Consider the following 72,089-nt stretch of genomic DNA (forward strand, 5'->3'; position numbering starts at 1 on the left):
TGGATAAGGAGGCATGGCATACATATGGTGAGCTACAACAATGGTTAAAGATCCTAACATAGCTCAATTTAGAGATAATTGAGCATGCCATGACGTTGTTAGGATTTCATAGAGCCCTTTATGGCCCTGGCCTGTAAATGGACCTTTATGAGCCTCTAAAATATCTTTCAGGCCATGAACAATCCCCCAGTTAGTCCTATACATGTGACCGGCTATCAGGAAAAGAATTGCAATAGCTAAATGATGTTGTGCAATATAGGTCAGCCATAGACCTCATGTTACTGGATCTAATCCTCCACGAAAAGTAAGAAATTCGGCATATTTTGACCAATTCAAGATGAAAACGGGGTTGTTCCCTCGGCAAAACTTGGATAAAGTTGAGCCAAAATATCCCGGTTCAAGATAAATTCATGGGGAAGTAGGATCTACTCCAGCGTCTAGAAATTGGTTAATTGGTAAAGAGACATGTATTTGGTGTCCCGCCCAAGAAAGAGATCCAAGTCCTAGTAACCCCGCTAAATGGTGATTCAACATGGATTCTACATCTTGGAACCAAGCCAACTTTGGAGCAGCACTATGATAATGGAACCAACCAGCAAAAAGCATTAACGCCGTAAAGACCAATGCACCAATTGCAGTATAATAGAGTTGTAATTCACTAGTTATTCCAGACGCTCTCCAAATCTGAAAAAACCCAGAGGTTATTTGTATTCCTCGGAAACCACCACCCACATCACCATTCAATATTTCTTGGCCCACGATTGACCAAACCACCTGAGCACTGGGTCTAATGTGAGTAGGATCGCTTAGCCATGCTTCATAATTGGAAAAACGGGCAACGTGGAAATACATGCCACTCAGCCAAAGAAATATGATGGAGAGTTGACCGAAATGGGCACTAAATACTTTTCGGGAGATATCCTCCAAATCACTGGCATGGCTATCGAAATCGTGAGCATCGACATGTAGGTTCCAGATCCAAGTGGTAGTATCAGGGCCTTTAGATATTGTTCTTGAGAAATGACCTGGTCTGGCCCATTCCTAGAAAGAAGTTTTTACGGGATCCCGATCCACCAAAATTTTAACTTCTGGTCCGGCGAACGAATAATGATTGAGTCCTCCTCTTTCCGGACAACACATACAAAGAGACCTGCCAACAGTCAAGTAATTAGTGAACTTCTGAAATCTATTTATAATTAGTTCCTTTCCTTCCTATCTCCCAGCTATTTATTTTGTTTAGTTATTTACTAGAGCAATTATGATCTGGAAGTCGGTCCGGGGCAAGTGTTCGGATCTATTATGACATATCCATGAGGCGCTAAACGGACCTTTATAATATTTGAAAATCCTTTCCCAGCTTCGACTTGACACAAAAACTCTTTTTTTTTGTTTTTTTTTCATATGCAAATTACAGGTGCTTAGATGGAGCTGCTTCGTATCTTACATGGAACTATAACTATTGCTCGATTCCAAATCACTTCATTGGGGCAGTCATGAATAAGACCCCAATATCCACATTCAAAGGCTTTTTTAGTTTGAATAGCAAAAGGGGATGTATGATGTACTGTAGTCGGGTATCGTTTATGCCCACGAGGTACTAGACGAAATAGAACAGAACAATCTTAGAAGGGATACAATGAAATTCCTTGATTAGCTCTTCCCAGAGGAAAGATCTATTTTATTTTACTGACGGATAAAAAGAGTGTTCTTATTCAAACCGCCGCGTGATCTTCAACCAATTATGCGCTTCAATATAATTACCTGGAGTAAGCGCTATAGCTTGTTTCCAATACTTAGCCGCTTGATCGGACCAAGCTTCCGCAATTTCAGAATCTCCCTGCCGAATAGCCTGTTCTCCTTGGTCGGAATAGGTGGGTCGATTCCTTCCCTTAGAACCGTACTTGAGAGTTTCCTACCTCATACGGCTCAGCGATCAATTATTTTGGTGTCCCATCTGAATCGACCCTATCTAACTAAATAATATTTTTCATAAATCTATCCCATTTTTGTTTCTCGGGTTAACCAGAAGGGGTTAATTACATTTACATAAGTTTTAAACTTGCATTTTTATTCAAAATAAATTTTATCTTTTCTCCTACCTTCAGAAAAACGAAACCCACTATCCTATCTTTTTCTGAAAGGTAACTATCTCATTTTCATTTTCATATAGAATCTTTGAAAAAGACTTTCCTCTCTAAGAAAGAAAGGACTTACTATCTTTGGGATCTGATACTACACCGCTGCTCAATACCTTAGTGGATCAACTCTTTTACATAAGTTGATTCCTAACTTATATCTCATATCATGACATAAGTAAGCAGTTTTTTCTTATTGTATCGGCCAAAAATTTCACTAATTGATCTTTACGGCGCTTCCTCTTTCAATTAGATCTTTTATCTATCCATAGAATATAGTATTATAGGCATATAATTTCTTCATTTTTTTGCTTTTATGAAGTCTCTTTTTTTGCTACAGCTAATAAAAATCGTTGCTTTGTATGATACATATGTAGAAAGCCTATCCTCTAGTATTTACTAGCGTATTTTATCTTTCTTTCCCTCTTTTTATAGTGGAGATAGTCACACGTAATGACAGATAAGGCCATATAATTAAAAGCTTCTGGTAAGAATGGATTTCGTTCTAGTGCCCGGAAATAATATTCCTAAGATTTTGTATGTTCTCCGTTACTTGTGTGGATAAGGCCTATGTTATACAGTATATAACTTCGATCATAGGGATCAATTTCTAGTCTCATAGCTTCATAATAATTCTGTAAAGCTTCCGCATAATTTCCTTCGGATTGAGATGACATCCGTTGTGGTCGTTCATTCTATTCAAAGAATCCCCGTTTCAGAACCGTACGTGAGATTTTCATCTCATACGGCTCCTCCCTTCTGTACATAATGAATGATAATAATCCATGGAACCAAAAGAATATCGAAATATTCTCATTATGAAATGGTAGGGACTAGTGTTTTTACAAGAAATATCTAGTCAGCCTTCCTGCAAGAGGTCTTTTCTTAACACTAATCGTGTTGTTGCTAGATAGAAAAGGTTACTCCAATAATTTCTTTGTCCTCAACGCCCCCTATTTCCAGGAATTAGTCACTTCAACAGTCTTTGATGGTTATATAGGTATACAAAGTACAAACAAGATGGATGTTTGTTGTCCCAACCATTCTTGTTAGTTCCGATCCCGATAAGGAAAGGTATAATTTATAACAAAGTTTTTTTGTTGATTCCTAGGTGTAGTGCTTCTTCCCCTATGCCGCCTATTGGTTGGTACTGATGGAGTAGGATTGACCTCTAATACATAAAGAACATATAGGTGTAACCTTTTGTTCAATACTAGATTAGAAAATTGAAGCATCTGAGGCTGCAACAATCGGGGATACAAAATAGAAAGAATTGTTCCATTTCCAAACTTCACCTTCAAGAAGCGTAGATTTTTTTAAGGTTTATTTCAATAAACGCGTTTCGTTTTATACCGAATCCAACCATGCGTGCCTTTACTCGTAAGATAGAGAACACTAAATAGAATCAAATTACACCATCTCTATAATAGGTAAACGCCTCTTTTTCTCCGGAAGTTGTCGGAATTATGCGTAATAAGATATTGGCCACAATTGAAGAGGTCTTATCAATAAAATTTCCATTTATCCATGATCTAGGCATAGTTCGCAATCCATTCTATAATTCTTCTCATTACCTCACATGGGAAAAGAATCCCACAAACAAAGGAATTGTACAGGAAGAAATAACATAAAAAAATACTTGTTCTAAACATGAAATTAATATTTCCTACAGATTATGATAACTCGAGAAGTTTTTTATTGGATTATGATTCAAAGAAGGAAAAAGAATAGAATAATCGTTCTATGATCAAAATACCACCCCATCCGTTTTCATATTTCGAGTTGTTATAATCGGTTGGTCGTACGTATACTGCAAAAATAAATATGAATGGCTCGCTATTCACCCAATTTCTGGGTCATAATCATAAATTTTGTAGGAGAGATGGCCGAGTGGTTGAAGGCGTAACATTGGAACTGCTATGTAGGCTTTGGTTTACCGAAGGTTCGAATCCCTCTCTTTCCTTACCTTTGCCTAATTCAAGAGCGTTATTGACCACAATGGATCAAATAACAAACAAACAAGGAATAGGATTATTCCAAGAGGTAGACATTTCTTTGAAATGAATTCTCTATTCCTAATTGGGGTGGTACGAAAAATATTGATAAAGGCTATCCAAGACATAAAAATATCCCCGCGGATCCATTTATGATACATGAAATGGGAAAAATATCCGGATCACACCCCTTAGCTTCGGTCAATTTACTTCGGCGAAAAGGGGGCAAAAATCTCCGAATCCTTGCCTTGCTATTTGAGTTAGGTTCAAGTCTGACGGGAATAATATTTTACGACCAGCAATTCGTTTATTTTCAAGCCGACCCACTTACTATCTATTATTTGATTGACTAACCCTTTATATTGGGATGAATGAAGAGTCAAATATTTTGGCAATTCTTCATGGGAGGATGAATCAAGATAATTTTGAATCAGAGCTTTGGATTTTTGTTCATCCCTCGTCGTAATAATATCTCGGGTTTGCAGCGATAACTTGGTATATCTACTATATGTCCATTAACTAAAATATGTCTATGGTTAACTAATTGCCGAGATCCAGGAATGGTCGAAGCCATACCCAATCAAAAAAGTATGTTATCCAAACGCATTTCAAGTAATTGTAGTACAACTTGACCAGTTGACCCTTTGGATTTTCCGGCGATACGAACATATTTAAGTAATTATCGCTCTGTCAGACCGTAATGAAACCGCAATTTTTGTTTTTCTTCTAGACGAATACGATATTGAGACTTTTTCCCAGAACGCGATTGATTTCTAATATCATTTCCGGCTTTAGGTCTTTTACTAGTTAGTCCCGGTAAATCCCCCAGACGGCGTATTTTTTTGAAACGAGGCCCTCGGTAACAAGACATAAAAACTCCTTTTTTTATTTACAGAATAAACCTAAATTAAGACTGAACTAAACGATAAACGAAAAAATATACTGAAGTTAAATACTGTACTACAAAGAAAAATGAGATGAATTATATCAATATTCAGACTCTTTTGTATATATAGCAAGGTAAGGAGACTTTGTCTTAATTTGTTCTGTAGAGATCTAACCAACCGCTCGAATCTGTTTTTTATTCATAGTTGGAAGTTCTTACGACATAATAGATCCGCTATTTTTGAGAAAAGGAAAGAAGTCTTTTCAATATTCCTTGAGTTCAAGGAGACATTATTAATCATGTAATAAAGTATAAAATAGAACAAAGAGAGAAAAGCCGGCTATCGGAATCGAACCGATGACCATCGCATTACAAATGCGATGCTTTAACCTCTGAGCTAAGCGGGCTCACATAACAAAAATTGTGTTGTGCATAGGAATTCAGTCAACTACTTAGCTCTTAGCTATTCAAAATAGATAATGAATATGAATAGAGAAAAAATGAATACTGAATAGAATGTTATTCTATAACAATATAATATAACATACGAATTAATATAACGATAAATAGAGTGATATATGATATCAGAATTTTCAATGAGAAGAAATTCTACATTTTTCTTTTCCATGATTCTCTTTTATATTTATAATTTATATGAATATGATTATCAATATCTTTATTCTAAATTATTAGAAATTAAGAAAAAATATGGCATTCTAAAAAAAGAATCGAAAGTTCAAGTATTTAAAATCGGGTAGGAAAAGTGCGAGGAAGAGAGGAATATATATGTGGTATATATCCATCCATATTGAATTGCGGATACATCAATGATAGAATAATTTCTGATTAAACCAAATTAGGTCCTTCAATATATAAAAAGGAGTAAATAAGAAAGAAATAAAAGAAATCAAAGAGGAGTAAAGAGATAAACTTTTTAGATAGATAAGCTGTATCTAATGAATTCAACGGTTAACGGTTCCAGCATAAACGAAAGAAAGAAGGGGATGGCATCCCAGCGAGATCTTCTACTCAAACTAAAAAGGGGATATGGCGAAATCGGTAGACGCTACGGACTTGATTGAATTGAGCCTTGGTATGGAAACCTACTAAGTGATAACTTTCAAATTCAGAGAAACCATGGAATTAAAAATGGGCAATCCTGAGCCAAATCCTGTTTTCAGAAGAAAAAATTAAGGGATTTCTGAAAGCGAGAATAAAGAAAGGATAGGTGCAGAGACTCAATGGAAGCTGTTCTAATGAATGGAGTTGACTGCGTTGGTAAAGGACTCCTTCTATTCAATTTGAATTTAAACTCCATAAAGAATGAGGGATAAACCTACGATACGTACGTATACGTACTGAAATATCAAAGATTCTATTAATGTCGCCCTAAAAAAATTTTTACATAAAAAAAGGAATAATTTTTGTGAATCTATTCCAAGTTGAAGGAAGAATCGAATATTCAGTAATCAAACCATTCACTCCATAGTCTGATATATCTTTTGACAAACTGATTAATCGGACGAGAATAAAGATAGAGTCTCGTTCTACATGTCAATATCAATACAGACAACAATGAAATTTATAGTAAGAATAAAATCCGTCGACTTTATAAATCGTGAGGGTTCAAGTCCCTCTATCCCCACAAAAAGACCCGTTTTACTCCCTAACTGTTTATTTATACTTCTACTCTTTTTTCTTTTCCGCAGCGCCCGAAAATTAGCTATATTTCTCATTCACTATATTATGTCACAAAAGGATCGGAGCATAAAAGCCTCTCTCGTATCACAAGTCTTGTAGTATATATGTACAACGGAAACTCTATGATCAAGGAATCCCTGTTTGAATCATTCACAGTTCACATCATTATATTCAACTCTAAAAGTTTTCTTTTTTGAAGATTCCGGAAATTCCAGGGCATGGGTAAGATTTTGTAATGCTTTTTTATTCTCTTGAATTGACATATACCCAAGTCCTCTAGTAGGATGGGGATGGTGCCTCAAGAAGGGTTGGGATAGCTCAGTTGGTAGAGCAGAGGACTGAAAATCCTCGTGTCACCAATTCAAATCTGGTTCCTGACATTGAGTATCTACTGTTAAGTTCCTGCCATTGAGCATCCATTATTAACCACAGGTTAATAATAGATACTCATACAAATTCGATATGAATCAGCATACATACATGCTTTCTTCTGAATGTCTAGAGAGAGAAAATCCTAGCCTTTTTCTTAAAGTCTATATAAAAAAAGGAAAAGAATAAGGGAAAAGAAAAAATACAGGTTGAGTAAGAAATTAGGCTAAAGATAAGAAGTGGGATTTATTATATGGATCTCGTCGTTCTTTTTTTGATTATATGGCATGGCGGGTTCCTCCTAACATTCTAAATATTAATAGTGAAAAAAGGAATTACAATATGAAGTTAGTTGCTTCTAAAAACCCAAGACTATATATAGTCTCGAGGGGTGTGGAAAGATCCAACTAGACAATGTGAAATTAAGATCCAGTACAAGTGGAATCCTATCCTCTTTTATTTTCTTCGTTTTTTTTTTCATATTCCATTTCGTTATTACCCTTACGTGACTTTCGAGAGCCTATCTAAGTGATGTGCGCGGTACAAAGTTCATGGTACAGAACTCATTTTATTCATCTTATTAGCCCGGCTCGCCCGAAATAAATGGAATATCTTCCAAATTTTGAAATCTCAATGAGGACCCATTTTTTTGCGCATCCATATCCATATATAGGAAAAAGAGTTCGATTACTCTAGAAGAGACTGTAAAAAAATTCCTTGGATATCTCGCGACGTAAAAAGAAAATTAGGTTCTTACCATTCAATGAGCATCTTATATTTCATAGAATTTTGAAGCAATATAATCCTTACGTAAGGGCCATCCTATCCAACTTTCAGGCATCAAAATACGTTTCAGGCGTGGATGATTATCATAAGAGATTCCCAACATATCATAAGATTCCCGTTCTTGGAAATCCGCACTTTTCCAAACCCAAAAAACAGATGGAATTCTGGGATTTATCCTTGGGGCAAATACTTTTATGCATACCTCCTCTAGCTGATCCACACCATACTCTATTCTCGTAAGATGATACACACTAGATAAGAGTCCGCCTGGTGCTACATCATAGGCACACTGAGAGCGTAGATAATTGTAACCATATACATATGAAATGACAGCAATGGAATGCCAATCCTCGGGCTTTATTTGTAAAGTTTCGACTCCTTGGTAATCGAAGCCTAAAGATCTATGAACTAACACATGCTTGACTAGCCAAGCAGACAAACGACCCTGCATTTTTTTAATCTCTCTCGGATTTTCATTTGTATAAGTAGTTTACGTTTACGACGAAGTTTTTGAAAATTGAAGTGAAGGGCATTTGCTAGTCTTCTGCACAAAAGAAAAGCAGTCTCCCTAATTCACTTATTCATGGGAAGATACTGAACTTTGGTATTTTAAAAATGTTTCATAAGGTATCTCTGAAGTAGATCGCGATTGATAGAGTAATCCTTGATCATAATTTCCATTATGCGTGATACGTCCAACATAAAACTTGTGAGTGGTAGTAAAACATCGATTATTATGTTGAGACCCAAATATATCTTCGTAGATTTCTCGAGATACCTTCTTATGAAGTTTTGTTATAGCATCGATAACTGCCTCCGGTTTAGGCGGGCAACCCGGCAAATAAACATCCACAGGAATTAGCTTATCAACTCCTCGAACAGTACTATAAGAATCAGTACTGAACATCCCCCCTGTAATAGTGCAGGCTCCCATAGCACTTACATATTTTGGTTCAGGCATTTGCTCATATAATCTTACTAAAGAGGGAGCCATTTTCATTGTTACTGTGTCGGCTGTTAAAATTAAGTCCGCTTGCCTAGGACTCGATCTTGGTACCAAGCCATAACGATCAAAGTTGAAGCGCGAGCCTATTAATGAAGCAAATTCAATAAAGCAACAACTGGTACCATACAGAAGCGGCCATAAACTGGAGAGTCTTGACCAATTTGAAAGATCATTTGATGTAGTTGAAATAACTGAATTTTGGGTTCTTTGATCAAGTACCGGAAACTCAATGGAATTCATAATTGTCTCAATGTCATTTTTTTCTTGGGCTTTTTACAAAAATAGGCCCGTTTTTTTGGTGCTTTTCATTTCTAGGCCACTTTTTTTATTTATTGCTAGACTAGGCAAGTTTTGACCAAAAGTGATGGATGGAAAGTTAGCTGCAGTTATCTTCCAGCTGTCCATATCTTCTTAGCTAAAAAGACGTTTTAGTCCTTCAAATCTATTGAACATTCAGTGCTTGCTGAACTCATTGAATTGCCTGAGCATGCATCATCAGTAAAGAAGCAACGCTGCACCGGTCGGAATGAATGCAACAGACATTACAGAAAAGTACGAAGAATGGGAATGACATTGAGACTGAAGGCCCTTTTTGCCTTCTGAATAGTGACATAGAATGGGAACATGGCCCTAACCCAGACAATTGCCTAACCTAAAGCTTACAATTTAGTACAGTATTTGCCTTCTGCATAACTATTATGCATAACTGGTTATGCGGTAAAAACAACTATGCATAACTGCGTAACTTATCATGCATAACTTGTTATGCAATAAAATCAAACATGCTGAACTGTGTAGCTTACGATGCATAACTGGTTATGCAGTAAAATCAACTATGCAGAACTGCATAACTTATTATGCATAACTTGTTATACAGTAAAAACAACTATGCATAACTGCGTAACTTATCATGCATAACTTGTTATGCAGTAAAATCAACTATGCATAACTGCGTAGCTTATTATGCATAACTAGTTATGCAGTAAAATCAACTATGCATAACTGCGTATCTTATCATGCATAACTGATTATGCAGTAAAAACAACTATGCCGAACTGCATAACTTATTATGCATAACTGCTTATGCAGTAAAATCAACTATGCATAACTGCGTAGCTTATTATGCATAACTGGTTATGCAGTAAAATCAACTATGCAGAACTGCATAACTTATTATGCATAACTTCTTATGCAGTAAAAACAACTATGCATAACTGCGTAACTTTGACTGCATGACAAGTTATGCATTGTTTAGAGTATCTGCATAACCTGTTATGCATATAAAGTTATGCCTTCCCTGATGAGTGTTATTAAATCATGTTGCAATTCCAGGAGAACTTTAGAGATGAGTACAGTGCAATGGAGTTGGAACTCTGTGAAATCGAAACTAAAAGATTGAGTCGAAAAGATCTACATTGATCGATAACCAAATAGACAAGACAGACATCAACTTGGGAATAATGGTAGTTACATCCATAATATTCAATAACCAAATAGACAAGACAGACTTGTTTTTGCTTCAAAACTCAATATTGCAAACAAAGCACGATGTGCATTTTAAGGCACTTAATCATGCTTCTTAAGGTCATAACCAGGGGTAAACTGGTACACTTAACTTAGCCATAATTTCAGTACATGATATAACTAAAATAGTAAATCCTGATTAGAAGTACTTACAGCATAGAAAACTGCAACTAACTCAGATGGTGTCAATGTCCAGACAGTATTTCCATCGGTGGCAGATATTCCAGCAATACCATAAACATTGCACCAAAAAAGTATGAGTATGCAGTCACAAAAAGACTTGCCGGATACTTCAGTAGCATCGGAGCCTGGAATATGTATGCCATATACAAATCAGTATATACAACTTCAAATACACATCTTGGTTCATTCTCAGTTTCATAACCATTTCAAAATCATCTCACCAAACCCATACTTCCTGCAACATCTCATTCATTCAGGCCATCCCATAACACCTACAGTTTCATCTACACAAACAAAACCACCATTCTCTAGCTATCAACACCACCAATCTACGGTTCATGCATCTCATACAATCCTTTCACTGAGAAGAACAATTACCTCAAGATAAATCCATTCCAGCAAATATAATTCAATTCTTGTTCTTTCTTAACTGGATTCTGCAATTCTTCTCAAGGCTACAACATCCCACCAAATTATTTCATCCAACACCAAAATACTCCCATCATCACCAACAGTTCTCAATCTTCATAACAAATTCTATCGAACCCTTCTCTCGGTTTCCTGACTTCAATCAACTCCAGCACCACCACCAATCTTCTTTAATCTTGAATTACTCTTCATTGTTTCCATCAATTCAGCATCAACAGCTTCTACATACTCTTCTCATATAACTGAAATCACCAGCAAACCCTAATTCTTTGATTCATCTTCAGGACAGCTTCAATCAAACATCAATTAGAACAAACCCATTTTCTAACTTCTTCTTATTCATCCTCAAATTAAACTCTGATTCCATTTCTCAGAAACCGTAACTCAATTCCCAACTATTCTCCCAGAACTGCTTCATATCATCAATTCATCAACAACCCCTCTTTTCCTCATCCATTAAGATCTCAATTCATTTCTCAATTTCATGCCAAACCCTAACTCTGATTTTATCAGATTAATCCCGAAACCGTAAAATCTCTAATTTATTTTCTTCATAAACCTCAACCACACCATCTTCTTCAACAATCATACCACCTCAACATTTGATGTACTTAGATAGACATAACACACGACTCGCAGAGAGTCAGCAGAAAACAAACGGAGGATGATATCAGCAGAATCATTCAAAACCAGCACCAAGAACCCAATTTCAGTTCGAATTCAACCCTAGTCTTAGATTATCGAAACCATCACTGCCAAACACCATCAATACTTTCTTCACAAACTGAACCTTAATCTACTTTGCTTCTCAATTTCTATCAAACCCTTTTTCTTCACTAATGAGCAGAAGAAAGAAAACGGAAGGAGAAGAAAACAAAGAAGAAGAAGATAAGAAGAAGAAGAATGAATGAGATCGAACACGTGACTGACACACACGTGTGAAGGACATTTCAGTAATCTTACCACATGTATCAGATCTCCCTATATGATATTTTGGCGAGATATTGACAAGTCAACGCGATAAATTGACCGAGATGGTTAAAGTTGATGGAATCCGTTTAACTTGCCTAGTTTTGCAAGAAATAAAAAAAAGTGGCCTAGAAATGAAAGTGAGGGTCCAGACGAGGCCTACTTCTGCATATAATCCTTTTTTCTTCTTTTTTCTTTTTATTGTCTGAATATTCAGGAGCTAATACCATTCCAACGCTCCTTTTCGCTATGCATAAACTAAACCAACAATTAGGATAAACACGAAAATTAAAGCTTCTATAAAATTGGATACACCCAATACATCGAAACTCATCGCCCATGGGTAAAGAAAAACCGTTTCAACATCAAAAACAACAAAAGCCAGAGCAAACATATAATAATGCATTCGGAATTGTAACCAAGCGTCGCTCATTGGTTCTATGCCTGATTCATAACTAGAAAGTTTCTCCGGTCCTTCGCGAGTCGGGGCTAAAACCCCGGAAATGAAAAAAGCCAAAATAGGAATAAGACTTGATATTATTAGAAATGCCCAAAAAATGTCATATTCGTAAAGCAGAAACATAGATGCACTCCTATGAATGTGGAAAAAATATATACCGTATTCCTCGATTCGATCTGGAATTTGAATTAAGCTATAACTGTTTAGTCGAAATACCAATGAATTTTGATTGAACTCCCCAGTTCTTTTTGTTGTGGGTCATTCTTGTTTCAAGGTTCATCGAGTGGAGTCCTATTTTCACTTATTTCAATTCCATTTCGATATGCTAGAGACATATTATGCTCTTATTACAAACTTATCGTTTTTATCTTGCATCAGATTTTCTCTAAAAAAAAGAGAAAAAAGAATTACATATTTTTTTAGTTATAATTTATTGAAAATTTTTATTAAGATTAAATTAAGATACTATTAAGAATATTAAGAATTCTATATGGATGTTATATATTTTATGAATATTCATATAATAAAACCGAAGGGTATTGGTTTATTTTTTCCATTAAGATCCAATCCAGTTAGAGGATTGTTGTTTCTATTGATTAGATACGAAAACTGAATGCATCGCCCTATTCTATTTTTTATCCTAGTTCTAGACTTAATGGATTTTATTCAATGCCTTGAATTGAGAGAAACCCTTACATATGACAATCCTAGGGTTTTATCCCCAATTTACCTTTTTTTAGTATGTAATACCTCGACCTGCAACCCGTCTCCCCAAAAAAGAATCGGGTTATGAAATTAAAGCTCGAAGTCTTAAAAGAAGAATCTAGAATATCGGTCTGTAGTACTTGACTTGAAATGGGTCTGAAAAGGCGGGAATACTTATTAATGTAATAAAAATTAGTTTTAAAGTAAGACCAACCACTGGGTTAGCCTTCATGCAAAAAAATATTTATTTTGAACGAACCCTACACAACGAAGTATATCACAACGGGAAAGTAAGCCGAATCCTAAATAATTTACATAATAAACTTCTTCTAATCGAATCGCGCTTTATCAAATCTAATGATTCGACAGACCAAATCCCCCAAACAACTCATGGAAATAGACAGGGATGCAAACACTAATAGAGTTAGGAAACATTCATTATCTCTGAAACAACGAATTGAGTTCTGCTCCCGAAAAAACGATGAGTTGGGGGCTAACTCGTCCAAGTGCAAAAAGGAGACCTCAACCTTCTTGCATAAAGTCAGCATCGGTAGAATTGGAATGGTGAGCAATTGGGTTGGGGTATATTGAGATCTATAAAAAGATATTTTGTACAAAAAGAAAAGGAATATCACAAACCTTTTGATCCTGGATAGGAAAACAGGAAAAATTTGTGTGTAATTCATCCACAAAGAAGAAAGGACGGGTTTTTTTTATCCGAGATCAAAAAAATACTGATTGGGCCCAATGAAATGAATTTTTTTCAATCTTATGTTCATAATAGAAATAACCTGTATCGTAACGGTACTTACATGATTTGATATTAGAATTGTTGATTTTTTTTTTCTTTCCAATCACTCAAATTCATAAAAAATTTAAAAATTCATATCAAGCAAGTATCTTAATACACATAAAATTAACACATACACAACAATAATAAATCAACTGCCAAATTCCTTAGCTAATATGATTCACTTATCATCGCATTCATATGTACACAAATATAACCTATATGCCATTTTTATAATTTGAGTTGTTTTCGTAGATTATGATTTTTATAATTAATAAAACTACAGTGTCGCTACAGATACCACGTATTGAAAATGCAAATGTGTGCACTTCCTCAAAATCGGAGTACACATATTTTATTACCGGGCTGTTGATGGTGGTTTTTAGTTCAGGGTTAAATTTGTAAAATCTTGCATTCAATGTACCGTCACTCTGCAAAGAAACGGAGCCATGTAAAAGTGATGAGTTTCAACCTCTCCACTGACACATTACTGAGCAGTTCGATATATTTACATGAAATTTATCCAAACTGGCGCATGTAGCAACAATCCCAGATACTCTGTAAATTTCAACACCTTGCTTATGTTATTCCCTAATATAAGACCCTCTGGGTACTTTTCCTGTGTTATGTTCCCCGACAGAACCCTTAATATCGGTATGGCATGACGGATTTGTGTTCATTCACAGTAAAGTAGCACGGATTTCCAAGTACCAAAGTTAAGGCCATTGCACAAAACGCTCAGACAGAAAGCACACTGCACTCTTTAAATAAGGAATTTTGTGGCAGCACACAAAATCCAATTAATTTTGTGATAACTCACAAAAAACTCATGAACCTGACTAATTTGCAAAATTAGAGCTTTTTGCGCCCTGCGCAGTATATTAGACCTCGTTGGTCGAAATTACGCTTAAGCAACCAAGCAATTGATCCATCGCGGATTAATAGGTGCAGAGTCCTGCCCAAGATCAGAAAACAAAGAGTAGCGGAGCCGCGGAGAAGGAGCAACAATGAGAGGAAGCGTGGCCACACCACAGGCCAGCCGGTGCCACTTGTCCACGCCCCATGTTACCTAACCGACCCTACTCCTTTGTCGGCCAATCAGGTCGCCTTAAACCTGCCACACTCCCACGAGTTGTGGATTGGCCCATACTTTCCCTCCCCCTTTCCATCGACCAAGCAGGTCGCCTTAAATCCGCCACGGCGCACTGGAAGTGTGGCCACGCCCTTGCTTGTCGGCCCCCCTTTCCATCGACCAATCAGGTCGCTCTAAAAGCGCCACACGCATTTATAATGAGGCCGTCCCCATGTTGCTTGTCGGCCCCCCTTTCCATCGACCAATCAGGTCGCTTTAAACTTGCCACACTTACACCAGAAGTGTGTCCACGCCCGTGTTTTGGTCGGCCCTCTCTTTCGACCGATCAGGTTGCTCAAAACCTGCCACAGTATTAAAAAAGAGATGTAAAAATTGGCTTCCCAAAAGTTGCGCCAATGCGCTAACTAACATGCCAAACGTTCATGCCTAACATGCAAGACGTTCCACTTTGCCATAAAAGCATGCCGAACGTGGCAACATACCATAAATAGTGCACTTACATGCCAACCCATCTTTTGTCTGTGGCCAACGCCATAACAGACTTCAATGTGGTTATCCTAACCAGAAACACGACCCCACATGGTCGAAACCCTAATTTCCATTCGCGGTGCAAATTATGCCACTTCGGGTCCACAACATGCCACGAGTCGTGTGAGACCCATGAAACCCTAAAAAAGACGCCATATCATAACTCGCCTGACGAACTTTTGGAAAGTTTTATGCGACCAGCCAAGACGTGCCTAATAGATTCACATGCTATTTTCTTGCGGCAAGACTCTTGACTTTGACTTGCCGCACGTAGCAACCTGCTACACGTTTTCCACGAAAACACTCGAGACATCAAACATGTCACAAACTGTGGGATACTCATCATGGTATTGGTCTGGCGGTTTACAGCGTGCGGCGTGCAATACGCCTGTTATAAGAAAGTGTCATGAAGCGGGACAATTAGTGGCGGCAAGAAGTAACGGGTGTAAACGGATCCACTTCCTTCATCATGGAAGCATGGGTTTCTAACGGATATACGTTACTCCACTCTTCCGTCACCCAATATTTCTCACTTCCTACGAGACCAGGGTACGTTTTATTACGACTTGTATAAATAAGTTTCACCTATTTCCACCAGACAACAAGTTTTTTGGTTGGCAACAATATAGTATCCAGAAATCACCAAGAACCGATAAGATTTTCACTAGGCAATCCAGTTCCACTTTCTGATACAAGTCATCAAAAAAGCCACATCTTCAGAATTAACCCTTCTGGTCTCAACACTCTCTTCGCTTCCCTCCCTAATACCAACCCTTCTCCTTCACTTTATGACCTAAGAAAGCTTGGAACGACCATTTCTTGGTTTAGGCCAGGATTGTACATATTGATCTCTCGAATCAAAAGTACTCCCGTGCAGTGCATTGTTTAGGGTATAGATTCGTTTCTCATCCACACACCCAAAATTACCAAAATCAGCAGAAACAGTTTTCACCCACAAACAATTGGCGACCATAGTGGGAGATTAATCTCTCGGTTGCAATATCAATTTCCAATTTCCAAATTTCATTTTTCAATCCCGATATCAAGATGGTAGAACTCAAGTCTGGATCAGCAACAAACCCTGAAAACACTAGCGCTAAAATTATCCTCGGTGTTAACGTTCCTTCCAATGGAATTAACACGCCGTCTGTCAACACCAGCGGCGCGGAAAATGTTTATTCAAGTGTGACACCTCCAACCATCACCAGAGCCGCTGCTACTCCACCATCAGGATGAGAGACTGGAGGAGCCAGAGGAAGTCGATCCCATATTACCATTGCTGATTTTACGGAAAGACAGGAAGTTCTTGCTAGAGCTCAGACGGGCATGGCTTCGACTCAGAAGGAGGTGCTTATTTTCCTCAAGACACTAACGGAGCGGCTACCACAATAATCACGGCAACCAAAGCCAATGAGGAACACCTTCAATACTCCTGGCGTCGATGCCTCAGCAAGGCGCACCTTTGTAGATGAAGAGGCTTGTGTTGATCTTGAACGCCCAGTAGAAAAGAATCAGCAATCCAATTTCATCACACGTGAAGATCAGGAATGACTTCTCCAAAATCGAGGCAAAGAAAATCAGCAACCCTCCTGAGTTCACAGAGACCCTCTTCCCGTCAGGAGCTGCTCGATTTCTGGGGACTCCGTCCACAAAATCGTGCAGTCTATGATGAAACATTTATGTGAGATTCTGTATTTCTCCAAGGTGCAGCGTCAAGACACATCTGCAGCCCTCGACCGCACTGTATCAGGAAAGCAGTTGTTTCCATCCAGCCAAGTCGTTTCCAAACCCCAACCTCTCTTGGAAAACACGATTGATAGATGGAACTGGGGACTCCTAACCACTTTTCACTTGAAGTATGTCGAGTTTGATAGCATGCTGATAAACGCGGCCTCCAACTTCAACATTGTAACGATCAAGACTCTAGTTGCAAGGGAAAATCAACACAGAAGAAGCATATTCTTTCCCATGAGGAGAAAAACACGACTTGACGACCAGCACTATTTGTGTGCCGTCTTCCCATATGCCATGTCGTATCAACTCGTTTTTCGAAGTCAAGGGTCAATGGAGCCCTCACTGGAGTTCTCTCCAGGAGCCGCTTCAACGTTCTATCCAGAAGTCGCTCCGCTTCAACGTTTGCTCCAGCAGCCGCTCCGCTCCAGCGTTCTCTCCATAAGCTGCTCCAGGATCCATAGCCGAAGCCTCAACATCATCTCCCAGATCCGAAGCTGAAGCTTCGGCGTTCTGCTCCATAATGAAAGAGGTTACAAACACAATAATTAATAAATTCATAATGAAAGAGGTTACAAACACGGCGATCGTCAGATGTCTATTGCTAGGATGATACTGGGATGGTTAGATCATTTGTTTGTCTCTCAAATGTTATCTAGCCGTCGGTGGATAAAAACCGCTTCTGTTTTATATTATAGACTAGGGTTTAACCGTGTCGTAACGGCACGGGATGCCTTTTCTCTATTTCGACATTGTTTGCGTTCGGCTTATTTTTGGTGGGTTTGTTTGCAGAATTACCGTTTCCAGGAATTTATAATCCTATGGGATTACAAATTCCGTGATTCATGTAAATTCCTTGTGTGTTTGGTAACTCAATTAAAATTCCTAAGATTTATAGAGTTTTCTTGTATTAAAGTCTTTGTACCGTTTGGCATTACCCTCAAATCTTAAAATTGCATATATTTAGAGTTAAAAAAAAAGTGAGTCCATAAATCCCTTGATAAGTTTCCTAGCAAATCTTAGGGGGGAGGGGTCGGACTCCATATGGAGGATTTGCTGAAAAACTGAAACCCATAGGAAACATGATTCCAAGGATTCGGGCGACCAAACATACAAAGGGAAACGTAATTCTACCAAATCCCCTGAACCCAGAAATTCCACCTTAAAAATTCTACATCCAAACCCACCAAAATTTATTTTTTCCATGGAAAATAGTTTTGATATTCAAAAAGGTTTCAGCCAGGAAAGTGATTAGTTACCTTTTTGTTTTTCTTAAGCATGTTATTTCTATTTAGTATTCCGTATGCCTAGCAATGTCGTCCCAACATGAAAATTAAAAATAAAATAAAATAGATATTATCTCGTTTACTATTTCAGCCAACCGTAATTTTAAATTTCAAATAAAATATTTTCTCTAACAATAATTATGCCTAACCTGCCAACTCAATTCCATGACGTTTATGAACTCATGGGTTCCAAAATTACTGATAACTAAGGCTCTACGGCATGAAGCAAAGACCCGTAATATTTTCCCTACTATAGACTATTCTTTTTGTGCAAATGTGAGAGTTTTATAAAATTGGAGAACTCTTGGATATTGGAAGACTGAGATATACATGTGTGAGATGAAAAATAAACTTCTAAAAGTAAATCAGAACATGTGCAAGATCAGTCCTCAATCATATTGATAACATAAAATGATAGCACAAAATGGAACAAATTCATGGATAATTTTTTTCATCAACTATGCTAAGTAGTGCATGAGTGGCCTCTTACATCTACTGTTACTCAAGTAATTTGGAACACTAAAGAACATATATAGTCATATTGATGTCTGTGTCGATATAAGTTCAACTACCTTTTGAATAAATATCATTTGTTTCGGAGAAAAATCCGACACAAACTTCTATCACCTTCAATTTGTAGAAAATACATAAGGTTTAACCAGCCTTGAGATTAAACAAATACCCCAACATTGGTCAAATAATGTCTACAAATCCGGGATCATTATAGAGTTCCAATGGGTAAAAAGGAGAGAATAACACCGGTGTTACATAGAGAATACCTTATATGTATCAAATTATGTTATCTAAACATGTATTCAAATTTAAAAAATCAACAACTTAATACAAAAACATAGAAGAACCCAAGTTGAACCAATACTTGCATAAAACAACACTTATAAGAGAATTTCATAATATGAAAATACCTTCAAAAATCGCCATTAGAGTTTTAATAGCATGCCTTATCAAGAATTACGATAGGACGAAATCACCAAATTAATGTGTGGAAAGTTCATTGGATATGTAGCAGTTTAGAGAAGTTTACAATGGTAGGGATGACGCTCCATCTAACTGTTGTTCGATTGATTATTTTATTTTTTTGAGAAGGTTTCGGTTTTCCTTGGAGAAACCGAGAGGGAGCGTTTCATTGTATTCAAAATCATTCAGAAAACCAAGCGCCAACTTGAGCACTTCTTACGGGATCTCAATACAATCATAGATTTATCTATTGAAAGGAAAAATCTTGATACTAAATATGTAATTTAGAGTAGTTATTATATAACGTGACATCCCAGTGTTTTTTATTCAAATTGTCATGTATTTTAATCGAATTTATTTTAGCATTAAGACAATCAACCGCATCTTATACTTTATAGTGTTACCCGTTTTGTAGCGGCACAAAATTAACATAGTATATTACAACTCACGAATGCCCGTCAGAACCACAAAACCACTGCATCTCTCGAACGATATTGGCGATTAATCGCAAATGTCATGTATAAAGTTGAATAAACTTAGGTATTTAATTAATTTATTCTCTAATGTTTTTTTTGCTATATTCTCTTTTGTATTGCAATTAATTTTATTTTAATACTAAAAACAATGATTCGCATGATCGATTACCAAAGATAGCAGGGGCACCATTTGACCCAATGTTCATAATCATTTTGTTATATATGGTTTGGTATCATTTAGTACCTACCTTTATTAATCGTGTCAAAAACAACCAACTACATCTTTCACAATACAATGTTACCCATCATTTTTTATTTTATTTTTGCTTCAGGGAAAAAAATAAAAATAAACACCCACCACCACTAAAACCATCCACCTCCACAATTTCTTCCACCACCACCATTGTTACCACCTCCACCATTCACCAACACCCGCTATAAATTTCACCACCCATTACTACTACCACCACTATTATATATTGAAATAATTTTTACCAACAAGCAAATGGTCTAGTGGTATGATTCTCGCTTAGGGTGAGAGAGGTTCCGAGTTCAATTCTCGGATTGCCCCATAAGTGTTTGTCTTTGTACAAACCATAAGTTTCTTTGTTTTAGAAATAATTAATACTTTTTACTTTAATTTATTGATGCAAATATGTTATGATAGATTAATTAAGGAAATATTTATGATGAAATGAAAGATTAATAAATTATTCATTATGAGGAATTAATTATAACATTTATAAAGTTTAATTTGAATAAACCATGACCATAGATTTATCTTCTCTCTAGACAAATCTTGGTCACTCTTTATCGTGCCTAACTTGTCCAAACCTTGTTTTGTATTCTAGATAACTATGATTATCGTGAGGATAAGTAACTAATGATAAATATAATTAATATAAAAGGTTGTCGGAATTAGTGTATTCCATGACTCATGGATGACAAGTTTCCTTCTAAAACCGCACCGGTTTGCGGACCCTCTTAGGATTGTCATTCTTCTTATTTAGGGTTACATACTATAGTTTTATTATTCAGTAACTACGATCACCGCTCCTGTAACTAGAGGTATAACAAAAAGGGATGCAGTAGATACCGATTACGATCACTTATACGAAGGAGTCAAATCATCAAGAATCAGAAAGGAAAAATCCTCTACAAAAGAAAAAGGTTTTACCTCAACTTGTCTTTTATCTATATGTTATAAGGATAATGATTTCAGGGATGCCGTAAAGAACTTTGTGTCCAAGAAGAATGATTTGAAATCTCGAATCAATCTCTCCATAGAGAAGATCACTCACTATGAACACATGCTGGCTCAGTCAAAAGCCACCTTATGTGAACTAAGAATGGAACTTAGTGAGTTAACTGACATTTATGAATACTTGGAGGAAATGTATGATCCCATCACCAATGAGTTCTTCAACAATGAGAAGGAATTCTCTGCTCAGGATATTAAAATCCTGATGCATTTATAGGAAACTTCTTGTGATAATTTATTCTTGATTTTGAGAAGGATCACTAGGGTTCGGTATAGAAAAAATTGTGATTACACAAGCTATTTCCAACGATTTTCATCTTACATGTTTTTAGATTTATTTATTTAAATTCTAGAGTTTTTGGAAGATGAACTTGCAGTATGTAATCATTATTGGTTTAATATATTGGAAAGTCTTACGAGATATATGTGTCATTTACTTTTTGTAAATTGAACTAATATCTCATATATGCTCAGAAGTTAAATCTATTATGTTTTTATAAACTAAAAATAGAACAAACTATTTGAGAATTTTCTCGCAGTACCGATCTACTCGTGATCACACATTTGTGTTATTACTGCATTATACACTCCGTAAGATTATCTTATGTTGAGTCATACCGATTAAAATTATATTTGTTCGTAACTGGCGTTGAGATTAATTTAAGTCGATGTTCAGGATACAAATCCATGTGATTTGTTAATGTCCGAAAAAGTTCTTTTTTTTATTAAAGTAAGGTCACTCATGTTGTTCTCTTGGGAATGACATCAAAAGGGGGAGAGTTCTTAAATGAACTTGTGCTTAATTGTTATATCTTTGTGGGGTGGAATTTACAGGGGATGCTCGTATCCTAACTCTCCTAGATGAGGGCTACGTATTTCATACTATGTGATATAATCTAAATAAAGTTGATATAAAGAGTTACATAATAACATAGTTAATATGTATTATCTTCATCTTTCTTAAATCTTGAAGTATCTTTTGGTTGAATTCATTATGACCCCATGATTTCGTACTTTTGCCAATTTTTATTGACAAAAAGGGGAATAATTAATTAGTAGTTTCGCATTACATACATATGGTTTGCGGATCATTATGTAAGGGGGGAGTGAATCAATATCTATAGGTTTCACCTATTATGCAAAAGATGCAAGTATTGATTAAGGGGGGGAAACATATCACCATAGTATTACTTCAAAGTTGTGATGCAATTTAACTTTGGAGAAGATAATAATACTATGTTTCTGTATAACGACGATTGAGAATATTTATTTCATAGTTGTTATTTCTACGGATCTTCAACAACAACGATGCTGAGTTGAACACGTTCAGAATCGTTGCAACTTGAAGTAACGAAGAATTCAAGGAGTTAAAGAAACTAAGGAAATCAAGCATGATGGATTCAAGGAGTTTTTGAAGATTTCTTTTTTATCCATATGTATTGAAAGTTTTATCACTAAAATTGGCAAAGGGGGAGATTGTTAGAGCATTTCTCGGTCGAACTCACAAGTGTTGCTATCTCAAGCTTGTTGTCAAATTTAGTTTTCAAAACTATATCTTGATTTCTAGTCTACAATTAGTTAAGTCCTGGATTAGGATAAAAGTGTAGCTGAGAAACGGACATCACGGCAGTCATCATTGCGTTATACCGTTTGAAGGCGAAGATCAACCGAAGCTTTTGGAGAACTTCTTCAACAAAAGGTAAGTGAAGACTGAACCACCTGTTTCTCAAGTTATATTCATATTTCTATCGATGAGACGTTGTCGCATACTAATTAGACTATCATAAGCATATCAAGAATTTCGAGTCAAGTTTATCTTGGTAATTAGTTCTCAAAATATATATGACTAAGCTTAATGAACATTTATTCATACTTGATGAATTTCGGTTAGGGACAATTTATTATTCGTAATCTAAATTATGATTCAAGATTATCATTCGTAAATATCCTGGAATAGTGATATGTGTCATTGATGTTATTTGGGAATGTTTCGAATTGATCTAGTGAGAAATATAGAACTACTGAAAATCTGGATACAAGACAATATGCATACCAGTTTCACAAACTGGGAAAACTTTCGTAGGTCCGGAGCCGTAGTACATGTATCCAATACACGTACGTGCATAACTATAGTTCGACAGCGACTTAGCGATACGCATACCCGGTATCCATACCACAAAAATTCTGTGAACTCGTGAACCTGGAATAATACGCATACCGAAAAGGAAATTTCGGTTCTGAAATCGGTGTGGTATCCATACTGTCTGTACCATACTAAAACGATATATGGATATTAGCTTATTAATGAAGCCCATTTCGGTTATAATAGAAACACAATTGGCTTGTTTGGGAAGCCCAGTTGGCTTATTATTGAAGCTCATTTCGTTTATTATAGAAACACAACTGGCTTATTTGGGAGGCCCAGTTGGCTTATTATTGAAGCTCATTTTGTTTATTATAGAAACATGACTGGCTTATTTTGGAAGCCCAGTTGGCTTATTATTGAAGCCGATTTTGCTTATTATGGAAACATGACTGGCTTATTTTGGAAGCCCAGTTAGCTTATTATTGAATCTCATTTGGTTTATTATGGAAACCATTTTTGATTATCATGGAAGCCCTAAGAACCATGGGCTAGCTCTTAGAACCCATGGATCGGTCCACCAACCCAAGTTATCCTCTCTCCAGAGAAGGGGTTTAAATTTGGTTAAAGGTCATGAGGACTAGGATATTTATTTTGAATATTAGCTTTGGAATTATCTAAGATAATTATAGTTATATTGAATCCTAACAAAAAGAGGATAAATATTACCATGAGATAATTATCTTGGGTAGTTATAGTTAATATCTAAGATAATTATAGAAACCCTAACAGAAAAAGCTTATTATAGGGGCGGCATGGTTTATTAGAGGGGCAGAATTGTGATAGTAATGTCCCTTTAGTTGGTTAGGGGATGTCCTAAAGGGGATGTAAATTGACTAGATTACCCTTTTCACCTTAAATCAACCAAAATCAAATCAGTTTTTTTTCATCTTCTCTTCTCCTCCATCAAGCGTAACCTCCATTAAAACTGAAAATTTCATCGTCTTCGATTCATCGGCGATTTGAAAAATGTTTAGAAAAACCCAGTTAGAGTTTAGTTTATCGTATTGGATTTAAGTTAATTTTGTATCAAAAATTAGGGTTTTGTATGAAAATTGAAATTGAAATTTCTGGTTGCATGTGAGTTATGGTTGGTAATAACTCAATTACGAACCATAACTGTAGATTGGGTTGATGTTACGGTTGTTTTTAACTCAAATACCAATTGTAAGTTCTTAGCTTTGAGAAATATGTTCAGTTATGGTTTGTATTTGCATAATATTTATCAACCGTAATTGAGTTACGGTTTGTTACTCAAACAACCATACCAACCGTAAATAATCTTGTGTCTTAAGAATTTATCAAAATAATGATTTACGGTTCAAAAGTTAAGTTGACACACCAACCGTAGGGTAGTTACGGTTGGTCTCGATTCATTAGTTACCAACTGTAATTTAGTTACGGTTGTTGTCCAAATTTAATTACCAACCGTAATTGGTTTTACGATTGGATCTTCCCCAAATTTAACCAGTTACGGCTGGTATTCGATAACTTACGAACTGTAACTAAGAGTTCTGGTTGGTCACGAGCAAAATTGCAACCGTAAGTTCTTCTGAAAATTTAAAAGTTTTGATTTTGTTACGTACTTTAGATTATTTTGAGCGAGAAAAAGCTAATGGGAACTAATTTAGAAGTATACCGGGTCACTGGAATCACTCATTTTGGTTGAGTGAATCAAAATCTAGGGTTTCACAAATATCACAAAAGTTTTTCTTTTTCTTCTCCTCTGAACTTTTTTTTTTAACTCTAAAAATCTGATTTTGTTTTGATTTTGAGTTAATATAAGTGAAATTAATCATTAACACTAAACTTGATTATCATCACTAAACTAGGTTATCAATAATGAGGGTTAATTTGTCATTTCCAGTTTTATTTTATTAGGGACGCCTTGAATGATCATGTAATGACCCTTTTTGTCCTATTAGAATGCCGCCCCTCTAATAAACCATGTCGCCCCTATAATAAGCTTGTAACAGAAAGAGGAGAATTATCTTTAGTTTTAATTATTATTTAAGATAATAATTAAGATAAATGCAAAAACCCTAACAGAAAGAGGGAGGAATTAGTTTAGATATTTAAGATAATTATGGTTCCTAAGAAAGAAGATAATTATTATTCAAGATAATAATTAAATAAATCAGAATTATGATAAATAACAAACTTTACTGTGAATCTGGTTGTTTTCTTGGATTTGTACAGGTAACGGAAGTTATTAAGATAACTATGGAAAACTCTAAAGCTAGACCTACTTTCTGCCTATAAATAAAGGCTAAATCCTAACTTAAAAGGGAGAGATTTTCTAATCCTTTTCCACACAATACACCTGTGAAGAAACTCTCTCTGACTTTAGCATCGGAGTGTTTTTTTGCAGGTACCCCCCACCATTCATCAATCATATCAGCAATTTTTTGTGGAGTTGAATCAGTAACTGGAGATCGATCAATCCACATCATTCACGATTTCTTCAGCATCTTTGGTGGAAACAAATCAACGACGAAGATTTAATCCATCTGCACATATCTCGAAGAGTGTTGACGTGAATATTTTTGCACCAACATCTTTTGGCGCCGACTAAGGGGAGACGAGCAAAAAAATCGTGCTCCCCTTGTGATAAAAGTTGCTTTTCCAATCCTTTTGTAAAGGAGAAGTTTCTGCAACAGTTTCCAGAAGCAACAGCCACTCAAGCGTTGCGGATTTCCTCAGAAACAGCAACAGTTTCAAGAAACAGTAACAGATCCAGAAACAACAACAGTTACAACACTTGCTTTCTGTTACAAAATCAGTGTTACGAAAAGCTGCAAATTAACATGGAATGAATGGTAATACGCTTACCTGGAATCGTCCTGAACGATTCGAAGCGTTGTCGTCTAGCCTTACTAGGACGGAATGGAAACATCAGTTTCATCAACAGCATCGGGTGCTCATTTTATGAGGACCTGTCCAAGTTCCATGGAAAACAATGCTTGGGTACGTAGGACACCTCCTCATACCAATAGAGAAAACCTCAATCGTCTGAGAAAAGTTCGAAATCAGTGCCCAAGCACTCAGGGTATTCATCTTGAGACTATTGTTAGTAGAGGCGTGTGTCGTCCCCACCTATTGTACAAGTTAATAATCCACAATGATGCCTATCGATTTGGCGTTACATGAACGTCACCAAGAGTTGGAAAAGGAAAACAAGTAACTCATAATCGCACTCAAACAGTCATACAATCCAGGAATGTGACACCACATGCTAAAGGAATGAAGTTCTTGACGAGCGATTGACCGGTTGAAATGATGGAAGAAGAATCGAAAGTGTCAGAAATGATCGACAACACAGTCGTGATCCTCATAACAATGGTTATTATGATCGTTATATACCTGATGATGATCATTGTTACACAATTGACGAAGAAACGCGATTTGGGTCGAGCCATAGGAGACACGAAAGGCGCAGACATAGGGACAATCACGTCATCAGGGATCGCTCGAAAATATCGTGGCATGAGAAAGACTGTCCAGAGCCACTTAGGAACGAACGCCTGGGGAGGTAAGTTTTCATCTGCTGTTACATTATAAATCAAGGTTATAGTCTCAATTGAGAACGCTTTTGCATGTATTTATTAAAGAAATACTTTTATTGTTTTTCTAATAAAGAGAAAAACAAAAACGAAGTGTTCTGATTAATAAAGAAACAATTGTAATATTTTTCTAATAAAGAGAAAGACAAAAACGACATGTTTTGATTGTTAAGAAAATTGTTGCGATGTTTTTCTAATAAAGAGAAAGGCGAAAAGAAAACGTTTCAATATAAAGGAGCGAAAGTAAAATATTAAAGCATGCATGGGGAGAAAATACTTGCGATGTTTTTTCTAATAAAGAGAAAGATAAAAACGAAGTGTTTTGCTTATCAAGAAAATAGTTGCAATGTTTTTCTAGAAAAGAGAAAAACAAAAAAGAAGTGTTTTGATAGAAGTACTTCAAGAATAAAAGAAGAAATGTTTCAATATAAGATGAAACAAAATGAGAAAACGAAAAGCGTTTGGTAAAGGATATAGAGCGAAAGAAAGGAAATGTATGACAAAAAGCTAGAGGCAGTCTACCTGTGCACCAGAGATTATCGTAATCCGCAGACACAAGAGCATTGAGTCAGCAAATTCTAGGCCAGTACGGAAACATATGGGCAACCAATGTGCCTAGCAAGATACGGGAGCAACCTGCATTCGAGTGAGAGATAAACAAGTTTAGGGCTTTTCTATCAAAGAGAAAAACAAAGGAAACGAATTGCCACGCAAAATCAAATAGTTCTGGCAATATCGTACAAGAAATGCAAGCTAGGAAACGAAATTTCTAACAAAGAGAACATCAACAGAAAACAAAATATATCAATAAAAGTTGGAGCTGAAGGAGCGCAAAAGAATTGTTTCGATTAAAGACAAAAAAAAAATCCAACAAGAGCAGGAGATGAAGAAGGTACTCAAAGAACAAAGGACGAGTACAAAAGGTCAGAAGTAAAAGGTTTGGAGATGCTCCAAGTCGGAAGGAATTTATAGCAACCGTGGTGCTCCCCAACCTCTAATCGAGGAAGAGGGAAGGAGGACTACCAACTATTGAAGAGTTGATAGAGGTATGAATCTGGGATCAGCAAAGGGCATACAATGTTTATTGGTGCAAAATCGCTGTTAGATGAGAAAGAAAGCTTGTTTACTCTTTTGAAAGAAAATAGAGATGTGTTCACTTGGAGTCTCAGAGACATTTCCAAGGAAACATGTAAAAGCAAGTATAAAAGCATTAAAAGTGATATGTAGGAGAGAGTATCCAAGACTCGGTAGATATACTTGAGGAGATAGTAGAACATAGAAAATTTACACTTTCGGATCAGCAAACACGGACGGTACAGGCGTCGGTTGTGTACTAGTTTCCCAGGAGAAAAAGCCGTCCAACTAAGATTTACAGCTTTAAACAATCAATCGGAGTATGAAGCAAGAGTCTCTGGACTAAAGAATGCATTGCACTTGGGGGCATGTACTACTTGCTAGATGCAATTGACTGCATCACCAAATGGCTTCAGGTAGTAGCTTTGGTGAGGATGGAGGCGCTAAACACGTCCACAAATTCATCTGAGAACGAATACTCAGTTAGTCATATAAGCATGCATCGACTGGCAGTATGGGAATATCGATCAGATACGAGCTATAAAAGTCTAAAGTGTGGCCATGATCCAAAGAAAAATCAACACATTTCAAAAAGGTCAGACAACATGGGGCGTCCTTTTAATATCACTACAAGCAATGGGGGCGGCTAGGGTTGAAGTAACGACCAACGCCCGGTGAGAATTGGGAACACTTTTTGCAAGTATTTAATAAGGAAAGACTTGTAATGTTTTTCTAAAAAATAAAGGCAAATTGCAATGGAACCATACCTTCCTTGTGTTACTAGAGAGGAAGGGAAGCAATTCTTCGCTGAGGCACATGAAGGGTGCTGTGAGGATCATTCTGAAGGCAGGAGTCTAGCGCATAGGCTCTCAATACTACTTCTGGCCTTATATGCAGAGTGACACATGGACTATATAAGAAAATGCTTATAAAGAGACCAGCGAATGAGTTGCATCTGGTTGTCAGCCCGTGGATGTTCAACAAGGTGTAGGTTCGTTTTCAGCTGCACTGGGGGCGTCAAGTATTTGTTAGCTGCAACTTACTACTTCACTAAATGGGTAGACGCAGTAGCTTTGGAAAGAATAGGGGCTACAGATATCTGCAAAAACTTGCAGATTCGATGTACCAGTGATGATCATTTCTGACAACAGAAAGGAATGTACCTAGTAAAATACAGGAGAAAGCTGCATTCAAATAAGACCACTCAAATATCCTAGAGGTTAATCAATTAAGAAGTATCTGATCATAGAGGATGCTAACAAGAATCGTTATGCGGTTCTTGTGGTGCATCTCCTGAGGAGTCTAATCCAATTGCATGTTATGGTCAATCATATAAAGTTTCTTTCATGGAAGGTGATGACAAGTTGCTGGACATATTGATGATAATCAAGCATAGTTAAAAGAACAGCAAGTCTCGTACAGTTCAAAGACTACTAGCAATCTTAAAGAAAAGAACTAAGATAGTTGTAGAGACAGTGCTTGAGTTACCTGAGGTGGTAGCAAACTTTTGTTGTGGGCAGTGAAACGAGGTGCGAACACGCTCATTTAGAATGAGATTAACCGCCATAAAAGAAAGGAAATACATATTTGATACGGACTAGGACTTTGAGAGTTTCACAAGTTGTCGAATTTCTAGTGTTGACGGCTATACTTTTCACAAGTTCATATGGACGTGATTGAATGAGAATCGGAGGCTAATGGCCTTTTATAACGTGTGCCACCCATTGGAGATTTCTCAAGTTCGAAAGCAAACAGAATGATCAACCAACCCAATCCCAAGGAAGGACAACTGACATGTACAATTTGGTCGATGTGGTGCTATCGTTCCAGTTCATGTGAAGATGCAAAGCAAGATTAAGCTACCAAGGGCAGATCCTTGCACGAGAAATGAAAGCATAGGATTTATGGTGGATCAAAAATTGTCATCTAGACATACAAATTACATGCAGTTGGGAAGAGTAGCTACACAAATGCAATCAACAACTAAGCCACAGATCCTAAACACTTTCCTGTGGACAAAGGCAACTCAGGCAATAACACGAAGAGTTCATATACTATTGATGCACTACCATTATGGGTTGATTAACAAATTGAAGGTTACGAACATCAGCTGAAGAAACACCGTCTAAGGTACGTGGGATTATAGAAGCTTACCTTTGTTCATCTATAAAGAGGGCTGTTGTTACTGCAAACTCCAAGTATTCACAGCGTCGGACTACAAGGATGCTGCTGCAAGCGAATAACACGCCCGTCAGGAAGGAAGAGACTGGAAAGATGATGCAAGAAACAGAAATGCCCATTCAGATTTTTTATCAAACAGGTCGTGAGCCATACTCTTTTTTGCAATAAGCTTTAAACTTTAATGGCTTTCAATTTCCCAACAAAAAAAAAGGTGCTAAGTCACAGTTTCATACGATGCACTGAAAGAAAGAGGAAAAATAATAAACAAGTTATATGGGAGGTCTACACACTCCACCATAATAAACTGAAGATCAAACCACCTTTGATTATTTTACTTCTAAAGAGAGGGGGCAAGGTCCTACATTCCTACTGAATCTTCCCGGAAGTGGAACATTAAAGTTAAAAGAAATGAAAGGCAACTGTGCCTTACCTTGGCGTTATTGTATAAGAAAGATAGACGGCGGCAACAGCTGTTCACTGTGGAAAGTACGGACGCGTACCAGTGGTGGAGACCCTAGTTAGTAAGTTCGCGAATGATTCGCGAATCATTCGCGAATTTTTCCGTATCACGAATTTTACCGTCTTATTCGCGTACGTTTGCAACTCCGAACCCAAGTCGCGTATTATGTGGCATTCCCGGATTATTCGCGAACCGTTCACGAATTTTACGTATTCCGAATGATACGTCCACTTAATTCGCCATAAATTCTTTAGCTTTTACTTTTCAAAGACTCCATTTTTTGGGCTTTACTGCCTTCCGAGCATACACGACCGAATATTAGACGTGTTATAATTTTTATGAAACAAAAACGACTGAAGAGATTTGAAGGTGAAGGTGAGAGAGATCTCAAACTCACTAACCAAGCATCTAAACCACCATACGATATCCTCTTGGATAACTAATGTTGTATATATTATTAATATCATCATATTAAGTTTATTTTTTCTTTAAATAACTCACACATATGCATAAAAATTGGTCTATGACCTTATAAATACAAATTATTTGTTATATATAGATACCGAATTTTCAGAGCCGAACTCACATTTATAAATCGAATTATACACGTACGTATGCCGTTCCGAATTACTGACGAATCACGTCCCGTTGACCGAATTTTGGACCGAATCTGGATTTTACAAAACCGTATAATACTCGTACGTTTGCCGTTCCGTACGTTTGCCGAATCCCGAATTGCTAACTAGGGTGGAGACCCAAACATATCAAAGATTTGAATGCTCCCCGTATTTTGGGACCGTAGGGTATCTCACAGTACGTGAAATACTTTAACCCGGGGTACCTAAGCGGCTAAGCCTCATCGTGACACGAGTTTTTCTATGTAACTGGTAGAATCAATATTTCAGGTAAGTGCGTCAATATACTATGGTAGTTAATAAGGAATTTAATTTTCCTAATCCTTCGACAAATTGAGAATTAAGAGAGGACCATGTTTGTATCATACTAAAACGGTATATGGATAGTGGCTTATTAATGAAGCTCATTTCGGTTATAATAGAAAACACAATTGGCTTGTTTGGGAAGACCAGTTGGCTTATTGTTGAAGCCCATTTCGTTTATTATAGAAACACAACTGGCTTATTTGGGAGGCCCAGTTGGCTTATTATTGAAGCCCATTTCGTTTATTATGGAAACACGACTGACTTATTTTGGAAGCCTAGTTGGCTTATTATTGAAGCCGATTTTGTTTATTATAGAAACATGACTGACTTATTTTGGAAGCCCAGTTAGCTTATTATTGAAGCTCATTTGGTTTATTATGGAAACCATTTTTGCTTATCATGGAAGCCCAAAGACCCATGGGCTAGCTCTTAGAACCCGTGGATCGGTCCACCAACCCAAGTTATCCTCTCTCCAGAAAAGGGGTTTAAATTTGGATAAAAGTCATGAGGACTAGGATATTTATTTTGGATATTAGCTTTGGAATTATCTAAGATAGTTATGGTTATATTGAACAAAAAGAGGATAAATATTACCATGGGATAATTATCTTGGGTAGTTATAGTTAATATCTAAGATAATTGTAGAAACCCTAACAGAAAAAGCTTATTATAAGGGCGGCATGGTTTATTAGAGGGGCGACATTGTGATAGTAATGTCCCTTTAGTTGGTTAGGTGATGTCCTAAAGGGGATGTAAATTGATTAGATTACCCTTTTCACCTTAAATCAACCAAAATCAAATTACTTTTTTTTAAACCTAATGAATCAGAAAAAATCAAATCAGTTTTTTTTTCATCTTCTCTTCTCCTCCATCAACTGTAACCTCCATTAAAACTGAAAATTTCATCGTCTTCGATTAATCGACGATTTGAAAAATGTTTGGAAAAACCCAGTTAGAGTTTAGTTTATCGTGTTGGATTTAAGTTAATTTTGAATCAAAAACTAGGGTTTTGTATGAAAATTGAAATTGAAATTTCTAGTTGCATGTGAGTTACGGTTGGTAATAACTCAAAAACGAACCGTAACTGTAGATTGGGTTAATGTTACGGTTGGTTTTAACTTAAATACCAACCGAAAGTTCTTAGTTTTGAGAAATACGTTCAGTTACGGTTTGTATTTACATCATATTTATCAACCGTAATTGAGTTACGGTTTGTTACTCAAACAACCATACCAACCGTAAATAATTCCGTGTCTTAAGAATTTATCAAATAATGATTTACGGTTTAAAAGTTAAGTTGACACACCAACCGTAGGGTAGTTACGGTTGGTCTCGATTCATTAGTTACCAACCTAATTTAGTTACGGTTGTTGTCCAAATTTGATTACCAACCGTAACTGGTTTTACGATTGGATCTTCCCCAAATTTAACTAGTTACGGCTGGTATTCGATAACTTATGAACCGTAACTAAGAGTTACGATTGGTCACGAACAAAATTGCAATCGTAAGTTCTTCTGAAAATTTGAAAGTTTTGATTTTGTTACGTACTTTAGATAATTTTGAGCGAGAAAAAGCTAATGGGAACTAATTTAGAAATATATCGGGTCACTGGAATCACTCATTTTGGTTGAGCGAATCAAAATGTAGGGTTTCACAAATATCATAAAAGTTATTCTTTTTCTTCTCCTCTGAATTTTTTTTTAACTCTAAAAATCTGATTTTGTTTTGATTTTGAGTTAATATAAGTGAAATTAATCATTAACACTAAACTTGATTATCATCACTAAACTAGGTTATCAATAATGAGGGTTAATTTGTCATTTCCAGTTTTTTTTATAAGGGACGCCTTGAATGATCATGTAATGACCTTTTTTGTCCTATTAGAATGTCGCCCCTCTAATAAACCATGTCGCCCCTATAATAAGCTTGTAACAGAAAGAGGAGAATTATCTTTAGTTTTAATTATTATTTAAAATAATAATTAAGATAAATGCAAAAACCCTAACAGAAAGAGGGAGGAATTAGTTTAGATATTTAAGATAATTATGGTTCCTAAGAAAGAAGATAATTATTATTCAAGATAATAATTAAGATAAATCAGAATTATGATAAATAACAAACTTTATTGTGAATCTGGTTGTTTTCTTGGATTTGTACAGGTAACGGAAGTTATTAAGATAACTATGGAAAACCTTAAAGCTAGACCTACTTTCTGCCTATAAATAAAGGCTAAATCCTAACTCAAAAGGGAGAGATTTTCTAATTCTTTTCCACACAATACACCTGTGAAGAAACTCTCTCTGACTTAAGCATCAGAGTGTTTTTTGCAGGTATCCCCCACCATTCATCAATCATATCAGCAATCCTTTTTGGAGTTGAATCAGTAACTAGAGATCGATCAATTCACATCAATCACGATTTCTTCACCATCTTTGGTGGAAACAAATCAACGATGAAGATTTAATTCATCTGCACATATCTCGAAGAGTGTTGGGGTGAATATTTTTGCACCAACACATACCCAGTACGAAACCCGAAAAAGTTATTTATGTTCCGGAACTTATATTTGTCTTAAGGGTACACATACCCGGTACATGTACCATGACAAATATAGTCACGAACAAGGTTGAAGTACACATACTTATCCTGTTGAATATTTTCAGATGCACATAAAATTATTCTGTGAGATAATTAGTATTTGAATAAATCTCTAAGAACATTATACAGACATGATTGATCATATTATAACCTATGGTTGTGACTCAAACTTAAAAGTCTTAAGTGCTTATGAAAATGATTAAGCTTATAGTTTAGTCGGCTAGTTTCGGCTAACCATTTATGAACGTTGTCTTTATACACGGTTCTGTTACAGTTCATCCTAACCAGAGTGTATATCTTGATATGTGAATCACATTTTAAAGATTCATCTAACGATGGATATTGTTTGCTTGGTTCCCAAATCTATCTTAGCTTAAACCTAAAGCAACATATGCTTTGAAAGTCTATAAAGGGGGAACCTCAAACAACTGGGATCTTTGAATCCCGACACTACTTTTGTGTGTCCTAGTTGTAAACAAGAGTTGTCATCTTCCTAAAACCCTTATAGGGTTTAACGACTACAAAGACTTCATATGGATTCGTGAAGCCGGGTCCAGCTATCTTTATCTTGATATCTCGAGTATCCTGATCTTGTTTGATTGTTGAGCTTTCTCTATCAATCAAGATATATAAAAATCATCAAAGTTCTATTCGTCTTAGACTTTGTTGATTCCAAAAGTTTTAATACTTGTGAGGTGAAAAAAAATCTAGGCTGCTCTTCGGGAAGCATAAGTTCGGATTTTGAGGTTAGATAGACTTTGTCTGTTGCTATCGATTTCAAGTTTCACATTGATACACGATCAAAAAGGAAACCACACAAGTAGGCTTATCTGTGGGAGGCAGATTGGTTTAAAGTCTTCAATTAAGTTGAAGCAACTTTTAGGTTGTAAAGGACGTCAACAAAGGGATTCAATTGCGCGGAATCCTGCTGGGATTCAAGAGGCGTAAGGAGCACGACTGTAACTGATTTGCTGTGACGGTTTAATTCGGTCTCAACTACATTCTAGTCAGAAGTTAATTGGTAGTAGGCTAGTCTCTGTAACGGCTTAATACAATTTGGTTTTCAATCTAGACTAGGTCCCGGGGTTTTTCTACATTTGCGGTTTCCTCGTTAACAAAATTTCTGGTGTCTGTGTTATTTCTTTTTCCACATTATATTGTTTATCTTTATAATTGAAATATCACAGGTTGTACGTAAATCAATCAAAGAAGATACATCCATCCTTGTTTGTTGGATACGACTTGATTGATTCTTGGATATTGATTTTTGAGATCTTCCAAGAACTCTCACACGTAAATTAGGTTCACGGATTATGTTTTGTTAACTTTCTGATTGTGAGAGAAAGAGATATAACTCTAAATATTATTCCTTGATTGACATTCATTAAGTTGAACTCTCGGAATTGTATTTGAGTTTGTCCATACAGGTTGCCTAAGAAAAAGTTGGTGGTGTATTTTGGTACCCCTATCTTTTTAAGGGCATATCGGAGCAACGATGCTTTTATGGTTTTTGGGTCTCTCTTATTTTATTAGAGAGAAAAGAAATGTTGCGGTCGTTAGGCACTATGATACTTTAGGCTCTCCAAATTTTTCAGGCTAAACATTGAACTTTTTAATGCTGCCCGTAAGAGCATCTCGAATAGGAGGCGAAACTCTTGTCTTTTAATGACATATAGGATTCTAGACCCTTATTTAGCATAAATCTACCTCCAATAGTTAAGTCCTACAAACTAGAAGGGATCGAATACTAAATATGAAGGTGTTAACGAAAGTCTTACTACACCTTTAGATGCACCTCCTCGGCATTAGTTTTATATTTAATATGAGACTATGCTAAAAGAAGATATTTTTATGTTTATCTAAATCTAAAATATAGGGTACAACCTGAGTTTCAAGTCAAAAGGTATCATTTGCAAGGATGCTAATGGGGGTACCATTTTGCTTGGGAGTGTACCAACCCAAAGACAAATACTTTTTTGTCATATATGCATATTGGTACATCCCAAGCAAAACGACACCCCATTAACAGTCTTGATCATTTGGACATGAAAATCTTCGCAAATGGAGGTACATGACTTCCGTATAGGATTTTTGCGACCTACTGTTAGGGAGGCTCTAATACACCCATCGTCTACACTCCCTTCTCTAACTATATTGCGCCATACATACCCTAAAAAACACAGAGCTGGACCACGTGTAGTGTTTACTTTTTTTTTTCTTATAATACTCCGTCCATCCTTATTATAACGACAGAATATTAAATCTTTCTAGTCCCATTGGATATGCGGAATTCTAATTCCGAGATACCTTTTAACATACATTCCCTTATTTATGTTGTATGAAAAAATGTATTGAGGAAAAAAAAAGGGTCAAAACAGGAAAAAAGAACATAAAAATTTATGAAAACCAAACAATTTCTTAATCTAAGAGATTTCACTTCTCCGACTTTATAATAGATAGGGTGGAGGGAATAATACCTATGTCGATAAGTAAATACAAACCGTAACGGGTCTCCTATATTCTATTATGAGATGGTCCATTCCCAATAGTGAAACCTACTACTAGACCCATTTTTCAATTTTTTTCCACTGAGAAACCCATTGTCACAAAAGTACAGGCGCGCACCCATTTTTGGGGGAAAAATTAATCCCAAACCCAAAATTTCTGAAATTGCGCAGCTCCCACTTCCAACTATAACTGCTAACTCCACCCATTATTAATTCTCTTTACTCTCAGTTTTATCCCCAATTTCTCTGTGACTGCTGATGGGATTGTGAAGACGGTAGTGAATTGATGCTGTGTATACTGGTGTTTTTTTTATGGGTTAAACAGAGATCGTGAAGCTGAGCTCAATTTAAAGATCGAAAATTATGGTTTGCAGAGAAGATAATGGACGAGATGGAATTGAAGGGTGATGTTTCTAGGGTTTGATTCGAAATGGGTTTTAGTAATTGTTATTGTGGGAGACTGCCCTTTAAATTCCCCAACAACAAGCCCTCTAGAGAGAAGATCAAAACTCAAAATCAAAATCAAAATCTACCAGAAATTGAATCATAAAGATAATGGCGTCTTCTTCATCTTCTTCAGAGGATCAATTGAAGTTGAAACTACAGGATTTACAGAAACAAATTGGGAAGAAACAATTGTTTGAAGAAGCTGTTTCCAGCATCAAATCTTTGATGATCGAAAATTACCCCTCTGCTTCTCTATCTCTTCGAAAAACGATATGTAAATTGGTGCTTTCTTTTGGTTATTGAACATTTTTTTGGGGCCAATTTGATTTTGGATTTTGATTCTGTGAATAGAAAATTGAAATTAGGGCAAAATTGTGTATGATATTAGGGACAAATTTTATGCAGTTTTATGATTGAGTTGTAGTTTCTTATATTTAGATACAATTTTGTGGAATCTTATGAGAATTTGAGGGATTAGGGATGAAATTTTATAGTTAGGAAATTGGTGGTGGTAAAAGTAGCTAGATTGAGTTTATTCTGTGGTGATGGTGGAAATACAGTTAGATGGGAGATGATATTGCAATGGTGCAAAACATTTATTAGATAGAGGTGATAGCGGTTATGAGAATGGTGGTTACATAGAGGGGCTGAAGTAACAGTGGGGTTAGATATAGGTAGTGGTGGTGGCCGTGGCGGCGGCGGTGGTAGCATACTTGTGAGATTTAATAGTAAGATATTTTTATGAAATTCTATGAGAATTTAATAGTAGTAATGAACCAAGATCATTCACTAGCTACAAATACTCTCCCTAGGCAGTAACACGTTAACAAAGAGATAACAAAATGTGGCTTCCTTATATCCACATGGCATACACCTTAAGCCACTGCAGCATACTTTCTAAAGGAGGCGTATTGCCCCATTTCTTTCAATATAGTTGGAATTTTGATTTGGAAAGTAAATTGATGTCCAATTCCTTGCATTTGCAGATATATACTGTGGTTTGTCGTGTTGCTACACTTTTACAGACTAGATATACAACACCTGGGTTCTGGTTTGCTCGTAAAGAACGTTTTGAGCAAGCCAAGCGTCTTGTTACTGAATCTTCTGAAAGGCAACATTTGAAATCTTGTATTGCAGGAGCTCGTGAACATTTGCAAGAGAAAGAGAATCAGCTGAGTTTGAGGAATTGGTGGTGTTGGTTGGGAATCTACGGATTTATTGGTCATATTGGTGTTGGTGTTTGGTCATAATGGTTGAATAATCTGTTATGCAACTATGAAAACGGTTGCATAACTTGTTACACATTTACAAAATCTGTTGCATAACTTGTTATCCAGTCCCGATAATGGTTGCATAACACGTTATGCATCAACATTTTTGTTAGTATTGAAACCAACAAAAAAAAAGGTTGCATAACTTGTCATGCACCTACAATAATAGCTGCATAACTTGTTATGCAGCCCGGAAAACGGTTGCATAACACGTTATGCAGCTACTTTTTTCTTAGTATTGAAACCAACCAAAAGGCTGCATAACTTGTCATGCACCTACAATAATATATGCATAACATGTTATACAATCGAGAAAATAGATGCATAACCTGTTATGCATCCGAAAATATGACTGCATAATGCATTATGCATCTAAAAATTGTTGCATAATCTTTTATGCATCGAGAAAATAGATGCATAACCTGATATGCATCCGTAAATATGGATGCATACTGCATTATGCATCAATTTTTTTTATGTACGCACTAAAATCAACCAAAACAATGGTTAACATAACTTGTTATAGATGCAAAACTTTGTTATCCAAATGCATAATTTGTTATGAAGTGGAGAAAATGGTTGCATAATTCGTTATGCGTCTGCAAAATGTGTTATGCATCTTTTTTGGTGGATGCATAATGGTTATGTATCAAATTTTCGAAAATTTTGCCTAAAATGATGATCACCTCTGATTTTTTCGTGAAAAACAAAAATTTGATATTCTTGTTTGTACTTGTTGCGTAGCTCTCTTAAAAAGATTTCCAACGATATAAAATTTTTAAAATTCCAAGGCGCGGATTTTTAGATATGTTATATCCAAGTTGCGTTGCCAATTATACCCCTGATGCATAACCCGTCATGTGGATGCATAATCCGTCATGCAGACATTTTTAATAATTTCATATAATTATGGGCGCCACGGAAATAATTATGGGTATCACGGTACCTAAAATTAATTGTGGGCCTGACAATCAGAATATTTTTTTTTTTTGGCCTGCACCTAATTTTCCCTTCCCAATACTCCCAATATTTATATTGATCGATGAATGAAGACAAATGGTATATATCGATCGATGAATGAACTACCAGAATCCACCATAAGCCAGGGCACATCCTGAATAATCTATACTATCGGAAAAACAACTCAAATTCTCCTTCTGGAAACTACAGTTCTCACAATCACACTTCTGATAAATTTGGAATCACTATTAGCCTACACATTGATCCTGCAGATCTTTACCAAGCTACTAGTGATGCCCAATCTTATGCTAACTACTCTATTATTGCCATGTCTTTCACAGGTAAATGTGCGGGCATCAGAAACTTCAAAGACTATTCCAATGGAATCAGCAGAACCGAGCGAGCCAGCAGAGGAGCTCAACTAGCACTGACCTGGGGAAAAACCATGCAGCAAGCCAACATCAACTTTGCTACTGAATCTGAAGTAACAATTCAAGGCATACAAGAGTATTACCAGGAGGAAGTACAACAACGTTTCACAAGAGGAAGTCCAAAACAACAAGACAGTTATCACGACAATCATCAAGTTAATTTTGTGCTCGGGAAGCTATCTAAAGTGACAGTTCAACAGAACAGAGCATCCACTAATCTGGCCAGATTGGCCAGACAGTCCCTCCTCTTCTCTGATTCTACCTGGAGAGGAACAAATTTAATTACTATCTTGCATGCTTTACAGATTCCTACAAACTCCTATGATTTGGATCACTGTAATAATATTAATGTTTTTTTGAGGGATGAACCTGGCGCTCGAGTCAATACAGACATCATCCTAAATGTAAGCGTGAGTGGGCAAACTTTATAGTTGCCTAGACTCTTTTTCTTATAAAAAAAGATCGATGAATGAAGACAAATGGTAACGGGTCTGTATGTATTCCAAAAGATAGTCCAGTCTCTTTTCTTCTTATAATACTATGATAATAGCACTTACGTCGACAAATAAAGACAAACGGTAACGGGTCTCTTATGCTGAGAGATCCATTTCTCTTTGTTTTCTTTTCTCCCAATAATATTTATGTGTATTCATACTTGGAAAAAGAAGAAAAAAATGTCGATAAAAGAAGACAAATGATAACGGGTCTGTATGTATTCCATGCTGGGTTGCACGGACGCTCCATTTCTTAAGCCGTGTCCGCGTCCACCTCGTGTCGGACACAGGTCATGCGTGGGACACTGATACGACGCATGTCCGACGCATCAATTTGCGCGTCCTGCGCGCGTCTGATTTGGACGCACCGATGATTCGTGTCCGACGCATTTTTTTCATTCTCATTTAAACTTCTTACTTTATTTCTACTATTATTAGTCAAATGAAGAAAGACAAACATTTAGATCAATAATTTAGGTCTTTATTAGGGTTTTGTAAATGGAAATGACGTCACATATACCCTTAGTTGGGCATGCATTGTTCTAAAAATGCATTTTAATTGTGCCATGTGTTTAATTGTGACTGATTGTTTGACCTTCGCCGTGTATAAACAAACGATATCTTTTTTTTTTTTGAAATTTATACACATGTAGCATCATTTTTAATTTATAAAATCGAAATAATTGACTTTGTTGTATAAATACATGATTATATATATAAATAAAATATATATATACACGTGTGCGCGTCCTAATTTTTTGAAAATTTTGTAGTGTCCCCGTCGTGTCCGCCTCGGCCGCTGTGCAACCCAGATTCCATGGGATGATCCTTTTCTTCTCTCCCAATATTTAATGTTTCCCACAAGTTCCTATAGCTACGTGTCTGTATCTAGAGAACACCACGTACATTTTTCGCATCCACATTCACACTTCACTTTATCCACTTCAAAAATACTCCTAGAATTAATCAGAAGGAAAACACATCTCAACTCTTCATTCACATCATCAACCAAACCTATGAATTTTGACGGCGACGATGTAAAGTCTACTATATCCACTTTTCTTCCTTTTCTTCTTCCAGACAAAGCAATAAAAAGGTTCACCTTCCTCCTCCTCCTTTACTTTTCTCCTCAACTACTAATCTTCTTCTTCTGTGATTAATTTATCTGATTGTATTGATACGAATAGAATGGCTACTGAAATTCTGAGTAAATCTAATCTGTTTTCTCATACATATTACTGTTCCTCTTCATCTTCTTCACTCAAGAACTCATGTATTACTAACTCTTCTTTAAAAGTCCAACCTATTAAGTCCTTTTTGGATAGTGATTTTCATGGCCGAAGGATTTCTGTTCAACAAAAAATTGAAGGAAAAGAACCCAGAAAAGGAAATCTTCAGGTTTTGCCTATACAGGTCTGTTTCCAGAAAATAAAATGTAAATGACTTTATTTGGTATATCGTTAAATTTGGATTTTGCTTTGAGATTCAACTTAGATCTTTAACGGGTTTGTACTGATTTAATAACTTGATATGCAGATGAGCCTTTTAATTGGAAAAGCCCAGAAATGGTGGCAAAAGGGACTTCAAGAAAACATGAAAGAGATTACATCTGCACAAGATCTGGTCGATTCTTTGTCAAATGCAGGAGATAAATTAGTTATTGTTGATTTCTTTTCTCCTGGATGTGGTGGTTGCAAAGCACTTCATCCAAAGGTATTTACCTTGATCTTGATCTTCATCAAATACATAGAAAGAAAAATATCATTTTTTTTTTGATGATTGGATTTGTATTGCAGATCTGTCAATTTGCAGAGATGAACCCAGATGTTCAGTTCCTTCAGGTGAATTATGAAGAGCATAAATCAATGAGTTATAGCCTCAACGTTCACGTTCTTCCATTCTTTAGATTTTACAGAGGTTCCCATGGTCGTCTCTGTAGCTTCAGCTGCACCAATGCCACCGTAAGTTATTTACCCCTCTAGAGTCTAGAGAAGATTCATTTGGAAAATTTTCCTTATTTTTGGGTGCAATTTGATGAATTCAGGGATGTGTTTTTGTACAGATTACGAAATTCAGGGATGCATTGGCGAAGCACACTACTGATAGATGTAGTATAGGTCCAACAAAAGGGCTAGAAGAAGCAGAACTTATTGCTTTGGCTGCAAACAAGGATCTTTCCTTCAATCATACACCAAAACCAAAACCAACCAAAGAACAAGAACCTATTCCTGCTGAACAACAGAAACCACAACCAATTCCTGCATACTTAAATTATGCACTTCCTTCGAACTCTTCTAAAACCATCAAAGATTCTGATGGAAAAACTTTGATCGCAGCCGGGAGATGAGGATAATCTTGATTCAAGTAATATCAACCCACATTCCGTTTGACTATTACCCTTTTTTTCTCCTTCTTATGTATAGATTATAGGTTCTTGTACTATGTACTCATCATCCACCTTTTAGAGGGAGAGATGGTGATAGAGAGGAACACAGATTACAGTTCTCCTGTGATAGAGAGGAACACAGATTACAGTTCTCATGTGTTCCGATTGTACATATATGTTATGGAGTTGCAGGCTGGTGTGTTTTTTTGACGTAACTTGCCTGCATTTATAGTGATGTCCTTTTTACTTTGTTTGTCAACGCATCTTGGCTTAGTATGGAATCTATGGATGAGCCATTTGTATCAATAATATATTATTATTGATATATAGTTCTATCAATAATAATATTATTCATTTGGGTCTTAGGTTAAACGGGGGTATATTTTACTGTAAATTTTAGATTCGATTGTGTTTGATCCAAATGTAAATTCGTTTATCTGTTCTATTTCTTGCATCAAAAATGATTAACCCACCGTGAAAAAAACTGGTGGAATGCACCGTGTGAGAGGGGTGGGGATCAACTTCAGCCCATCCTATCCCAGTACAGAGAACGCTCAGCCCATCCTATCCCAGTACAGAGAACGCTCAGCTGGAACCGTTCGGTGCATTCCACGATTTTTCCGTTTGGTGTGTAGCAAAGCATTTCTTGTATTCTCACTTTTCTGTTGCAAAAGTACTTATCTCGAGTTGTTTTATTTTTGGTAATTTCATTTGCGTGGCTGTGAAATGAAATGGAGTAGTCTGAACTTGTCTGTGACAGAAATGTAGTAGAAGGATTATGAGTGTTGAATTGACATAGTTTATTGATTGAATGAAAGTGTATGTTGTTTAGGAATGATTTTTAATTGAGATATTGTATTGTTATTGATAATTTTGCATTGATGAATGATTAAAATCAATACGTATGTTGTCTAGGATAGATTGTTGATTGAGAAATTGTATTGGAATGGATAATTTTGGATTGATTGATGATTTTTTTGTAATGTGATAGATAATGTGGCTAAGAATTTTAGTTTAAATACATTGAAACATTGTTTTGTGATGATTTTGTGTATATGCGTTTTTGTTTTGTGATGATTTTGTGTATATGTGTTTTGTAGATGTATTCTGAAAATTTCCAAAATGTTGTGGATGATAGAGTTCCGATTTCTTCAGAAGATAATAGTGAACATACAGTGAAACTCCCAACGACGTTAGAAGAAGAGAGGACTAACCAAGGAAACATCGAAGTAGCGTAAGCAGTCTTTACGAATTGTATACTCAAATCAGCAGATTCCCACGTGCTAGACAAATTGTAGACAATTGTGGGTTTGGTTCCATTTTCAAAATTCATTATCCAAAACTACAAGACAACTGCCTAACTAGTGGTATATTTAAAAGGTGGTGGCATACCACCAATACATTTCACTTCCCTAGTTTTAAAATAGGGTTTACCCCGTTAGACTTCACACAAATTACCAGAATTTCTATTCGCCTAGGAACTCCCATATTATTGTAAAAAATAAGTATTGACCAATTACATCAGATTGCACCCGAAACCATAGATTGCTTGCTCCCATATATAGACGCGACAGCTAGCACAAGAAGAGGGAGAGGATAAAATTTAAGAGAAATAAGAGGAATACAAGAAGTTAGAGAAGAAGACTAGTCGACTTGAGAGAAAATGTTGTGACTAGAAATGAGATCAAGGTTAGTTTGATTTAAATGTTTCTTGACCATAGACTCGGCCAAGCCAACAATGTTATATTTGAGGAACAAATTGCAAGGTGGTTTTTGATGTGATGTTTGGGAAAGTCCTTTTCCCAAACAAGAATGATGTTGTTGAGATTCAATGGCTACATATAACGAGGGATTTGGAACTGCTCAGTTCTTATGATTGGGGTTCGGCGTTGTACGACAGTATGTTATGGGGCTTGAGTACCGGAGTAACGATACCCTCGGCTGAGTTGCGGTTCTTTTAATATCCATTGATGGTAAAAATTCATACCCACTAGTAAATTTACTTTCTTTACTTGTTTATTATTTTTTACCGTCTAATGCAATTAGTCGTTAATAATATGTAACAATGTTGTGGGCATATTTCCGATGTCTATTTCCCTTTTTAAGGCCGGAAAATGAGTTGGTTTAAGATCCGTGGCCGACGGGTAGGTTATATGATGAAGACCAAAGAAACTTGGATAGAGGCGCACAAGTGATACTGGTTTCCATTCATTGGTTGTTGTGCGCAACCAAATAGACAACTTCTCGTTCAATTCTATAGTATGGTCGCCGTGGGAGGACAGACAATGGAAAATAAACCCCGAGGTGGTAGAAGCAAAACGAATCTCTGAAACCGGAGGGTCTTTTACGATCCTTTTGGTCACAACTTCTTGTACCTTGGGGAACGATGTCTCAAGCAAGTTCTTGGAATCACAGTATTACCGTGCAATCCTCCTGATTCAACAGTAGACGCCGACACATCACGTACCTTGCATTATGAGGAAGTACAAGATTATGAGTACAAGTTGTGGTGGAAAAAGATGTCAGTTGGGAAGTACACAAGTACAATTGAACACGAAGGAAACTGAGATGTATATGATACGCAAGATCCCGATGCTTTTGTACGTCGACTACCACCGTCTAGGCAATCCACATACACTCAAGAGTTGGAGCCAGTCGTCCATCATCTCTTCCCTTATCCACCAACAATTCCGAAAGCTCGAATATGCGGCTCGGATCTTCAGGCGGTGGATGTACCTATTGGAAGGGAGTATTTGGATCAGTATCCTAGACCCGATTATAATTGCAATCAGGGTACAACTGTGAGTATCATGTCTTCTAATACTTTTTTAAAAAATTATTTGTGATTTATTTATTTTGGTGTTGTCACAAAAATTTAAGAATTAAACTTATGTTGGTGTTTACAAGATATGTGGTTCGAAGCAAATATGGTCGCGGTTCAACAAAATATGGCTCTACAACATTTCCATTTCGACCCTACAAAGGAACTACAATCCAAAATCCTTTACGGTTCTAATTTCTGGGAGACGTATGTCAGAGACTATGTAGCACCATATACATGTGAGTCATCCACCCCTGGGCAGACTGGTGATTCGAGACCGTCGTCTTCTTCTTTTGTGCCAAACAGTCAAGAAGATGTTGTCTACCATCCTTATAATGCGTCTGAACAAATAAATCAAAGTACAACGACGTTCCAAGATCAGGGTAATGAACAAGATCCATGGTTTCAAATGCCAGAACCGTACATATGAAATATTTGAATGGATAGTTTTTGAATTTCATAACGACTTTTTTTAATCAAAACGACTATTTTTTTTTTGTATATAACAGCTAGTTCTTTTTGTTTTATATGTACTGGTCATTTTGACTGTATAACGACTATTTGTTTTTTAATTATTCTACATGCTCTCATAATTTATCTATATATACCATATCATTCTCCTCCCAATTCAGTTATCCAAACATTATATTCTATTACTTAAAAAAAATGTGATTCAACAAAGAATAAGATGTTGCTTTTGTGCAAGCATGGATTCATGCAAAAACCAATGTTCTTATCATAGTTCAAGCGAGCAGCAACCAATTCTGGAATATTGAATTTGAATGTTTTGAAAACATATCTGGAAATCCAAATGCGAGAAAGAAATCAAGTGTTTAAAACATGTTTAGTGTTATCAACAAGGAGGTTCTCACTTTTGTAACAATTCAGGCTGAAGTTAACATACGCAATCCTGGAATGACATATGAACAAAGGGTAAGAATTTTATAAGATATATCAATTTTATTAAATTTAAACTATTTTAACTCGTGTTCCCGTTTCTTTTTAAAAATTCCAGAAAAGTGCTGCTCGTTTAGACTATCTTAACCAGACAAGCAACAATTTTCCTCATGATGAATGCTATCAGCTCTTGAAAGCAAGCTTTGAGCCCTATAATCCCGATGAAATATAGATATATCATTGGCGTCTTTTATCACCCAGATGTTCCTGCATCAAATGTTAATCAAGTCTTCGGCTCTACAATCCTGAAGAATGATTATATTTGAATATATTATCTTATATTTATGTAATTTTCTATCTTTTTGTGTTCTTGCATCAGATGTTAATCAAGTCTTCGGCTCCACAATCCTGAAGAATGATTATATTTGAATGTATTATCTTATATTTATGTAATCTTCCATCATTTTGTGTTCTTGCAATCTAGATATGATATTTAAATTAGTTTAATTAAAGTTTTGACATAAATAAAACTGAAATTCCAGAAAATAGACAACAAGATTGGAACTATTGAATAAAAATCCAAATCACTTGTCGTAGTAATCACGGTTGCACTTAGCACGTGCAACAAGTCTTTAAACCATTAGGTGACCCTAATGGACGAGTTATATTCTCGTGAGGGTTTTCACGGAGTTTTACCCACAAAATCTACACAATCATTTATTAAACTTTCAATATTCACTGGATGAACCAGCGGAATTGTCCGACGATTGATATCCAGGATTTTGGATACCATGAAATTGTAGCTTTCATCAAATGTGAATGCTTCCCCCTTTTCTTCCAATCAACGCGCTTTAACGACTTCGTGCTACAATAACACAACACAATATACTTATTGCTATAATTCAAAATCAATCAATTTAACTTTATTAGAAAACAACTTTAAAATACTTACAAATTATTGAGGGGAAAGGATAATATGGATGGCGTTGAAGATCTGTTGTTGAAGAGCTATAAAATCGCATACGCCTTTTTGGATAATTTGGTATCTGTCATGAATTTGTTGAAGACTTATTCTCTTTGGATTCCCATAATCTTGTCTATATTGGTTATATATCTTTGCCCAAAAGGTTTCGGTCTCTGCCATTACAGGGGAAAGATCTACAACTCGACTTTCGGTGTACCATACTTTGATGATGGCCAAATCTTCAATTGGATCAAATGATCTCATGCTTGTGTTCGTATGAAGAGGTATGAGAGGTATAGAAAGAGGTGATTAGAAGTCTTGCAAAGTGTATGAAAATAGGTGTTTGTTGTTTGTAGAAAGATAACACAATTTATAATATCCGTCAAAAATAGCCGTTATAAAGTAGTCATTGAGATATAGTCGTTTAAAAGTAATCGTTATAAAGTAGTTGTTGGGATTAAGCCGTTATAAACAACATTACAATTATTGAATAAGAATCCAAATACTTGTCGTAGTAATCACGGTTGCACTTAGCACGTGCAACAAGCCTTTAAACCCCTAGGTGACCCTAGTGGACGAGTTATAGTCTCGTGAGGGTTTACAGAAGAGATTTACCCACAAAATCTTAAACAACACCTGCATTTACTAATCTTCGAGTCCGTCTTCTAGAAGATCACTGGCCGTGATTTCCGGATTTTATTGAGGAATGTTGGCCTTAAAGATTAAGTAGCACTCATAATATGTAAATTCTGTACAGGTATTTAGCCGAAACAAAAATTTGACCATTTTCTCCTACGTAAAACAAACATAAAGCAATTGGTTAGTGTTTATTTGGAAAAAACTTTTCAAATATCATAACTATTTATGATGACTTACCGTAATCGCAATTTTCATGTGTTGTGGAGCTTACCATGAATCCTTCTTTGAATGTCGACGTACTTGCGTGCCGCTATGTCAATTTGAGAAATCCGTTGTTGAACTTGTAGTCTGGTTCGGTTATTAACATTTCCAAACGCTTGTACAAAGCCGTCGAACACCAGCGTCCATTTTTCATTGGCGGAGAGTTCTTGAACATCTTCAATAGGAATAGTAGCAGCATTTACAAATGTTGTGGTGATTGCAACATCTTCTTTTACGGTATGCCTAACCATTACTATGTTATCTTCAGAAACAAAAATTATAGGAGATACAGAGGATACTAAGTTTCATATTTGTGTTGAGGAAGCTTATGACAATTTATAAGGCATTGAAAGTAGCCGCTAGAAATTATCCGTTAAAATTTAGACGTTAAAGTAGTCGTTACAAAGTAGCCGTTGGGAAAAGAAAATAAAATTCAAATTTTCGTAACTAGAAATATATATTACTGATAAAAAGAAAACTACATTACTGAAACTAAAACAAAACGTTACTTAAACAAAAAACAATAAAACTAAGTTATTAAAAATAAAAGTCTAAACTCAAATAACTTAAAACTAAAACAAACTTTTAATTAAAACTGGAACTGATTATGTCCTTGCCTCTCCAATTGCTTAGCCAATATGGCATTCTGTTTTAATTCAAAGTACTTTTTTGCATTTGGACTCAGCAAATCTAGATTCATTTGCATTATTTCCCTTTATTCTCTCTCTCGATTATGTTCAATTTGTTGTTGTGTTGTATCTAGCAACCTTTCCATAATTTGGTTTTGTTGTAGCTGACGAGGTGCGATTGTCATTCGGGATTCTTTTATATAATCAACAAGTTTACTGACCGCGTCGCTCATTTGGGAATCTTGCGATGAGGGTGTAGCGGGTGTGCTTGGTCCAGAGCCCTTTTTGGTAGCTGCGGTTTTCTTCGCAGCTCTTGACTTGCGTTTATGGTTTTGTAATCCACCATACGACGATCCAGGTATTGTAGTTGGGTTCGTACTAGGAGTATATCCTTTTGAAAAAAGGATGCCACAAGGGACATCAAAAGCGTTGGTATTGGGAGTATATCCTTAATTTGCAAATGGGGTTTCGACAAATTGGCTCGAAGATGAATTCTGAGAAGCTGGGGTTTGACCATAAAACATACTTGAGATATTTCCAACATATTGAGATGACAAAGGACAAGATTCCTGATCCATATCTTCTTCTACACCTACTTCTACATTTGGAACATCTTTAAGCATTTCATAATCAGTATCTCGATTAAAGAGTTTTTTGTGCATTTCAGAATAAAGGCTTCTCGCCCTTATCATCTACATCAATGTAATCAAACCATTAATAAGATGTACATAAATTAAATTATTACAAAAAACATACACAATAACTATGATGACATATTTAGATAACATACCCGGTTATTAAGGTCCAAGCACGGATCACTTGCATTGACTCTTTCAACACAATCAGAAAAATTATCCACTTCCGATTTGATTACGCTAAACCTATTACGAACACTTTTTATTATCCACCACAAGCTTCTACAAATTTGTTAAAAAGGGTTTTGTATAACTCGTTCATATCTTTAGAATTACTTCCATCTATAACACAGTAAATAGTAACAATGTGAAAATCTTCCAAAGTACTAACAGGGTGTTAGTCCTCAAGGGAGTTGGGCGAGTTGGGTGTAGTTGTATTTTTTCCCGTTAGTCGTGAGGGAGTTTGAGGGAGTCTCTTAAAATCCCCGTTAGTCGTGGGAGAGTTTAGAAGAGTCTCCCAAACTCCCTAGAAAACCCCGTTAGTTGTGGGGGAGTTTGAAAGAAATTCTTAAACTCCCTGTTAGTGGTAAAAATTAGAATGATAGGGAGTTTTTTTTTTTTTTTTGGGAGTTCTGGGGAGTTCTAGGGAGTTTATAGTGTATTTTTGCCTCACTCCAAATCTCTCAAAAAAGTAGAGATTTTGGGAGAGTTTCTCAAACTCCCTACACTCAACAGACCAAACTCTCTCAAACTCCCAATACTCTCTTACACTCCCTCAAAATCCCCAAGATTCAAAATACATTAAAATCCCTCCAACTCACTCGTGGACTAACCCCCTGTAAATCTTGCTATGTGTTTTCTTTTTTCCTTTTGAGGTTGCGACATTATGATGAGATGAGCAAAGGAAAATTAAAAAAACTCTTAAAGAAGATAATTTGAGAGATTTAAGTGAAAAAAAAACTATTTATAAGAAGAGGAGTTGGAGTGATTTGAATAGAGAGTTAGAGTTGTATTTATAGAGGATTTCTGAGAAGTTTTTGAAAATATGACCGTTTTGATCCGACGGTGGAGAGGATAGAGCCGTTATGGATGATGGATGGTTAGGATGGGGTGTGAGAGAAGTGTAAAGAAAAAAGGTCAAACAAAAAAATTTACGGATACGGAAACTCAGTTACAGTCAAAAATGCTACGGAAACTAAGTATCCGTCTCAACTGCCATATGGATACTCAGTTTCCGTAAAGCAGAAATATTGATGCAAAGTCAATTTCTGTCTCATTTCCTTTCCCTACTACCCGGATCAGATGGATCCACCTAGTAGGGAAACCCAGGGATATCCCTACTTTTGTAGGGATATGAGAGACCATAGTAGTTGCCAATTTTGATTTTTCCCTACAAATGAGGGATAGGGAAGGGAAATGGGGCACCATAGTGCTTGGCCTAAGAATATGTAGAATCTACCACATGTTTTGTGTTAAAAAATATATATATTTCTTGCTTCAAAAAAAAAGAAGATAGATACACAGTTATAATCACCCAGTTTTATCTCTCTCATTTATATAAAAAATCTCCTTATGAAAAAATAAATAAATAAATAAATAAATAATATTTTTTTTTTTTGCTGAGAAACAAACTTTTCATTAACAAAGAAGGAACTTACAAGCATCCACAATCTGTTCATTCCTCACTAGATAGTTCAAAAAAGGAGGAAAGAAATCCCAAGATGCTTTAATACATAACTTCCTACCCTGGCGTGCAAGCCGGTCTGCAAATTTATTCATAGCATGCCTAATATACACAAGTTTAAAAACACTACTACTAGTAAGGAGACTAAGACAATCAACAAGAAGATCGCTACACCTCCATCCGGCCGAGTGACTGACTTCGTTAAAAAAATCTACCACTTGAAGGCAGTCACTAACAAACAGAACTTTGGACAAGTTCAACTCCCTAGCCCAGGAAATAGCCAAAAAAAGAGCCATGGCTTCAGCACAAACTGCATCAAGAGCTAGTCCAAAATCTGCACGAGAAAACTTTATTCCTCCTGCAACATCACATAAGACCATACCAAAACCCATGTTAAAGTTTTTGTAAGAACCATCTAAGAAGAGAATATGACTAACATCTGTAAGAGGAGTTTTAATATCCATTCGAATAACAGGCACATGAGGAGAATGAATGTAGGTATTTATCATTCTTATAATATTGAGAATAACTTTATCCAAATTAATAGTAACTTTCTGAAAGACAATTTCACATCTCAGTTTCTAAATGCACCACATTATAATTGCACCAATGCTAGGCCAGCACACAGGGAAAGGCGACTGCCCTAGACTAACATCAAACTATTGAAGAAAGTAATCATCAAGCCAAGGGAAGTTAAAAGAAATTAAATGTTGCAGAGACAAACCAAACCAAATATGAGAGGCCACAGGACACTGAAAAAAGAGATGAAATACTGATTCTGAATCATTGTTACAAAGAGGACAGGAAGGATAAATAGTGTTGTTATAGACATTCATAGTAGAGTTAACAAACAACATGTGATCAAACACCTTCCACATAAAAAACTTTATCTTAGGAAGACAATGCAAGGACCGAACCTTTTTTCCAAAAAACAGACTCTTCAGCAGAACAATACTCAATAATATAAACTTTATATGTAGACTTAAATAGAAAAATTACCATCCCTAGTATGAGCCCATATGATTTTATCATCACAGAGAGGATTCAGATGAATAGAAAAAATCTTGACCACATCATCATGACATAATAGAGTATTCAGAAGACCAACATTCCAGGTATTATGGTGAAAATCAATAAGCTTTCTAACAAAAGTATAATTGTTGAAATTGGGACTAATAGATAAAGGTGGGACAGTTGAGTGAGGCATCCAGTTGGAAGTCCAAATCCTAGTAGAGTTTCCATTATTTATCTTACAGACTATATTTGACTTAAGAAAACCAAGACTGTTAACTATACCCTACCAAATCCAAGAAGAGGTATCAGCATCTTTATCAATTTTCAGCAAATTTTGGTTGGGAAAATACTTGTGTTTCAAAAACCTAGAGACTAAATGATCATGGAATTGAGTAATTCTCCAAGCAATTTTAAATATAAAGACTCGATTGAAAGCATACGAGTTTCTAATACCAAGGCCACCACAACTCTTAGATTTTCCAATATCAAGCCAAGATCGAAAATAAGCCGCTCTACGAGGGTTTTTCTGCGACCACCAAAAAGTTCTTTGAATAGAGTCAAATTTGGAAGTAAGTTTATTTGGAAGAGGAAAGCAGGACATATGGTAAATTGCAAGGCTAGACAAAACATGCTTTGTGGCAACAGTTCTACCAGCACCATTGAGATTAGTTTTTTTTCATATTGCTAAGTCTAGCATATAACTTATCAATCAGGAATTGAAAGGATTTGGTTCTATCCCTATTAATAAATAGAGGGGTTCCTAGGTATTTTTCAGTGCTGGACAGAAATTTAATCCCTAAAGTTCTAGAAAGCATTTTTATGTGTTTATGATGCATATTCGCACTAGTGAAAAAACCAGACTTTTATAAATTAATCGCCTGACCCGAAGCTTTGGTAAACTTACTTAAAATCTGCATAAGATTTCTTTCATACGCTATAGAAGCCTTAGAGAACAACATACAGTCGTCTGCAAAAAATAAGTGGGTGATAGTAGGACTTATATTTTAGGTGGAATGGACACAATGGCATGCGGTAGTTCTTAAGCAAACAAGGAAGAAAGGATTGACCAACATCCTTCAGTAATATCAATAACAACCTTGCAGCAGGATTTTTCAATTGATTCAAATTGCGAAGTTGTGAAAAGAGTGACCACATCTTTTTCGCACTGCTCCACACTTCGAAGTTTTGAGAATAAGCATTCTCCAAGTATTTAATCATCTTGTTTAGAAGATACCGCTAAACCACCACTATGACCACCGGTTGATGATGAGCCAAGCTGAACAAGTTCACAAAGTTTCTTGAGCTGATTGGACAAATTGTTTAGGAATCCGAAGTCGCTGGATTCAATTTTTGGGAAGGTGAATTTTGGCGAACACTTTTCGCCAACTTTAAATATGACTATGCAACAAGAGAAATAATATTGAGCGGTATGAGGATAGAGATAGGTCAGGTAAACATGTAGAAATTAACGTTTAATCCCATTTTAGTTGGGCTTTAGACACCCTAGTCCTGTCCCATCAAGCCTAGTACCAGAAGGTCCAAATCTACCAAATTCTGAAGGGGTTAATCCTTTTGTGAACGATTTAATCCAAATCCATTTTTCAATACCGAAAATACCTATCACCTACCTGTAATATTACTTCTTCGAGTTTCAATTCTGCTTTTTCATTTCCAACGTCTGAAGAAACTCTCCCTGAAGAACAAATCCTAAACCTGATTTCTTCTCAATGAAAGTTCAATCGCCCAAACATAAATCTGAGAATCAACAAATAACAGATTCAATTTGATTCAACTTGAAAACCAATACTCTTATCATCAGTAATTTTTTTTTTTGAAGATTAAATCAATCTAGGAGAAGCCTTGATGAGATTCAATTTCCACATTGAAGAATTCGTCATTGAAAGCAATTTGAAAGATAAATGTTATCTATTCTTATCATTTAATCAATTTGATCGCAATTGTTAGTTTATCAATTTCAGAATTGATTTTAGATCTTTTTTATGCGATTTCAAAAATCTAATTACTTCGGTTTCAATTTTAGTTTCTTATTCAACTCGTGAGCTTATATATGTGTCATTGAATGGGAAAATATGGGTTATGTTGGGTACAAACAGTCACTTGAGGTTTATTTGTTTGGAGCTTAAATAATTAATTGTGATTTGATGGTTGAACCATGTTTGCGACGGGCATCTTGAACTCAGGAACTATCAGTTCATAGAAATTAGGATCGGAAATGTATTGAAATCGATATTTAGTGGTTAGTTGATAGACTTAGTCCATATGGTTTCATTTTTGATTTTAGTATTGTATACACCAAAAAATACCTTGACACGTGGAGTGAGATTGTGAGCTGAGGAAGGATGCAACTATACAACAACGAGCACTATATCAGCCCAACACAGCTTCAATCCTAAGCTAAGGATAGAAGCGTAATCCACCAAAAAATATTTTGCCCATAAATAGGGAGCAACTAGGTTCGGGCAAAGGGACTTTTCTTTTCCCTTCTTCCGACAGACACATTTGAGAACCCCTTTCCTCTCTCTTCTCTCTACAACTCTCTTAACATCATGTGTTCATGAATGAAGATACAGAGATATGAAGATATATCTTCCATATCTTCATGAATGAATTACCAATATTACCGCATGTAACATATGAGATAAATAATAAACAATTCTTTTACCCCCGTGTATGTAGGCTTTGCCGAACCACGTTATACCTTGTGTCCAATTTCTTATTTACATTTCTCCACATCTTAGTTTCGTTTTATGATTTCGATCCATATTTGGTGTTTATTATTTGTTTTATCATTTCATTATTTGGTTGTGCTATCAACTAATGGAAGGAAACTTGTTTGTGGACACGACCATACCATCGTTATTTTCGTGTTCACAATCTGACGCTAGAAACAGGGAATGGGTAAAGAATTTATTCTACCTGTCTTAGATCTACTATCTTTTAAAGCCCTTTACTAACTTTCTGAAATTAGTTTTCATTTTTTCTACTTCTTCGGATGAAATTTTCTTTTAATCATTGCTTTCAAAAGGAAAGTGCTTTGGTGCTACCCAAAACTTGCGTACCTGTAGTTCATCTATATTTAACTGCATGTAGTAGTGAATGTGCCAATTGATCGAATAAATTAAAAATGTTCAGCAACTTCTAGTTTTGGTTTTGGTAAAAATAGAAGATTAAGCTTTGAACTGATTTTTTAAACTAGCCTACCAAGTGTTTTATAAAATAGTTCAGTGAGTATGTACTTGGTTTTTTTCTTCCATTTAACTTTACCGATGGAATCAAAACGGAGATTTTTTGGCAAGCTCTCATGTTTCTGCTGACATCGTTATTTCTGTTGCATCGTCGAAAATGGATGGAATAAGTCACTTTTTAATGAATATTCATTTAAGTCTCGCACTGTTTAGCCCCAATAACTCAAAAGAAAAACTTTTTTTTTCAAATTACAGATTAAATAAAGTTTTAAATAAATAATTGTATTTTTTTTCAGATGTCAGCATATCAGATGTCTTTTTCTACTTTATCTTTTCAGATGTCAGTATATTAGTCAAACTACTTTATCTTTTCTACTTCATGTCTTTATCTTTTCTACTTTATGTCTTTATCTTGTCAGAAATGTGTACCTTGTACCAGCATCCGAATAAAGGAGTTAAGGAGATAATGCTTCGATCCAAAGCTCTGGTCCTCGTGTTTATGAAGATAAGCCTTGTGACGTTGGACTAGTCCTGCTGACCGACCATACCAAGAGGAAGAATGAAAATCCAGATGATTAATCTGATACGAGATCAAGTTAGGCACCACTGATTCGAGGAAGTCAAGCCCAAAAGAAGTTGCAGTTCAACTTAGGGAGACTAACTTATAAAGTAACAACATCATCACACCAAAGCCAGACGCTGATGACAATGAACCAAAGTCCGAAGGCTGGAGTGCAATGACGATGAAGAGCCAAAATATTGCTACGAAGATCTCCGAAGACGATGTTCAAATCCCATGCCAAGGACCCAGAGAAGTTCATTCTAGTTGCAGGAAATCCTACACTACACCCCTCATATGATTTCATAAACACTCAACTCATTTTATATTAACAATCTTAATTTTATTGATGAATCTTTGAACAATCTTACAAGAAAAGATAAAGAAATCAAGAATAACCACTGCTCTAGATTTTCTCTCTCCTATTTACTTATTTCTTACTCAAAAAAGATCTCCCTCCTTTCCTTTACAACTGAACGGCTATTTATAGGAAATTATATAGTGGATGACAGCTAATATGTCCTTTATTTTCGGATATGGCTTGCGACATTATCGCAACCTTACAAATGTTAATTTCACAAACTCCATAATTTTCGCAGGACCATCACATTTTTCTCATGATTTAGCTGACGTCGTTTATTATTTCGTTTCTGAAGTTGTTCTGCGACATTGTTGTGTTGTTAATAATTTCGCTGAGGCATTATTTCTGCGAGATTCTGATCCTACATCTTTCCTCTTCTCATATCTTCTCCGCGAAGTAGAGAATGATGTGAGAAATGTCGTAGTTATCCGTTCTTTCATATTCTGCATTTATCACACGTATCCTTTTTCTCATCTGTTTCTTGACACGTCTTTTGTAACTGCTGCTTTTTAACCGCTTATATCTTTCCTCATTTATTGTGTTTTCCTTTTCGAGAAAAAATATCATCTATATATACTCTTTCTTATTCTCTTTTTCTTTCTTTTTACTTTCTCTGCAACTTCATCGTTCTTCTGCAAATTCCATTATTGCAACTTTTCTTCTTTCTTCTTCTTTTAATCTTTTTAAGTTCTTTTTGATCTTCATATTGTTCTCTCTGTTGATCTTCATCATTCATAATTTTCTTCGAAATAACCTTCCTGCTATTGTTTTCCATGGATTCATCAAAGTTAGTTTTGTTTTTTCTTCCTTATGGGTTTAGCTGAAATTGATCTTGTTTACTACCTTATTTGATGTTATTTATGTGATTCTCATACTGTTGTTATTTCAGCAAAAGCGCCTCCAACACTAAATTTACGGTTCTGAACCCTAATATTCCCAAACCGCAGCATAAGATTGTTGTGCATAAAAGAAAGTCTGCGAATCAGAAGGTAGTAAGAAACATTATTCTTTTCTAATAACAATATTGTTGCCTCTGTTTCTTATCTGGATTGTAATTCGCAGGGTGATAAGGATGTCAATAAACCTCTCAAGAAATCTCGCCACCTTAAAACTGTTGAAACCTCTGTTCCATTCCACTTACTTATCTCTTCTAAACCTCCTGCGACATCTTCGCAAGATAAACCATCATCTCCAATTCGCGAAAAAGCTGCCTCAGACTTCATTTCTTCAACTGACCTTTCAATGATTGAAACCCCCATTATTGATCCTTCTGTGAATGAAACTTCTTCTCTTCCTATTGATAATGTTTCTCAACCTTCTATCATTTCCCGTTCTCTACGTGAGCCTCTTCCCTTTTCGAAAGAAACCGTGGAAGGAATAAATATTGCTTTCAAAGTTTTATCTGAAGTCCTGGATGATGGAAAGAAGTCTTCTATTGATCCTGTCAAGTCTAGTATGTGTGAAATTCTGAGTAAGTATTTCGGTTATGATAGAGCTGCTTCGCAAACAGCTTTGGAAAAAGAGTGTAATGCTCTTCGCCTCGAAAATCAAAAGCTTCAGAATGTTTTGCTGGATCGTGACAACCTTCGCAAGAAGAATGATGAATTGAGAGGTATGATTTTCTTATCCGTGTCTTCAATTTTCCTTTCTAATGGTTTTTTCCTTCCCATATTTAATTATCCTTGAAATCCGTCTTTCGCATGTTAAGCCTTAAACCAGAAACGAATAATGGAGAGATATCAATTTGAATTTGCTGTTGAAGAAGCCCGTGTTGATAAAGAGATTTTGATGGATCAATATAACCAATTAGATAACCTTTATTCATATTCTCTTGATCATATAAATAATCTTACCAATGAAAATACCCAATTAGTTTAGAGGCAAGATTTATTAAGTAATGAAATATCTCGCCTTTCTTGTTCTTTAACTAAAGCTAATTTAGGGATGGAAACTTTATCAGATGAGAATAAAACCTTATCTCAAGAGAAGCGATCTTGTTTAAACAAGATGGCGATATCTTCGCAACAACTTAGCATTCTTCAGAAAGTATGTGATGACCAAGAACAATCTCTTCGCTCTCTGAGAAATGAACTTAAAGAAGTAACAGAGTCATCTATTGCTGAAAGAGATACACTCATTCAAGGTAGAATAGCTTTAAGTGTAAAGGCGAATAAACTTAAAGAACAATATTCCAAATTAGAAGAATCTTATTCTTCTCTTGTGAAGAAAAATGCCTTTCTTATTTCTAAAGAGAAAAATTTTCAGTCTCGACTTAAAGGTTTAGTTGGAGATAAATTTGATGATGCGATGGGCCGTTGGGAGAATAGTTGTCTGAATTTGATTCAACATCTTATTTCGCAAAAGGAAGGTAGTCATAATAGTTTGGCTGCCTTAACTATCTTTTCTTTGTCATATGTTTTTGAGCTTTTCATCTTATTGAAATTTTGTATTTTACCTTTCGCAGAGTCTGAGAAGAACCTTCATTCCTCCATTTCTGCTTTGGAGGCTAAATATGCCAAAATTCGCAGAGAAAATACATTACTTGTCTCTGTCCTTACTGGTTCTCGCGACCGAGCAGAAAGAAGACTTGATTATCTTGCTTACTTTAAGGATATTCAAGATAGGAATCATCAGAGAGCACTTCTTCTTCAAGTTCATCTCCGGGCTGAAGTCCTTGTAAATGATATCTTATTGTATAAATATCTTCCTCCTACATCAATCGAACCTTTGGAAGTAGATGATGATGAAATTCCTCGTCCTGCTGATAGTGATTATGATTATGAATGTGGTGCAGAGGATAATATCTTGGAAGATGAAGAAGAAATTCCTTCTAAGGAAGCATCTGCTGGTGTTAATCAAAATGAGAATGAAAAAGAAATCTCTTCTGAAGAAGTAATTGCTGGCGATAATCAAGGTGCTAATCAAGGCAAAGATCAGAACCGAAATGAAGGAGAGGCTTGCGATAATGATAACATTGGCGAAGAACGTCTATTATCTTCTTCTACTGGAATTAATACTGAAGCTTGAGCTTCTAATCTAGTTTTATCTTCTTGAATTGTCTTATCTTTATTAATTTTTGCGAATAATATTCTTCAACCAACTTTGGAATCAATTTTCCCTTTTAGTATTTTGCTGGCGAGAAAGATAATGCTTCTTGTTTATTGATTCCCATACTTTCCTCTCATTATCTTTCTTGCGAAAAATAATTTTTTATGAATACATATAAATATTTTGTTTTGTCATGTGGTCTTATTTTTCCTTCCTACTTAAAGGTCTTATTATGCCACCTCTTGTCATTGCGATAAAATCTCAGGACGTCCTTGCACTTTCATGCAACAACCCATTGATCTTGCCTTAACTTTTTTATTTTGTATTGTGGACTCTTCAAGAATGTTGCGACAATATGACAGGCCTAAATATTCTTGCGAAAATAAAGCCCCATGACATTGCCGTCTTGCGACGAAATCGCAGGACGTCTTCGCACTTTCATGCGAAAACCCATTGATCTCGTCTTATCCTTTTCTTTTGTATTATTGCCTCTTCAGAATTGTTGCACAAATATGACAATCCTTAATACCCTTGCGAATAAAAAGCCTCATGACATTTGCGTCTTAAGACACTTATCATCTCCCTAATGGAGGGTGCCGCCCTTATCTTCCCCCTGGTTGCCCTTTCAAGGAGGCGTACTTCTACCATACAAGGTTAGCTCCTCTCATCCAGTCTTAACAACAACCAGTTGTTTTCGCAGCCTCTTATCCCTTTTACCTATAGGGATTATGGTTACGAGACTGCACCCTAAATGGGGTTTTTTTCAGGCCGAGTGCAGTATAAGCCAAGACTTGTCAAGAATGGCAAGGTGCGCTTCAAACGCCCCTGGCACTCTTGACTCAACCGTGTACCTCGGCGCCTTGATCAGATATGCACTCCTTGGGAGAGTCCTTATTACCTTAGTCGCCCAACCTAAGTCATATGCTTAAGCTGAGAATCCAAGGTGCCTCTCCCGGATGGGCTTTATTGACCCCAAATCTACATGACTCAGGTTCCGGTGGCGGTGTAGCCTTTCCCTGAGCCATGCAACAGGTGCCCCCTTATATGACGTACTTTAGGTCTTACATTTTCCTTTTGCGAAATTTTATTCGCGAACTAGGGTGTACGCCATAAAGGTTCGCCCCTTTCTTTTATGTCATTGTTCTGTGATTATCTCTGCGAAAGTTTCACACATCATGATATTGTTTTGATGTGAATAATCTTGCAATTATTCTTTCAGAATCCATAACTTCTCAAAGCTTCTTATGGATAATATCTTTTTAAGTACAACCTGTTCCATGGTCTGTCAAGTCTATGACCAACATCTCTACCTTCTGGATCCATTAATCTATAAGCTCCTGTTCCAACTATCTCCTTAATGATGTAAGGTCCATCCCATTTTTTCGCTAATTTTCCACCATTTTATCGCTGATATATTGGTGTCTCTCGCAGAACTAAATCTCCTGGTTGGAATTCGCGTACTTTGACACGTTTATTATATTCTCGGGCTAATCTTCGCTGATAATTCTCCATATTTTGTAAAGCTTTTTCTCTTCTTTCTTCTAATTCATCAAGTTTGTTTAAGATCAAACCCACACTAAGATTTTTCTTCCAAGTTTCTCTCTTTGTCGTCGGAATAACAACTTCTGTTGGTAACACCGCTTCAACTCCGTATGTTAAAAAAAAAGGTGACATTCCAATAGCTTCTCTTCTAGTTGTATTATAAGCCCATACTGCATTATGTACTTGTTCGCACAATGCTTTGTGATGCCCTTACAATTTCTTCTTTAATATATCTGCAATTGTTTTGTTTGTTGCTTCTACCTGCCCATTAGCTTGTGGATACAAAGAAGTAGACTTTCTACATTTTATCTTAAATGCATTAAGTAACATTTCTATGTTATGTCCTTCAAATTGTTTCCCATTATCAGATACCAACTGTGCAGGAATTCCAAATCTGCAAATGATATTTTCGAATATGAGTGTAAAGATATCTTTGTCGCGAATATGCTGTACTACCTTCACTTCTGTCCATTTTGTGAAATAATCTGTTGCGACTATTAAGTATCTTCTTTTTCCAGAACCTGGTAAAAATGGCCCCATAATATCTAAGCCCCACTTTCCAAAAGGCCATACACTGTTTGAAGATGACAATGGTGCTCCGGGTGCATGTATTTTCTTTCCATGCCGCTGACAATCTTCGCAACGTCTTGATATTTGTTTTGCATCTTCGTGCATGTATGGCCAGTAATATCCTTGCATTTTTGCTCTATGTGCCAAAGATCTTCCCCCGCTATAATTGCCAGCATCCCCACTATGTAACATTTTGGCACTTTTTCTCCTTCCTCTCGTGTCAAACATCTGAGTGATGGTCCATTAAAGGATTTTCGGTATAGCAGCCCATCTCTTAATTCATAATTCGTTGCTCGGCTTTTTAACTTGTGTATTTCCAATCTATTTTTTGGTGTTTCTCCTTTCGCCAAATATGCATGAAGTTCTTTTCTCCAATCTGCGATATTGTTCATTTGTTCTTCTTCTTCGCCGTCTATTATCATCATATCCATTTCTTCTTCTTCTTTATTGATTGATGGTGACAGAAGTGTTTGTATTTTTATGCATCTCGTAGTTGGATCTGTCATCATGCTTGAGATGAAAGCAAAAGCGTCTGCGAGTCTGTTATCCTTCCTTGAAATGTGCCTCCATTTTATTTTTGGGATTTTCGCTGACAATTCTTCAACGAGCTTCTTGTATTTCTTCAAGGATGGTTCATTTGTAGTATACTCTCCCTTTATTTGGTGAATAACTAGCTGCGAATCACTAGTGATCCTGCCATTTTCTAGTTTCATTTCTATTGCGAATTTTAAGGCATGTATTACAGCTTCATATTCCGTTTTGTTATTAGTGGATGCGAATTCCAATCTGAATGAAAAAGCCATCTTTATTCCTTCTGGCGAAATTAAAACAATTCCAACTCCATTGCCTTCTCCATTTGATGATCCATCTTCCAATATCTTCCATCTATTTGGTTCTGTTAATAAATCTTATGGATCTCCGTGTTCTTCTTCTATATCCATCATCTCTTCTACCGCTTCATCTTCTTCTAAAGGAAATTCTGCCAAGAAATCTGCAACAACTTGTGATTTTGGTGAAGACAAAATTTCATATTTAATATCAAAGTGGCCTACTTGTGCATTCCATCTCTCCACTCTTCCTGATCTTTTAGAATTCTTCATCACTGATTCAATTGGTACTTTTGTTAGTACCTTTATCTTGTGCGCTTGAAAATATATGCGGAGCTTAAATGATGCGGATAGTTTGCCCAAAAGATAGTTTTGGCATGTCACGAACTGCTTGCACTTTTTCTGGATCAACCTGTATTCCTTCCTTTGATACAATGTAGCCTAAAAATTTTCCCGATGCAACTCCAATAGTACACTTCTCAGGATTCAGTTTAATGTTATACCACCGCATTTGTTCAAAAATCTCCCTCAGGTCCTGTACATGGTCTTTGGCTTCTTTACTCTTTACTAACATGTCGTCTACGTATACTTCTAATGTTTTGTGTATCCATTTTGCGAACACCTTCTCTACCATCCTTTGGTATGTCGCTCCCGCATTTCGAAAATCAAATGGCATTTTCGTGTAACAATATAAACCTCTAGGGGCGAATAAAGCAGTATGTTCTTGATCTTCTTCAGCGAGAGGGATTTGGTTATACCCTTTGTACCCATCTAAAGACGATACCCTATCATTTCCCGCTGCGGATTCCACCATTTGAGGAATATCTGGTAACGGAAAACTATCTTTTGGGCAAACTTTGTTTAAATCAATGAAATTTATGCAAATACTTATTCCTTTATTTTTCTTTGGGACAATGACCATATTCGCTATCCATTCTGGGTATTTAGCTTCTCTTATGATTCCCGCATCAAGCATTTTCTGTAGTTCTTCTTCTATTTGGGAATGGTAAGTTGTTGCAATTTTTCTTATTCTTTGTTTAAATGGTCTCATATTTTTGTTAATCTCCAACTTGTGGCATGCGATTGATGGATCTATTCCTGGTATCTCATCCATGCTCCCTGCGAAAACGTCTTTATATTCTCGCAAAAGGTTAACAGTTCTTTCTTCTTCTTCTTCTACATCCATCTTGGTTCCAATTCTCAATATTAGAGGTTCTTCCATAGTCCCAACGTTTACTTCTTTTGTTGGTTCTGCGGCAGTGTAACTGGACTTGGATTCTCCCATTGGTGTTGGTTCTTTTATTGTTTTCACAGGTCCTTATCCTTCTTCCGAAATTTCGTTGGGTATTCCCCTGCCTTATTTTTCCCTTATCATGTATACTCTAAATTCTTATTCTTTCTTTGCCTCCTTTGCCAACTTTCTGCGAAATTTTTTCCTTTTTGCTTGTCCTTCATAATGCTTTACTTCAATTTGATGACATAATTTCGCATTATCAATATCTCCTCTGATTTCACCTATTCCATTTGATGTGGGGAATTTAATACATTGATGCAACGTTGATACTACAACTTTTATCGCATGTATCCATGGTCTTCCTAGCAACATATTATATGGCGATTCCATATCCACCACGCATAGTGTTACGTGTGTTTCGATCTCTCCAAGTGGAATTCGTACCACTATTTCTCCTTTAGGTTTTGTTGTGGATTTTCCAAAGCCATGAACAAAATATGTTGAAATGGACATTTCTTCATCTTTAAATCCCATTCCCCTGAATGCATGATAAAATATTATATCCACTGAACTTCCTGTATCAATTAAAGTTCTATTCAACATCCATTCTCTCGTGGATTTTGTTGTTGTCCCCTTCTCTTTTCGCGTAATAGGCACCGTGATAACTAATGGAGATGTGTGGTTCAAATTTTCTTTTAGTATTTCTGTCGCCATGAATGTGATTTTTTTTTGCTTTTCCCAATCTTTCAAGGGTGCTGTCTTTTCTACTGCCATAATCTTCCTTCCTTCAAAATTTCGTTTATGTATTCTTCCTTTGATGTTTTCATGGAATTCATTAACCATTGTTTTTGCTATCATATTACACTCCAATCTTCTGTCATCTTGATTTACTCTAATCATTTTCCTTTTAATTGGTTCGCTGATTTATTTAATCACTTTCTTGATTTGAACAATCTCAACAACAATCTTCAACTTTTGATCTTCATTATCCCTGTTTCTAGTGCCATTATGTAGTTGCACGAAATCCTACACTACACCCCTCATATGGTTTCATTAACACTCAACTCATTTTAGATTAACAATCTTAATTTTATTGATGAATCTTTGAACAATCTTACAAGAAAAGATAAAGGAATCAAGAATAACCACTGCTCTAGATTTTCTCTCTCCTATTTACTTATTTCTTACTCAAAAAAGATCTCCCTCCTTTCCTTTACAACTGAACGACTATTTATAGGGAATTATATAGTGGATGACAACTAATCTGTCCTTTATTTTCGGATATGTCTTGCGACATTCTCGAAACCTTACACATGTTAATTTCGCAAACTCCCTAATTTTCGCAGGACCGTCACATTTTTCTCATGATTTAGCTGACGTCGTTTATTATTTCGTTTTTGAAGTTGTTCTGCGACATTGTTGTGTTGTGTTGTTAATAATTTCGTTGAGGCATTATTGCTGCGAGATTCTGATCCTACATTCATATCCAAAATGATGATAACACCGACTTTCTCAACTGATGATAGCTCCAATTCATTCCAGGGTTGCTGCAAAGCCGACGACGATAAAAGGACTATACACCGACGTTGCAATTCAGACCAGTCAACGATGCTGCAAACGGAGGAGTAAGAAATCCACTACCTCTGAAGAGAGGAATAAGTGCTGGATCTTTTTACTACCTCCATTCTATCGACGATTATTGGATCAATTGTCTACTGAAAGCAATCGAGCACACCATGAAAAGCTACTACATACCACCGCTGTTGCTGCCATGATACGGTTAGTTGCACTCATTTGGAGGAGGGGAACAACAGTTCCAGCTTAAAGCCCACTCGAAGTACAAAAAAAACAACGATGCTTTGGTCCGACGATGAGAGCCCTAGTTAGTCCGATGATGTCACTCCATCCAACGATGCACAATTCTGCTAAGATCCGGCTATGAAGATCTCTGAAGATGATGAGCTAAAGTCTTCCCATGACGAACCAAAGTCTTGCTACGATGATCCAAGGCCGAAGACGATCCAAAGTCCGATGGTTCAAATTCTGGTGACGACGATAAAGAGCACCTCAATTCCGATGCTTACTCCTCATCTCCGACGCTGCCGAGCAACCAGAGTAGAATGATGACGATGCATGCCAGTGGAAGATTCAAATTCGGATGCCAACAATGCAAAGCCATGCAACCCGAAGATATCTTCGGTCCCACAGTTCAAACAAAAGTTCAAGCAGTAGTGATTAGACGAACACTCCAACTATCAACTTGGTTGTATCAGAAGTACAACACAACTACTCAGACCTCCCACCAGTTCTGAAAACAATGAATATGGCGTACATCTAGACCATCAGCAGTCTGAAGCACGGCTCACGAAGAATCATTGACCATATGTTTAAGCTGGCATAAAGATTAGGACCACATGCAGACCAGCTTAACCAACTCAATTCTCAGAGAGGCAGCAGCTCAAGTGTAAGAATCTGGACTCCAACGATGATTCAAAGTCAAGGACATAACGATGATGCAAGGAAGTATATATTTCATACTTACTGGTTGTACTTCATACTTTTTATGCCAAGTGTGATTCTTCAACAATTTATAGTTCTTACTTCCAACACTTCATTATTCACTCAAGAATCGGTACTTGATTTATGAAACAAGAACTTAAGAAACAAACATCACTATCGCAGCCGATGTCCAATGATTAATTGGTCTTATGAATTGCAAAGATCCAAAGACGATGAGCCAAAATCTTGCTAAGATGATTCAAAATCCGACGAAGCTGTGACGATAAACTAAAGCCAAACGACGATGCAAATTCCGTTGACCCAAAGCATCAGTTCCCCCTATATCACTTATTCCGTAAACGAACCATAAAACTGCTGCAAACAAGAATCGATACTTCTTATTTCTAGTACTTCATACTTCTCCAACATCGCTGATGACGAATGGTGCTATTGTTAAACCAAGGCTGTAAAGTGCTTTCAACACGAAATTACTGCGAGGATGGAGCATTGTCACTATGATTAGTCGTACCACGACATACTCGAAGCTGCTGCTTAATGGGTGCTGCAGGGTCCTTCTAACTTGAAACGGATGGGGCAAAGCAGGCGACTATAAGATTTAATTTTATAGATACTTAAATTAGGATCGTTGAACTTCATGATAATCACACAATAATATACGAATAGAGTTTATGGAAAATACCTTTAGCGCTAATCCATTGTATGTTACCGACCATCTTTGGAGCGGGGATAATACCTTGTGGATGTCATGGTTTCTCTCTCTTGACCTTAGCCGTAATGAGTTGTTAATTCCTTGGATTGGATACAAATGGTGATGGTCACTGTTTCCCCTTCATAGGTAGAGATAGGACCAAGTTCCTAGGATTTTAGTATTAGCCTTAGATCTCGACCGTCCATCAAAGAAGATATATTAGGAAATAATCCCAGAAATGGTAACCGACATAAGTTAGCAATATTCTATAATTAACCAAAATTATTACGTGGCCCAAGGGAATATTTCTATGTGTAGAAATATTCTTACATTCTCCCACTGGTCCATGTGATAATTTATTTAACGGTTAATCGTAGAAAAACATAAGGCGCGCGTAATTGCTAACAAAATTTAAAGGTTAACGTAATACCTTGGCCAACTAAGCTAATCATGCGAGTCATAGCGGTTGAACGTTGTCTTGTTATCAACATGTTCCCTTCCATGTACCACAACACAAATAACTTACTTAACTAGGCCTTAAATTGGGATATCATAATGGTCCAATGATGTCTTCAAAAGAAAGACAATTTCTGTTCACATTCATCCGTTTACATAAGTGTATACTAAACATGGATACAGAAATAATTCAGAACGACACTAATAAGAGCTCATAAAGTGTTCAAAAACAGGCACATAAATTAGCTGAATTTAATAATCAATTACTCCCACAGACCTGTGATTTTAATCTTTTCTTAAGAGGTCTTAAAAGGTAATTATTCATTAAGTGCATCTCTGAATGCAATTGTGCTTAAGCGATAAATTAACAACTATTTTTTCTGAATTTCATAATTCACGCATATATACTCAAGGTTCATGTATTTTGTTCCTTTCGTATACATATCGTGCTTTAATGCTGCGAAGCTAAGACGATAAATTTCAGCAATGTAGAAACAAACTTTAAGTCTCTAAGTATCGCAGTCATAAATATTCAAACTCAATTGTGGGACTAGTATTAATGGATTCTTCCTTTATAGAATCCATACATCCACAATAATTGAAGTCTATAAAAACCCAATAAACTCTTGTTGGGTTTGCTAACTAATTATAAGACATAAGTTAAAATAGTATCTCAAAATTCTTGATAGCTTTCCTGTAATTTGTTCTTCGAATCTTTAACATATCAACAACTAGTTATAAGTTTCATATCAGAATTAAGACGTAATGAAGATTAAATTTATATCTTCTATCCAACATGAAATAAAATCTGTTAAATATGTTATTATCTCAAAATTCCTTGAATATTCGATATATGCCTTATAAGAGAGCTTTATTAATCCATATGATATTACTATCACATGGTAAGCTTCATTCATATCCTTTACTTCAAAAAACTATAGAGATATGCATAAAGTCAAGATCACTACTCGTAGGTAGTACGTCTTAAAATACAAGACCAAGAGTATGAATTTCTCCCACTGATCTTGAGGTATATACATAAATCTGTAATAATTCATCCAAAACTTGAAACACTTATAGTTTTGTTGAATTTCATATACCATTATGGGAGGATGCTTAAATTTCATACTTTGATTTCTAAAATTTGTAGACTAAAATTTATCATCAATAAATGCTATTTTCACATTTAATTAATGCAACTCTTAGGTCATACTGAGCTACTAATAATACTATGACAATCCTGAATAAGTCTTTCTATGACTCGAGAGAAAAACTTATTTATAATCAATGCATCGTTTCGGAGTAAAATCTTTGGCAATAAGTCTTGCTTTATACTGTTTAAAATTGCTATTATAGTCGTATTAGGTCAGAAAGACCCACTTTCGTACAACTGATTTGTGTCTTTCGAGCAATTAAACAATATCCGAGACTTGACTTTCAACCAATGATTTTTGCTCACATAGCATCAATCCATTAATCAAAATTATTACACATAATATTTGTGAACCTAAAACCGAGACTTTGCCATTCCATATCAAAATGTAATAAATTCTTGTAAGAAAATCACTGAAACAACACGAATAACTTTCTTTCAATCTCTGTTGAGACCTTCTTAATGCTGGTTCATGTTGTTATCAAAAAAATTCTTTATTGGCATATTATGGAGTATTGGATCAATAATTTGTAGGCTTTCATTATCTAACATTCTGATAATGAGAAGATTCATAATAACTGTAGAAATCTTAAATAAAAGGATCATTATCATGATTTCTTGAACAGATATATCCACGTACTCCCACTGATTATGCCATCATTAATAAATTTATATTTTCGATTTCAATAAATCACATACTTCGGTTAGAATATTAAAGGTGATTTAAACTAGGTTTCCATCCTTTCTAGTCCAAAGTGTGTCTTTGAAACTTCTCTAACGGAAATCTATTTAAATTACACAGTTACAGAAAGAACAAACATTCACAAATGTATAGCCATTATGCACGGTTCATCATTCTTCTAACCATTTTCATAAAAGTATTATTTATCCCTTTGATATACACCATTACGCCAAGGATAAGTTGGAATTGTGTATTGAGAAACAATTCCGAACTTTTGGAGATACTATGCAAAAGATTTAGGATATTATCCTGTTTTGTCATACCTTTCACAATATTCACCACCTTTATCAGACTTTATGATTTTTCACTTTATCTATAATTGCCTCTCAATTTCAACAATAAATGTTCGATAAAACATCTATGGATTGAGATTCATAATGCAATCGATAGATCTACATAATAACGTGAAAAATCATTAGGTGATAAATAATTTTATCTTCCAAAAATTGGACCATTAAAAGTCTACAAAATAATCATAATCTACAATTAATAAGAACAAAAGCTGAAATTTATAATAGAGATAAATGACAATTAAGCTTACAATAGTTACATACCTTCAATAAGATTCTCCTGTGGGTAAAACCTTATCAAGGAACAATGTGAGACATGAAAAACATTAGTACATATTTTACCTTCTCATACACACAACATTATGTTTGTTTAATACCATAACTAGAATCACCTGTGGGCAACTCACGTCCTAAAATGTATTAACAAACTCCAATAATTCTAAATATGTTCAACCTAATATAATGTGAGTTGTAGTCACCTGTGGGTGGCTATTATTTCACATGTATATGAAACATTTAGATAACCTTAATGCTTGTTTAAATTTATGAACCAAAACTACTTGTGAGCATCATTGTTCTAATAGTTAAATCAAACTAAGAGGACTCAAAATATACAACACTTACAAGATAAGAATTTAGCATCACTGTGGCGATAACTAAACAATCCAGCAAATATGTAGAATTGCAAATATCACACTAGCTTTTCTTGTGACATTGCATGGTCCTAATCAATGCTATGGACATCCTTGATCTGATCATAAACTTAGTCAATTATAAACAATTATGAGTAACCTTAAAACATTAATCATAAACCTTTACTTAAAGGCATGTCATCATACATAAATTGTAATAATAATAACACCCTTTAATTGAAATGTCAAAACATAATGAACTTTTCGTAAAACAAAATCGAGCATTTAGCAAGTCTATAAGTATAATTCAATAATGAAATTTCGTTGAAGAAAAATTCTTTGATGCATCGCTCATTTAAATATGATACAAACTTAAAGATCATGATAAATAACGGATATATGATGAATTAATATGAAAGGTGTAAATAGTCAACGAGTATCATTTTCAGAAATGTGAAGAAATTTATCAAAAATAAAACCTCAATTTCATAGAGGATGCAATAAGTTTTGGACAACATAATAAAAATATTCATGAAAATATGAAGAAAAAAAATCGTAATAGGTTACTCAACTCGATAATGAGTTAATTTATGTTAATTTTCTTTTATGCACTTTTAAGAAATAACGTTTAATCATGTGCCAATTATTTAATTACCATAATGTATGATCAGATATTGTACACTTCAATGGTATCTTAAACATGTGAACTCAAATTACCTGTAGGTAATTGTTGTTCTAATACACTTAAGAAAAACAATGTTATAAGCACTTGACATAATAACGATTATGACTGGAAAAATTATTTGACATCACTGTGGTGATTGCCAAACAACTCTAAAATAATTCCATAATAACTACTAAACCTTGCCTTTACGGCTTGGCGTATTCGTGCTTACAATAAAATTATTATTATTGTTAAGACAAAACACTCTAGTATCACTGTGGTGATAACTAAAGAATTATGGCCTAAGAATCTTAAGCACAATAATTTTATACGTACAACTGAAATTATCATTAACATTGGGAGAAAAGTGAAACATAATGACACTAGACGCCCTCAAGATTCAAATCAGTTCATATCCATATGATCAACAATCATATCAATCAGTGTTTTCTTAAATATGTGAACTCCAATTTCCTGTGGGTAAATTTTGTTCTGATATATTTAAGAAAAACAAGATTACAAGCATTTGACAAAAATTTTGATCATGACCAAAAGTGATTTGACGTCACTGTGGTGATAGCCAATCAACTAAAATAATGTCATTATCACATGATGTCGATAACTGCTAAACCTACACTTTACGGTTTGCAAATTCATGCTTGTAATAACATTATGATTATACTGAGATATAACACTCTAGTATCACTGTGGTGATAACTAAAGAGTCCCATAATAATTTTAAGTATAATCCCATAAAATTTAAAGAAAAACAATAATGCGAGAGAAACTATATCATAACGCACAAGCACACACACAAACCATATCATAATGCACACACAAATTTAATGGTGTCAAAAAATGGTTTTGATCATAAAATTTATAATGAAACTCGATAAAAAATCGTGTTAGTGTTTCGATAAAGCGGAAGCGTAAGTTAATTTACAATAAAAACTGGTTTCATTAGTTTTAAAATTAATACTGTCTCGTTATCTTAATATTAACTAACACGTATACATGCCCACAAGAAAATATTAATGTTTCCAATTTTTAATGTCTTAATAACCATTCAAGTGATGAAAATATTATGTTTATCTTCATTTGCTTTGGAGCACTTATTGATTCATGCCATAAAGATATAATGCCCAATAAATATTTTCTCATTTATATCATATCTCCAATTTACCTCTCTTTCACATACAAGACAAGTAGAATATATGGACTTTAGTGGAACAATTATGCATGTTTATGACTACATGATGTCGACATTCTTCCATTTCATTTATCATCATTATTACGTTCATTATTACCT

General features: G+C 35.8%; 1 protein-coding gene, 1 long non-coding RNA gene, 2 other non-coding genes and 1 pseudogene across 4 annotated transcripts; 2 read left to right on the forward strand and 3 right to left on the reverse strand.

The window, feature by feature from the left end:
* Positions 1–3,105: 3,105 nt before the first annotated feature.
* On the reverse strand, positions 3,106–3,370 carry LOC113324555 (annotated as a pseudogene).
* A 1,979-nt stretch (positions 3,371–5,349) lies between these two features.
* Positions 5,350–5,422, reverse strand: TRNAT-UGU. Its single transcript has one exon. It is a non-coding gene; the product is annotated as a tRNA-Thr (tRNA).
* A 1,601-nt stretch (positions 5,423–7,023) lies between these two features.
* Positions 7,024–7,096, forward strand: TRNAF-GAA. Its single transcript has one exon. It is a non-coding gene; the product is annotated as a tRNA-Phe (tRNA).
* Positions 7,097–28,095: 20,999 nt separating this feature from the next.
* On the reverse strand, positions 28,096–29,939 carry LOC113331451. Its single transcript, XR_003350929.1, has 3 exons — positions 29,556–29,939; positions 28,835–29,230; positions 28,096–28,532 (listed from the first exon to the last, which is right to left on the reverse strand). It is a non-coding gene; the product is annotated as an uncharacterized LOC113331451 (long non-coding RNA).
* Positions 29,940–41,471: 11,532 nt separating this feature from the next.
* Positions 41,472–43,189, forward strand: LOC113294816 (thioredoxin-like 1-1, chloroplastic). The gene is made up of 4 exons (XM_026543193.1): positions 41,472–41,771; positions 41,895–42,071; positions 42,155–42,319; positions 42,421–43,189. Exons 1-4 carry the CDS (start codon positions 41,547–41,549, stop codon positions 42,703–42,705), a joined length of 852 nt encoding a protein of 283 aa, XP_026398978.1. The 5' UTR covers positions 41,472–41,546; the 3' UTR covers positions 42,706–43,189.
* Positions 43,190–72,089: the final 28,900 nt, after the last annotated feature.

The sequence above is a fragment of the Papaver somniferum genome, chromosome 1 (assembly GCF_003573695.1).
Source record: "Papaver somniferum cultivar HN1 chromosome 1, ASM357369v1, whole genome shotgun sequence".
Classification (NCBI taxonomy): domain Eukaryota; kingdom Viridiplantae; phylum Streptophyta; class Magnoliopsida; order Ranunculales; family Papaveraceae; genus Papaver; species Papaver somniferum.

What these genes read in the sequence shown, in the direction of transcription:
- LOC113294816 (XM_026543193.1), top strand. Translation starts at nt 41,547, where the DNA reads ATGGCTACTGAAATTCTGAGTAAATCTAATCTGTTTTCTCATACATAT. An exon ending in TTCAGGTTTTGCCTATACAG is followed by an intron (nt 41,772 to 41,894) that starts GTCTGTTTCCAG and finishes CTTGATATGCAG; the next exon opens with ATGAGCCTTTTAATTGGAAA. An exon ending in TCAGCTGCACCAATGCCACC is followed by an intron (nt 42,320 to 42,420) that starts GTAAGTTATTTA and finishes GTTTTTGTACAG; the next exon opens with ATTACGAAATTCAGGGATGC.